This window comes from Pleurodeles waltl, chromosome 9 (genome assembly GCF_031143425.1).
Source record: "Pleurodeles waltl isolate 20211129_DDA chromosome 9, aPleWal1.hap1.20221129, whole genome shotgun sequence".
Classification (NCBI taxonomy): domain Eukaryota; kingdom Metazoa; phylum Chordata; class Amphibia; order Caudata; family Salamandridae; genus Pleurodeles; species Pleurodeles waltl.
The window spans coordinates 69,582,498-69,647,308 of NC_090448.1; the positions used below are offsets into that span (position 1 = coordinate 69,582,498).

Genomic DNA, 64,811 nt, shown 5'->3' on the forward strand with positions numbered 1-64,811 from the left:
GGTCACTGAACGAGGCACACTTGATTCCATTTTTACCTCCAGGGACAGAATCAAATTCACCCACGTCACAGAACTCACCTGGAGAGACCACATCCTCATGGAGCTCACTATCGCCAACGCCTAACAGACCACCGCCGAGCACCACAGATCCCCTCACTGCTCCTGGGGCAAGGTAACCGAGACTCAGTGGACACAGGCCCTTGGCACCACACAACCTAGAACGTCAGCAGGCCTTTATCAAGACTTCTCCGCCTGGATCACCAAATGTGCTGACAGTCACCCCACTGAAATCAGCAAAAGCTAACAAAGCCTCAAAATAATCCAGCTGGTGCACTGCAAAGTTCAGGACCACCAAACGCAAAACAGCTACTGACTCGAAAAGCAATGGCACCTCACTAAGAACCCCTCTGACAGAGCCGCCAACAACTATCACCTGTGCATCATGGAAGCCAAGAGAACAGGTATCTCCGCCTGCATCAACACAGCGATCAACCACATGAAGGAAGTCTTCAAAATAGTCAAGGAACTCTCCATTCCGACGGCCATTGAGAATACCATCCACCCCTCCCAAGAACTCTGCAACACCCTCTCGGACTACTTCCACAGCAAGATCACCACCATCTACAACAACTTCGACCCTCCACACCCAACTCTCAATCTCAAAAACCTTAACCAACCAACCAACGACCACCAGTCAAACGATCACCACCTGGCCCCCGCTCACCACCCAGACCACTGGAGTCATCATGTTGTCCATCCACTTTGGGGCACCCACTGACCGCTGCCCCCAACATTTGTTTCCACCTTGGAACCAACCCAATCAGCCCAGAAGTCACCACAATCTTCATCTCCACACCAACCTTCCCAGAGAGATGGAAACATGGAGAGGTCAAACCCTTCCTGAAGAAACCCTTGACGAATCCCAGCGACCAAAAAAATTACTGACCAATCTCACTGCTCCCCTACCCAGCCAAAGTTCTTGAGAAAGCCATCAGCTCACTGAATACCTTGAACATAACCACCTACTTGATTCCTCACAATCAGGTTTGCATGCCAGCCTCCGCACTGAGACCTAACTGATGGCTCCACTAATGACATTAGAACTCTCCTCTACTGCGGAGAAGTAGCAGCCTATATCCTCCTGGACCTCTCCACTGCATTCAACACCATCTCCCACCACTCCCTCATCGTCAGACTGCAACTTCGGCATACAGCAAAACATCCTGAAATGGATAGCCTCTTTCCTGACAGTATGCACACAGAGCATCAGACTACCTCCCTTCACATTCACCCAAAACAAGCCAGCTGGTGCACTGCAGAGCTCAGATCCACCGAACACAACTGCTACCGACTCAAGGAGCAATGGCACCTCAATAAGAACTCAGATGACAGAGCTGCCTACGAAAAAGCCCTTAGCAACTACTACCTGCGCATCAAGGAAGCCAGGAGAAAAGCCATCTCAGCCCGCATCAACACAGCGGCCAGCCACAAAAGAGAAGTCTTCAAAATAGTCCAGGAACTCTTGTTTACTATTGCGGCGTACCCAAATAATCATCCTTCAGCCACACCCTGTTCAACATCTACATGACCCCCTCGCAGACCTCGTCAGAGCCCATGGACTCAACATAATCTCCTATGAGGATGACACTCAACTAAACCTGTCGCTCACTGAGGAACCCTCCAGTGCCAAATCCAACTTCTGCAATGCCATGACCAACATAGCCAAACAGATGATAAACAACTGCCTCAAACTGAACTCAGACAAAACAAAAGTACTAATCTTTGGAAAAAACACATCCATTTGGGACCACAGCTGGTGGCCGGCATAACTTGGACCATCACCCACACTAAGAGGCCACACATGCAATCTTGGCATCATCCTCTGCAGCCAACTGACCTCCTGCTCCTCCTGCTTCCCACACCCTCTGCAGAATTTTCCAGTGATCCCAATCAACACCAGAATGAACATCACGCAGACCCTCACCACCAGCTGCTTCAACTATGATAAAACTCTCTACGCTGGAATCCCCACCCAGCTCCTCAGAAAACTCCAGACAATAAAGAACACTGCAGCCAGACCCATCCTGGACCTCCCCCGAAGGACCCACATTTCCCCCCACCTCAGAGACCTCCACTGGCTCCCCATCCTGAAGAGATGACAGTTCAAGATTGTAGGAAGTTGGCTCTGTAAATGCTATCTCAAAGTGAGAGATAGTGTGCACAGAGTCCACGGGTTCCCCTTAGAGGCCGGTAGTGGCAAAATTAGATAATACTAATGCTATATTTTGTGGTAGTGTGGTGGAGCAGTAGGCTTATCAGAGGGTAGTGTTAAGCATTTGTTGTACACACACAGGCAATAAATGAGAAACACACACTCAAAGACGTAACTCCAGGCCAATAGGTTTTCTATAGAAAAATATATTTTCTTAATTTATTTTAGAACCAAAAGATTCAAGATTGAAGACATAAAATGCAAGGTACTTCACACAGGTAAGTATAGAACTTTGATTTAAAACAGTAGTACACACAGGTTTGGTTAAAATGGCAATAAGCTATTTATTTTGAAAGTGGACAGTGCAAAAACCAACAGTTCCTGGGGGAGGTAAGTTTGGTTAGGTTTCTCCGGTAAGTAGAGCACTTACACAGTCAGTCTCCTGGGCATAGGCAGCCCACCATTGGGGGTTCAAGGCAACCCTAAAGCCACAGCACCAGCAACACAGGGCCGGTCAGGTGCAGAGGTCAAAGGAGGGCCCAAAACACATAGGTGCCTATGAAGAACAGGGGTGCTCCGGTCCTAGTCTGCTTACAGGTAAGTACCTGCGACCTTGGAAGCAGACCAGGGGGGGTTTTCTAGAGCACTGGGGGGACTCACACAAGCCCACAAAACACACCCTCAGCGGCACAGGGGCGGCCGGGTGCAGTAGGCAAAGTAGGCATCGGGTTTGTGTAGAAAGCAATAGAGGGACCCGGGGGTCACTTAGGTGATGCAGACAGGGCACAGGGGGGCTTCTCGGGCCAGCCACCGACTGGGCTAGGATGAGGGCTGCCTGCTGGTTACTCCTGCACTGGTAGGTGGTTCCTCTCGGTCCTGGGGGCTGTGGGTGCAGTGCTTGGTCCAGGCGTCGGGTTCCTTTGTTACCAGGCAGTCGTGGTCAGGGGGAGCATCTGGACCCTCTCTGTAGGTGTCGCTGTGGGGTGCAGGGAGGTCGACTCAGGGTGTCCACGTCATTGGAGTCGCCTGGGAGTCCTCTCTGCGGTGTTGGTTTTATCCAAACTCGAGCCGGGGGCGTCGGGTGCAGAGTGTGAAGACTCGCGCTTATGACTGGAAGTGGAGTCTCTTTAAAAGTTGCTTTAAAGTTGCAAAGTTGTTGCAGTTTCTGAACAGTGGCACTGTTCTCGGCAGGTTCTTGGTCCTGTAGGTGCAGAGGAGTACTCTGAGTCCTCAGAGGTCGATGGTCACGTCAAATGCGTCGCTGTGCAGGTGTTTTGAGTCTGGAGACAGACCGGTAGGGCTGGGGCCAAGCCAGTTGGTGTCTCCGTCGCCTCTGCAGGGCTTTCAGGTCAGCAGTCCTTCTTTTTTCAGGTTGCAGGAAACGGATTTCCTGGGTTCAGGGGTTGCCCCTAAATACTCAATTTAGGGTGTGTTTAGGTCTGGAGGGCAGTAGCCAATGGCTACTGTCCTGGAGGGTGGCTACACCCTCTTTGTGCCTCCTCCCTGAGGGGGGGGGGGACACATCCCTATTCCTAGTGGGGGAATCCTCCAAAACTAAGATGGAGGATTTCTTAAGGAAGGGGGCATCTCAGCTCAGTACACCTTAGGGTCTGTCCTGACTGGTTGGTGACTCCTTGTTTTTCTCATTATCTCCTCCGGACTTGCCGCCAAAAGTGGGGGCTGTGTCGGGTCGGGCATCTCCACTAGCTGGAGTGGCCTGAGGCATTGTAACACGATGCCTGAGCCTTTGAGGCTCACTGCTAGGTGTTACAGTTCCTACAGGGGGAGGTGTGAAGCACCTCCACCCAGTGCAGGCTTTGTTTCTGGCCTCAGAGAGCACAAAGGTTCTCATACCATGGGGTCAGGAACTCGTCTCAGTGGCAGGGTGGCATAGACCAGTCAGTCCTGCACTGAATGATTGGGTAAGAAAACAGGGGGCATCTCTAAGATGCCCTCTGTGTGCATTTTGTAATAAATCCAGCACTGGCATCAGTGTGGGTGTATTATTCTGAGAAGTTTGATACCAAACAACCCAGTATTCAGTGTAGTCATTGTGGAGCTTTCGAGTTCGTTTTGACAAACTCCCAGACCATGTACTTAATATGGCCACACTGTACTTACAATGTCTAAGAATGGACTTAGACACTGTAGGGGCATATTGCTCATGCAGCTATTCCCTCACCTGTGGTATAGTGCACCCTGTGTTAGGGCTTTAAGGCCTGCTAGAGGGGTCACTTACCTATGCCACAGGCAGTATTTTGGGGGCATGGCATCCTGAGGGGGATGCCATGTTGACTTTGCCTTTTTCTCCCCACCAACACACAATCTGCAATGGCAGTGTGCATGTGTTAGGTGAGGGGTCCCTTAGGGTGGCACAACACATGCTGCAACCCTTAGGGACCTTCCCTGGTCACAGGCTCCTTGGTACCACTGGTACTTTTTTATAAGGAACTTATCTGTGTGCCAGGGAAGTGCCAATTGTGGAACAGTGGTACATTTTTAAGTGAAAGAATACTGGTGCTGGGACCTGGTTAAGAGGGTCCCAGCACACTTCTCAGTCAAGTCAGCATCAATATCAGTCAAAAAGTGTGTGGTAACTGCAATAGGGAGCAAGGATCTTCACACACTCCTACAGAGCTGTACACTACCGGGGACCATCCTACATCAACCATCGACTGAGATTCCATCTGACAAAAGACACCTGCGGTCCACCTCGCTCACCCTCTCACACACCCCTGGCATCTGTTGCAGCCGCAGCGGGATGCTCCTTTCCTACATTGGCGGCAAGACCTGGAACGACCTGCCTCTCCACCTCCAAAGTGATTTGCGCTGCCTCGCCTTACTCCAGATTTATCAAGCCATGCAGGGCCATGCAAGCTGGCCTTGCGTGGCTTGATAAATCTCACTTGGGTTTTGCTTCACCCTTGCTCCCCCTTTCGTGGCCCAAGGGTGACGCAACACCTTGAAAAATCTGCCCCAGTATTTGCATACATGGGACCAGGTGCCTGGTGGTGGTTTAGCTATATGTTTTTGCTGTAGGGAGATATTTCTCATCACAGATTGTTTTTGCAGTCATTGGTTTCAAGTTTACTTTTGCAATCATTATTTTCAAATGTTATTCCAGCATGTGCTTTTAACAATAAAATACTTGCTACTTTGTTTCCAGTATTTCCGGCGACTGAAGTATTGAGAATAACAGCAGGTTCACACAATTTAGAAGTAGCTGAAATGTAAAAAGACAATCTTGGTTTGATTATGAGAAACCGGGACAAAAAATTGCAAAAAATTTAGCGTGAACAGGAGAAAATTGGGTATTACCATTTTTTCAAAATTTTGTGTATTGAGGATGCCCTCATTCAAGCTTGTACAGAAAATGCTGTGCAAGCAAAATGCCTGTTCCCACTGCATAAAGGCAGCTAGAGAGGTGCCTTGTGTGATCTGTACTCAAGGCACACCCTCCATTACAAATCTCTATGATGAGATAATGACGCCTAAAATGTGCATTTTCGTGTGAAAATATTAGGATATTCAGCATGCCCATTATTTGTGGCTGGTTTAATTTGGTGTTAGAATTCCACATAAAGCCATGTTCTACTTTTGTTGATCTGGCTTTGCTTGGAATTCCACGGGTGACTGCAAGGTTCCTGCCCCATTATGCCAAATTTACATAGATTATCTAGGGGTTTTGTTACGCAACAATGTGCTTAAGCCAAATTTCAGTTTAGAACGCCTTTAGCATGCAAAACGTGATCGACTTTCCTCTATTCGCTGCTTGATGTCACATTACATCCTTTTGGCCTATTTTAGTGCCTGCGCTAAAGTTTAGTACATAGTCATTTTGGCACACGATCAGCAAAATTACTTAAGGGACCACTGCAAGCCACAGCCTGCAGTCAGGTCACTGATCTAAGTGGGCTTTATGCTGTCAAGTGTTTTTGATAAATCTAAAGCTAAACTCATAGCTCTAATCTGACTTCTCATTGTCCATAGCTGCCGGGCTTCCTAGGTGCATGCGTGATGTGCTGCTCCAGTCCAGTTTTTTTCCTTTGAATTCTGGAACTTGTATTTCTGTTTTATGATGATATAAACAGACCTACAATTCCCAGAATTCAAAGGAAAAAAAAAACTGGACAGGAGTAGCACATCAGGCATGGACCTTGAAAACTTGGCAGGACTGACTGCCGGAGCCACCGGCTGCCCAGGGGCTTTCGCCTCTACCTACCAACAGTGCCCACCCCCAAGCAGGTGCCTACTAGTGCTCCCTCGCTGTTCCATTATTGTCTGCGGACCCTTATGACATCTCCCAATCAGGTCCCCAGTGAGTCCCATCAATGATCTGATACCCAGTGCAGTGAGTAGCCAGAGTGCCTTGGACCCTAGGGCAGGGAAGGAAATGGGCCCTCTGTTTGAACTGTGAACTACACCAATAATTGGGGCTCAACAGGCCTGTGGTCCCTGGTCTTATTGCACCTGTGACTTCCTCTATTATGCCTCCAGTATCCCATTCATATGTGACTGCCACTGCTCTTTCTGGTCAGAACCCCAGTGTTCCCCATACTAAACAGGTCTCAGTACCATTAGACCTCCACTATACGATCCTCGTGCACATTATCAGAATGAGTTTGTACCAGACGTAGCAAGGATCCCTCAAACCTCTATTTATAAAAAACTAAAGAGGAGGAGGAGAGGCATTTAGGCCCAGATTTACTGAACTATCACACAGCGCAGTGCAGCCGTGGACAATGCTGCGCTGTGTGAGAATGAGAGAGCACGAGAATGCCATATTTATAGAAATATGGCACTCTCCTCCCCCCTCCTTAGCGCCGGTGCGTAAATCTGCTGTTGTGCGTCACATACACACCTTTGCACCATAGTTCAAGGGTGTCTGCGTGAGTCTAGCATAGGTTTTATACTGGAAGGATACCCTTCCAGTACAAAATACTATGCTTGGACTGACTTTAAAACTTTTCCCACATTGAATGTGTGCTCTATAGTGCAGCACACATGCAAAGTCAGAAAAGAATGGAGAAATGATGGCATTTCTCTGTGATAGTGCCTAGCTGGAATGGGAGCTATATTTTACACAAAACCCTGTTTTCTTTTTTTTTTTTAGCAAATAGGGTTTTGGGCCAAAAACCTTGGGTGGTTGCATGGGAACACCCATGCACCACCCATGGAATGTCATCTTGGCACTAAGGGGCATATTTATACTCCATTTGCGCCAAATTGCGTCATTTTTTTACGTAAATTCGGTGCAAAACTAACTCCATATTTATATTTTGACACTAGACCCATCCAATGTCACAATATTGGAGTTTGCACCACTTTTTAGATGTGTGAACCTACCTTGCGTCAATAAGATGCAAGGTAGGCGTTCCCATCTAAAAAATGGTGCTAACTCCTTAGCCCCATATTTATCCCCCGTGCTAAAATGACGCATGGGTGGGAGAAGGGGCTAAATAATGGTGCAAAGCTTGCTTTACACCACTATTTAATGCCTGGGTCAGACCAGGCATTAGGGGACCTGTGGACCCATTTCCATGGTTGAACACCATGGAATGGGTCCACAGGCGCCCTCCTCAAGCCCCAGGAACATCCCCACCCATACCAGAGGGACATTGGAGGATGAGGGACCCAATTCCAGGTAAGTATAGGTAAGTATTTAATTTTTTAAATTAAAGTGCCATTGAGGGCTCAACTTCGGCCCCCCTGCATGGCACAGGGTGCAATGGCCATGCCTAGATGACACTGGTCCCCTGTGCTGGCCATTGGGGTGGTGAGCATGACTTCTGTCTTTTCTAAGACAGGAGGCATGTGGTATGGATGCTTTTGAATCAGAAAATGATGCTAGGTTGGTTAGAGGCATTTTTTGCCTCTAACCAAACTAATGTCATTTTTTGGTGCAAAACCCCCTTCTCCCATACCACCACCCCCACCCAGCTAATGTCATTTTTGCCGGCTTGCGGCATTCCATTAATTCTTTGCCCCGCTGTCGCTCTGGAATGACACTAGCCGGCGCTATACTTTTTGATGCAAAACTGCGTTTGCGCAGTTTTGCGTCAAAAAGTATAAATATGGGCCTAAGTAATGCAAAGAAGAGCTATGCGCTGCTTTGCCTTACTTTTAAGTGATTCTCATTTTGTGGCGATAACAGCATTAAATCTTAGGGCCAGATTTACAAGACCCAAGGTGCAGGGCAGCGCAGCAAGTCACTTGCTGCGCCGCTCTGCACCACCGGGAAAGGGTAGAAATGCACTGTATCTACAAGATACAATGCATTTCCGTCCTTTCCCTCTGCGCTGCAAATTGATGCCATGGGCCAACGAAGGCACCCTTGCACTATGGTGCAGGGGTGCTTGCATTTTGGGGATGATTTTTTTCTGCAGAAAGGGATACCTTCCTGCACAAAAACAATCAAAGGATGTGATTTCCTCCTATGTGTGTTGCAGAATGCAGCACACACAGAAAGAGCAAAAAGCGGGGAGAAATAATGTTATTTCTCCCCGTTGTGCCACTTAAGCCACCCCTGGGGAGGAGTAAGCTTTTGACACATTCCCAGGTTTACGAAACTTTGTAAATCTGGGAATGCCTCAAAATCAATGGGTGCTGCGTGGGAACACCCCCCTGCCCCAACACCCATGGAAACGCCTCCCTGCTGCAAAGTAAGGGAACTCAGTGACTTGCACTGCATTGCCTTACTCTATATCTACAAAGCCATGTAAATCCACACAAAGTGTCTTGGCATGACCTTGTAGATATGGGGTGCAGTTTCGCTGCCGGTGCATCACGAAAACTAATGCACAGGTGGCAAAGAATACTTGTAAATATAGACCTTAGTAAATATACCCCTTAGTGTCTACAACTTCCCATCCTAAATTATCACAATATTGAAATTTTTGTTGTAATCTAAGGTGAAAAGGAGTCAGCATTGAGAAGTGGGGGGAGCTGCGTTTTTTCCATTGAAGATGGTTGTGATGGAATATTTTGGTGGTCTTCACCACAAGGTAAATCTTCTACTCAAGCCCTATCATTTTCAGGATTTATACCTACATCTGAAGCAAAATACAGGGGCCTAGTTTTGCAAACATTCACACAAAGGGGACTCCTCTGACCTCCTGGTCAGCATCTGTTCGCCCTCACCTGTACAGCTCCACCTGTTTGCTGCTGCCTCTGATGCGAGGGAATTCAGAGCCTGCCTGACTCTCAGTTCGAGGCCCACCTCTACCCGCAGGCTCCCTCCTCTGCCTCATCCCTGGTTGCCTAGGGGCCATCTGAGTGTAAGTATCTGCTGTCTCTTTACTTTTTGCTATTTCTTCTGTTGTCCCTCCCGCGATGTGCTTACATACCCTCCCACCCCCCAGCTGACCAGAACCCCAGCTTCCCTCCTCTTCTTAATGGCGGCCGCTGTACACTGAGAGGGCGACTCCTCTGGCCTCATGGTCAGCGTCTGTTCCTCCTCATCTTTGCAGCTCCACCTGTTTGTTGCTGCTGCCTCTGCTGCGAGCGAACTGAGAGCCTGCCTGACTCTCAGTTTGAGGCCCACCTCCACCCACAGGCTCCCACCTGTGCCTCATCCCTGGTGGCCTAGTGGCCATCTGAGTGTATGTATCTGCTGTCTCTTTCTTTTTGCTGTTTTTTCTGTCATCTTTATTTTTTTTTCCTGTCTTTTTTCTTGTCTCTTTCTCTCTCCTTTCAGCTTTTTACTATCCCCCTGTTCCGTTCCTTGCCACTGCTTCCCCTGTAGCCCGTCCCCCCTCCCTACCGCGAAGCACTTTCCCGCCCTCCTGACACCCAGCTGACCCATCCCTGCCTCCGTCCCATTCTTAATAGTGGCCGATGTACGGCCTTGCAGCAGGCACGCCACTGGCACTCCTAAGGCACCTGTCTGCGCCCAGCGCCACGAAACCTGGTCCTCTGACCTTCCATTGCTACAACTCAGAGACCCTCCATCCGCTGAACACAGGATGCTCCTCTGCCTGCTCTTTAGCATCACCTAGGAACACCCACGGACCATTCTCCTGCTTGTACTGCCACCGCACCCTCGCCCTACATTAAGCTCTGAACCCTCCCGCCACTGAGCCACCAAACACCATCGGAGAGCACCTCAGATACATCTTCCTCAACGTTTGATCCCTCAACAAACTCGCCGTAGAACTCTGGGACCTTCTAGATTCTATCCGCCTGGACATTGCATTTCTCACTGAGACATGGACAGTGTCTGCACCGGACATCACCATCCCCAGCAACTACAAACTGCTCCGCAAAGACCGACCGTCTCGACCAAGCAGCAACCTGCCATCATACACAAATCCACACTCTGCCTGACAACCAATGTGGGGGAATACTACCCACTCATGGAGCCCCTCCATTTCTAGATTCATGCCACCCCTCAAGTCTACCTTCCATGGCACCCTCATCTACAGGCCACCCGGCCCCTGTCCAGCCTTTGGTGACTCCATCGTCAACATCATCTCTTCTCACGCTCTTGCCTTCTCGAACTACTTCCTCGACGGTGACCTCAACCACCACACTGACAACGGCAACAACACCAACACTGCTTCCCTGTTCGATAACCTGGCCACAATAGGACTAAAGCAACTGGTCACTTCGCCAACCCACATTGCTGGGCACACACTCAACGCCATCTTTTCCACCAGCCACATCACCATCAACAACACTTCCACGCTTCACTGGACTGATCACCACTGCATCTGTTTCACCATCACCTCACTGACCATCCACCTCTGCACACTCCGAGCCCCAATCAGAAAATGAAACTAGATCACTGAGGAACAGCTCACCAACACCCTCATCAAGCCTCCCCACTCCTCAACGAATACGCTAACATCTCAGCATCAAACTTCCACCGATGGATCTCCAAATACGCCAACACCCTAGCACCTCTTCGCAAGACCTCAGCCAAACACCACCTCAAGAAGGCCAGCGGGTTTTCTCCTGCACTCCAGGACTCCAGATGCACCTGAAGACAGCTAGAGAAACAAATGGAGAAACAGCAAGTCCCTGGAAGACTTCAAGGCCTTCAGAGCTGCCACCAAATCCCACCACCACTCATCAGAGTAACCAGGAAAGCCTCCCTGCAGGACCGCAACAGCACCACCACTCACAACACGAAAGAGCTCTTCGCCGTGGTCAAGGAGTTGTCAAACCCCAGTCGGAAACAGCAAACATCCCTCCATCTCAAGACCTCTGCGACAGACTAGCCACCTTCTCCCACTGGAAAATCAAAGACATATATGACAGCTTTGGTCCCCAAGAACGTCCGAGGCCTCCTACAACCCCCCAGCTCTGACACCCCCAATCATCACAGAACCTGCACTGCTGGACCACCCTCACCACGGAAGAAACCCGCACCATCATGAACAGCATCCACTCCGGAGCCCCTACAGACCCCTGTCCTCACCACATTTTCAACAAAGCCAACACCTCCATTGCACCTGAGCTCCGCCACACCCTCAACTGCTCCATAGATACAGCCACCTTCCCAGAGGACTGGAAGCATGCCGAGATATGCCCCTCCTGAAGAAACCCATGGCTGACCCTCTGGATCTCAAGAACAACTGCCCCATCTCTCTTCTGCCTCTCCCAGCCAGGGTCATTGAAAAGGCCATTGGCACTCTGCTCCACAAGCACATTGAGAACAACAACATCCTGGACATCCCCCAATCAGGTTTCAGGAGCAACCACAGCTTGGAGACTGCCCTCCTCGCCGCCACAGATGACATCTGCTCACTCCCCAACCGCGACCATACAGCAGCCCTTATCCTCCTATCGACCTTTGACATGGTTTCACACTACACCCTCTGCTCCAGACTCCACACAGTTGGCATCTGCAGCAAAATCCTACAATAGATATGTTCCTTCCTGTCTGGCATTACCCAGAGAGTCAGACTCCCACCTTACCTGTCAGAACCTACGGATATCATCTGCGGAGCTCCGCAGGGCTCCTCCCTAAGCCCCACACTCTTCAACATCCACATGGTCCCGCTTACATACATTGTCAGGAACAATAGTTTAAACATCGTCTCCTTCGCCAACGCCACCCAGCTGATGATCTCTCTGACCGAAAACCCCACAACTTGCAAGAAGAATTTCCACAACAGGATAGAAGCCGTCTCAGCCTGGATGAATGATAGCTTCCTCAAGTTAAACTCTGTCAAGACCGACATCCTCATCCTGGGACCATTCACATCAGCCTGGAGCGACTCCTGGTGCTCATACCCCCTCGACACCTCCCAGCCCCCGTCTCTAGAGACCTGGTATGCAACCTCGGCTTCATCCTGGACTCATTGCTCACCATGACCCGCCGAGTCAACTCAGTTGCATCCTCCTGTTTTTACACCCTCCCACTGCTCTGGAAGATCTACAAATGGATCCCAAAGGACTGCTGCAGAACCGTGACTCACGCCCTGGTTACCAGCAGACTTGGCTATTGCAATGCCCTCTATGCCGGCACCACCTAGAAGAACCTAAAGAGACCACAGCACATCCAAAACGCCTCTGCCAGGCTCATCCTGGACATTCCCCACCACAAAGACATCCCGAATCACCTAAGATACCTCTACTGGCTTCCTAACGAGAAAAGGGTTAACTTCAAACTCCATACACGCATACAAGGCTCCCCACAACCTAGGACCCGCCCACCTCAACCACTGCATCACCTTCTACTCCCCCACCAGACCTCTTGGCTCTGCTCAACAAGCACTAGACACCGTACCTCGCATACCGAAGACCCTGACTGGTGGAAGATCCTTCGCCTTCCTCACGGCAAAGAGCTGGAACACCATGCCCCTGCACCTCAGGTAGTCACCATCACTGCATCAGTTCTGGAAGGATCCTAAAACCTTCAACTGAAGCTCGGAGGACAAACCCTCTCAGCGCCTTGAGACCCTTACGGGTGAGTAGCTGCACTTTATATACATTGATTTGTAGGCAGAGCTGCGTAGGTAGTGCTGACAGTCAAAGAGTAATGCACTGATGATGTAAGTTCAGTCTTCCTGAACATGCAAAGTGCACTGACACCTCCTCAGGGTATGCTTATGCTACAGAAAAGCAGATCTGTGAATGAACAGCAATCCTGTTTGAGCTTAAGTTTCCATTATTTGCTGATTCGATAAGAAAAATTAGATTTTTCAGTTTTAGCAGCTATGATCAGAAAAGCAAGTCGTCGCCGTGCTGCAGAGATTTACCTGCTGATAGATTTCTTATTGAGATGAAACTTCTTACTTTTATGGTTTAACTCAAGAAGACAATAGACGCGCACCACTCCTTTTATATAAACGTGCCCAATATCGATATGGTGAAGAGGGTTTAAGAGAGAATCTTGAGTCCAATGCTCAGAAATAGAACCGCTATTCACTCCTTTGCCACGAGGTGGCAGGCTTAGCCTATTTGCTTAACCAGAAGGTTAATGGTTAATGGTGCTTCAAGAAATCACTTTGTCTCCAAGAGTAGGAGCGTCTGGAAATGAAATGCAGATTTCGTCACAGCTTGCTTAACAATTACGCCACGGCTGCTTACAGGAAGCTTCGATGTGTCACGACTTTTACTGTAATGATATCCACTGTTGATCAGTCTGCAGACCTGCCAACTTCACAAAAAAACCTCAGTGTGAGAAGGGGGTGGTGCCTTGGATGAGGGCATGGTGTGGAGAAGGACCTAAGAGGCACTTTTGCCCCCACCCTGGCCCCCAACTTCCTCATGAAAACAAGCATTTGCAATGCAATGGGTCTCGCGTTTGCTCGAGTTAGAGCTATTAACGTTATAAATTCCAAACTGGACTTTTCTTGCCACATAAATTGAAAATGAAAAGTAAAACAGTTGACCTAAGTGAGCCCATTCAAAGTGCTACAGCCGGCAGGAGCTTGAGCGCGAAGGAGACACAAAAGGAAAAAGAAGTTCCTCGGAATCAAACGTATCGGCAAACGTGCAATTATCCACGTAGCAGGATCGATGGCCAAGGCGGTAACAAAACTGCCCAAAGGAGGGATAAACATAAAGCATTTACCAATGATAACAAAGGATTTTTGAAAGGCAAGCCCATGAACGAGTGATAGTGACACACCAGCCTTTCTCCCAGGGCATTATGAGCCTAAATGTTGGCCTTGGGTAAACTGAACATATTGTATCCTCCTTACTGAGCTACAGCCTTCCAAATGAAAAGAACACTTTGACAACCCTTGTCTGAGTGTGTGCCAAAAGAATTTCTTAAAAACCTTCTAAAGAGGATCAAAATATCAGTTACTTCTGTATCGCACTCACCTGCGATAAGTCTATATAGAGCCATGGAAATGGCCTTATAAAAAAAAATAGTCCAACATTTTGATGTGTTGGTTCTCACTTGTAATTACGTTCTGTGTAAAGCTATTTGACCCACGCCCCCCAATTTAAGTCTTGTCTGCATGCTAGAAAACTGCAATATATATGAATGAATGACTAGAGCAAATGTTGGCACTAAACTGATTGAGGTCACTCTGGTCTCCACAAGTTTTATCAGAAGCTGAAGCCGACAATTTGAATGGGTAGCCACATAAAAATTCTATGGGGAATACTGATAATCTAGTATAAGGTATTTGATCAGGCTTTCCAGCCTCCTGAGCCTCTTGTAAATGTGAGACCTGCTAATATAATCTGCACACTTCTACACATCCGTCCTGTAAACTGTATGCATGTCTAAATTTGCTACCCCACACCATGTGCTGTAATTTTGAAATCTTTTGCCAGGAGTTGATATTTAAGCACCCCATAAACTCTAAACTAAGATCACTAAACCTCTGTCTAAAACTGTGTTCTTGGTAGCCTTTTGTGAACCGAACGGAAGGTACTGTTGTAGGAGGCTGGCCTGGTTTGTAGTGGGTACCCTAGGTACTTACACCTTATATATTTACCCATGGTTCTAATAATGTAGTGTATGTACATATGTGTGTGTATTCATGTGTGTTTGTATGTGTGTGTGTATGTATATATATATGCATGTATGTATGTGTATATGTTGTTTCTGTGCTTGGCATGTTCGTGGGTCATTGCATGGCTCCTGGGTCGGTTGGTATACTAGATATCTATGAATCCCTGCTCTCATCTTATCACACTTATCTATCCATCATCATATGTCATGTCTCTATCAAACTATCCTCCATTCCCACTCTGACTCATCCCAAATCCTCTCTACTACTTTCATCTCCTAAATAAATCTGCCTAAGCTCTTTCCTCTGCTTCCACATCTCTCACCAAACCTCACTCTACTACAATGACCTCCCACACAACCCTACTAAATTCTCCTTCATTTATCTCACCCTGCTACTATGCTCTCCCTATCCCTTCCACAGACTCTTCCCTCCTCCATCCCCCTTTACTCATCCCAAGCCTTTGGGTCGAGTAAATGAGGGATATACTCCCCATTAACACTTCTGGATTTCTTTCCTCCTCCACCCCTCCATTACTCTAGTCAATCTAACTAACAAACTCTCATATCCGCAGCTCAAATTAACTCATAATAATACTACAACTGTACTCATTATTTCCCGATACTAATCCATCACTAATTCTTGATGGGTTCCAGAGTAGCGTGCTACTCATCGAAAAGCGCTTCGACGCCTCGTCAGGGGTAGTAAGCGCTTATATAAATACTATTACAATACAATACAATACAATACAATACAATGGGTGTGCAGTGGGTGTGGTTAAAAACCCACAGATAGATTACAACAGGCCAGAGTGCATGCGCGCTTGACCTAAAAACAAAAGCTTGCTAATGCTGCTACCAATGTCATGGGGTGCTTTCACACCTATTAATGGATATCAGCAGTTAAAAATCTACAAAAACAAGCTGAAAACCTTACAGTGGTTTTCAGCTCGTTTCCCAGCCACTATGTGATATTAACTTCTCACCGGGAAGCATGAGAGGGGGAGCCGATATGGTGTGTCACACGGTGGTACAGTGTGATTTGACAGGTCTGTTAGTCTGGCACATAGGTTTCCTACATGTAACAATGGTAGTTGACAACTGCCTTGCAAAGACATTGAACACAACGAGTAAGTTAAATAACAGGCATTGGCAAAGCCAATAGGTCTCCCCTATGATAGCCGTTGGCTTTGGAAACGTTTTGTAGCCACGCTGTACAGCAGCATGGATACTTTGCAGCATAACTAAAAGTAATTAAAAACTGCGCTACGCCACAGCTGATGGACCTTTTTTAATTGACGCTTTAGAGCTGGATGCACCATAATCCTTTTTATTATTTTTATCCATGCTGCCATGCTGCTATACAACTTGACTACAAATCATAGCCAAAGTCAGCAATGCTCATGATGTACAGAATGAACAAAAGACAATTACAGAACCAATAGCCACAAAAACGAGGGCTATTGGTTTTGCCAATGGTTGGTAGGACACCCTTGTGATTATGAGCAGTTCAGTTCATCTCCTTATGCATAAAAAAGAAAAAAATCCGACATTTGGCAAAAATAATCCTGATATAAAGAAAGCGATTGCACCCATGTCCCTGTCTTACTGAGACTACATTCGGAAACAGATAACATCTGTTGTCGCAATAGACATCCATTTCATAGCAGAAAGGGGTTTCTTTAAAGTGTGTGTGATATAGTAAAACATAATCCCAAATGGCTAGAGGTTCAGCTGGTGCACAGCGAAGAAGAAAAAATAAAAAGTAGTACAGTACAATCAGAGTGCGATCAGCGGAAGGACAGCGATCAGCACCTCATCCATGCTCCAGCTGAAAGACGAGGAAGCCAGCAGGCGCTGGGATATTAGAAAGCAGCGGATAAGTGACAATGAAACTAACAATGGTAAGAAAGAGGTGGGCAGCAAGCCCCTTGTTTACAATATCTCTCGCCAGTGAGAGCACATGCAGTACATGCGCTGTCGCAGGTGAGCCCTAAATAGGTTGTTAATAGACAGGGTTTCACCGTTGGAACCTATTGGCTTTACCACCGGTTTTTACCAATGTGGAACACAGATAGAATTTTTAAAAATGCTTTTGATGCAGTCTTTTTTTTTCTTTTTAGTTACAGATCTAAGTACTGCCAGTCCCTCTGCAATGGTCTCTTGCAAGTATGATAGCATTTTAAGAGCTTATAACAATGCTGTATTCTTAAGTACACTCAGCTACTACCTTTACAAGCTTCAGCTCATCCAAAATGTTGCAGTTGGTCTCATCCTAGGACTAAGTGGGAAAGTGAGCATCACTGTTCATCTTCCTGCCGTCCATTGGCTCCCCATATGCAAACTTTGTCTGTTCAAGGCCCTTTGTTTCTGTCATAAGGCATTATACAGGTTGCCTTCAGACAGTTCCATGGAATCTCTTTTCTCTTTTTACACTCCAGGGCACTGTCTTCGCTCAAACACCTTGTTAATATTCCCAAATTCACGAAAGCTTGTATAAGCACCTACTCTTACCCAGTAGTCACCTTTTAAGATTGGAATGCTCCTCCATTGGCCATTTGTGCAGAAAAGCGTCTTCTCCCATTCCGTGGGCTTCTTAAAACTAACATATTTTCTTCATAACTCTTGTAACACCGTTCTGTTGTCACCAGGCTATCATTTTTGGGGTATTTACACACATTACAAAATCAGAAACAATCAATCAACATTTGCGATATCTTGGAGTAAGACAATCTCATTTTTAGGTCGAACTCGCAAGCGCTTTGACCTGTTGTAAGAATTGTGGGCTTTTAACCACGCCCATCACTTTCACTCGTTTGTGGGCTTGCCTTTAAAAAATCCTTTATCATTGGTGAATGATTTACGTTTGTCCCTCCTTGGGGTGCTTTTGTTACCTCCTTGGCCATCGACCCTCTTACATGGAGAATTGCACATTTGCCGATACTTTTGACTGCAAGCAAACTTCTTTTTCCTTTTGTGTCTCTTCTTCGCGCTCATGCTCATGGCAGCTGTGGCACTTTGAATCAGCTCACTTATATCAACTGTTTTACTTTTCATTTTCAATTTTAGTAGCAAGTAAAGTCCACTTAGGAATTTACAACGCTAATAGCTCTAACTCAAGCAAACGCGAGACCCATTGCATTGAAAATGCTTGTTTTTATATATATTGTTTCGATTGATACTACCATTCATAATCAGTGTTATAATACTACATTTAATGGCAACCTCGAGGATAAAGCTAATCACAAGTTGGCGGCCATGAAACATGTTGGCACATTCTCTTGCTCCCCTGGGCCCTATAATGACGTCACCTATTTTCTGCTGTAGCTTCACAATGTCTATCCTTTGATTTCCAATAATTGTATGTGTATGCCGAAATTCAATTCGTATTTCACTCATACTACATGCCCCTTGGCTTACTTCAGCGGGGCTTCTCTAATAGCACATCAGTCGCTTTATATACTTCAGTAAGGTCTCAGTCATAACTCATGTCTCACATCTTCTATACCAGCAGGGTCTAATGCAAATTACAGATCAGTGGCCTCACTTTAGCAGGGCTCCACTCATACCGCACATGAATAGCATCATATGCTTTAGCAACGTCTCGCTTAATCTCATCTCATTGGATTCATATACCAGCAACGTATCACTCACAGTACTTATCAGCAGCCTCACTTTAGCATGGCTTCACCCACTACACATTAATGGTGTCACTCACTTTCGCAGGGTCTCACTTTTACCCAATATCTTTGGCCTCATTTACCATCAGGGTCTCGTTCATACTACCTATCAGTTGTCTCACTCCAGTGGGACTTCACTCATATCACACATCGATGGCATCATACACTCCAGTGAGCCCAACAGGATCCAGGGTCTCACTTCTACCCCATATCTTTGGTCTCATATACCAGTATGGTCTCACACCTACTACTTATTACTGGTTTCACTTCAGCAAGGTTTCACCCCACCACACATCCATGGAGTCATACACTTTAGCAAGGTCTCACTTCTACTCCATATCTTTGGCTTCGTAAGGTCTCACTCATATTACATTTCACTGCCCTCATACACTCCAGTAGGGTCTCACCTATATCCTATAACTTTGTCCACATATACCAGCAGGGTCTCATTCATACTACATATCAGTGGACTCGTACACTGCAAGAGTGTCTCACTTGTACCCCATATCTTCGGTCTTGTATAACGGCACGGTCTCACTCATACTACATATCAGCGTCCTCATACACTTCAGCAAGATCTCACTTACATCCTATAGCTTTGTCCACATATACCAGCAGGGTCTCAATCATACTACATATCAGTTGACTCGTGCACTTCAAGAGTGTCTCACTTGTACCCCATATCTTCGGCCTCATATAACGCACGGTCTCATTCATACTACATATCAGCGGCCTCATATATATTCCTGCAGGGTCTCACTTATACCCTATAACTTTGGCCACATATACCAGCAGGGTCTCAATCATAGTACATATCAGTGGACTCGTACACTCCAACAATGTCTCACTTATACCCCATATCTTCGGCCTCGTATAACGGCACGGTCTCACTCATACTACAACATATCAGCGTCCTCATACACTTCAGCAAGGTCTCACTTATAACCCATATCTTTCCCACATATACCAGCAGAGTCTCACTTATACCCCTAACTCTTGGGCTTGGCAAAGATAAAGCAAGTCTGCGCGCTCAGAGATCCCATAGCAGAAAAATATTTAGAATCCTTCCTGGAGGTGAATTGATGATGTACTGGAGCGTAATCTGTATCTGACTTGAATGGCGGGTTCTATCTTCCTCTCCTGGAGACACAGAGTAGAAGGTTCTCCCTCTATAAATCACCTGTAAGCTCCGCCCGCTGAGCCACGCCCCGTCCACCCTCGAAGTAGGCAAAGGAATTCCCGCCTTTTACCAGGATGATGGACAGCTTTCCAAAACGACCCCACTGCGTTTACTGCCGATTCAGGTGGTGCGTTGTTGATGCGCAGAAGCACGAGGACATCTCCAAAAGCACACAAGGTTGTTGGAGACGTTTCCCCCATGACCCATCACGTAGCCTTAGTGTACAATATAAACAGGGCGTAAAAAACATGCTAGGTAACGCTTACCGACTTACTCGTAAAAAATACTCCGGTTGGGTAGGCCATGATGCTCATTTTACAGAAACTAAACCTCAAAGGAAGCACTTACAAATATAAACGTAGCAGATGCCCCAGTTGAAGCTCAGCTTCTGGAAAGGACAAGCCACCCTAACTCTTGGGCTTGGCAAAGATAAAGCAAGGCTGTGCGCTCAGAGATTCCATAGCAGAAAAGATCTAGAATCCTTCCTGGAGGTGAATTGATGATGTACTGGAGCGTAATCTGTATCTAACTGTGACGCGCGGTTTCTATCTTCCTCACCTGGAGACACAGAGTAGAAGGTTTCTCCCTTTATAAGTCACCTGTAAGCTCTGCCCGCTGAGCCACGCCCCGTCCACCCTCGAAGTAGGCAAAGGAATTCCCGCTTTTACCAGGATGATGGACAGCTTTCCAAAATGACCCCACTGCGTTTTACCGCTGATTCAGGTGGTGCGTTGTTGATGCGCAGAAGCACGAGGACATCTCCACAAAGACGCACTAGTAACAATCACATTGCCAAGGACACACAGGGTTGCTGGAGATGTTTTCAGCGCTCTTAAATCTAGTGAAAGGTCTCACTTGACATCCCCTTCCGAAGTCTAGCTATCTTGCTGTTCTTGCGAATCTTTTAAACCCTCACTGGTCCTTATGTGTTTGTTTCTAACTGCATGTCAACACAGTTTAATACATAATTGTCTTATATACAAGAAACAGAAGGAATACAGGCTGCCTTTGATACGGTTGACCATGACGCCCTAACTCAAAGACTCCATGAAGCCGGCATACAAGGGATTGCTCTCGACTGGATTACTTCCTATCTTTAAAAAAGAGCAAATATCATCCACTCGCCCCCCTTCTCGTCCGAACCCTACCTCACAAAAGCAGGGGTCCCCCAAGGGTCAATCCTCTCACCTTTGCTTTTCAACATCTACATGATATCTTTACCAGAACTGATCAATGATTTCCATCTCACATGCTACAACTATGCAGATGACACACAAATACTACTTAAATTAGTAGACCCTAAAAACATTGAAAACTCACAAATCTTCAGTTGCCTCAGAGCCGTTGATCAGTGGATGACCTGGAGCCATCTCAAACTAAATACCTCCAAAACAGAAATACTCATATGTGGTGACTGGAAAAGTTATGACCCTCTGTGCGTCTGCCCTGACGATCTCGGACCACCTCCTCAATTATCCAAGGAAGTTAAAAACCTAGGAATCACCATGGATTCCAAGTTAACTATGAATGCCCAAGTAGACAAATTAGCACGCACAAGCTTCATCACCTTAAAGACTTTACGACGCATCTTCCCCCACCTCGGATTTCCACACAAGGTGCAAGCTACTATCTCACTTGTACTATCCAAACTGGATTATGCCAATAGCCTCTACCATTGATCATCTCTATCTGTTATGAAAAAACTACAACGTATCCAGAATTCCGCAGCCAGGCTACTACTACATATAAAGCCGCAAGCCCACATCTCCCCTGCCTTGAGAGCACTACACTGGTTACCCGTTGCCAGAAGATGCACTTTCAAGCTGCTTTGTATCACCCACAAAGCTATACATGGAACAGGACCGCTTTTTATCAGAAAGAAAATGACCAAATACATCCAACAAAGAACCCTCCGCTCAAGACTGGCACCCCGCCTTAGAACACCACCATACAAGAAAAAGACTATAGGTGGTACATCCTTCTCCGTCCAAGCGGCCAAACTATGGAATTCATTACCCCCAACTATAAGAGACACAGATAACTTTCTGGTCTTCAGAAAACTACTCAAGAGTTGGCTCTTTCCTTCATAACCACCTTTTTCAAACAACTATGAACTGCATATGCCTATGTGGATAAATATTTTTTTCAGATTATATGTATATTTCTATTTATTTATAGTTTCTTTGGAAAATATGTATTGCTACTATGTCATAACAATAAAATACACACACACTCTTTAAACCTGTCTGACTAAGTATTTTTTACCCATGATTCTAATTATGTATTGTATGTGCATGTGTGTGTGTGTGTGTGTGTGTGTGTGTGTGTATATATATGTATGTATATATATATATATATATATATATATATGTATATATATATATATATATATGTGTGTGTGTATATGTATATATATGTGTATGAGTATATGTTGTTTCTGTGCTTGGCATGTTCGTGGATCATTGCATGGCTCCTGGTTTTTTGGGTTGTTATACTAGATATCTATGAATTCCTGCTCTCATCTTATCACACTTATCTACTCATCACTCTTATGTCATGTCTCTATCAAACTATCCTCCATTCTCACTCGGACTCATCCCAAATCCCTTCTACCACTTTCATCTCCTAAATATCTCTGCCTAAGCTCTTCCCTCCACATCTAACTCACCAAACCTCACTCTACCTCTGTGACCTCCCACACAACCATACTAAATTCTCCTGCATTCATCTCACCCTGCTACTATGCTCTCCCTAACCCTTCCACATTCTCTTCCCCCTCCACCCCCCTTTACTCATCCCAAGCCTTTGGGTTGAGTAAATGAAGGATATACTCCCAATTAACACCTCTGGATTTATTTCCTCCTCCACCCCTCCATTACTCCAGTCTAACTAACAAACTCTCATATCCGTGGCTCAAATTAACTCATAATAATACTAAAACTGTACTCATTATTTACCGACACTAATCAATCACTAATTCTTGTTGGGTTCTGGAGTAGCGTGCTACTCATCGAAAAGCGATTCGACGCCTCGTCAGGGGTAGTAAGCGCTATATAAATACGATTACAATACAATACAATACAATACTTATACCCCATGTTTTTGACCTCTTAGACTACCATGGTTTCCCTCTCTGCCACCGACCCCTTTCCCCACCCACAACCGCTGATACAACTCGAGGTGATGTCGTTTTTTTTTTTTTTTTTTTTTCTTTTACACCATGCTTGATGGGTTAATGGACAGAGGGCAAGCTGGCAGCTGGTACCGTGCACGTGCCACAGGGCCCCACACCTGCCGCACCCAGACAGCAGTGCCCCAGAGGGCACCGTGACAGATACAGCATGCCATGTCTGCCAGGCACCTCCTGGCCCACTAAACTGCAGCACAACGAATGCACGCAGCAAACAAACCCTCACAGTGCCCGAGGATGCAGAGAAACGCTGCACGCCTGAATGTGTGACCTTTGACCTGCGTTATCAGGTAAAACAATGACATTCCCAGAGACAACCATGGATGGAGGACTGGATGGTGCGCACACCCCCTTCAGACACCCCACAGCCGCTGCGTCATTGGACACAGGCATCTCCGCTCCCATGACACCTGGCCCAGGTTATGTGTGCCCTTGTGCCCCCAAACACCGGTGCCAGGCTCAGTGATGGGGGTCTCTAAGGAGACAGGAACATTTAAATGGTGACGCTCCGGGCTCTGCCGGGAGTCACCATCTCGAACACTCATAAATAGGGCCTGCGGCTCACATCAGGAGCCACAGAGCCATAGAGCGCCGCCTTCAGGTAAGGACTACTACCGAGCACACTTGCCAGATTTTCATTGGGTGAACTGACTAGAGGCACCGAGGGCGTTATTTATACTAAAGCTTTGCTCGTTTGGTGCAAAGTGCCACAACGCGTTGCGCCGATGAACGTTTGGTTACTAAAGCCCTTGCATGGTCCTTGATTCAGCAGAAGTAAGAGGCAGAGCCGGCTTTAGCGCTGGGGGCACACTGTGCGGCAATCCCTTTTGGCGGCCCCTCATACGACCTCTTCCTCGGATTCCCACGCTGTGATCCGGCTAAAGTGTTCCCCATCTCTCCATAGCCCCCCTTTCACATACATTTCATTTGTTTTAAAGTGCAGGTAAAGGCCATCTTTACTAATCCGCCCAGCTAGCCACATAAAATACAGATCTGTTCTTTGCAACAGCAGTATTAATCCTCTGCACTAGCTTATGGCGAGTCAAAGCTGCCACTGCACACAACTCCGAACTCTTTATAACGACCATTAATCGCAAGAGTTATCGTGACATTTTTATTGTTGCCTGACAGCTGGAGCGCATGGAACTCTGCAGCAGGTGCTTTTAAACTGTAAGTTATTGATCAACACAGCGCCCCCCCACCCCACGTCAGCGCCCAGTGCGGTGGCACCTCCCTAAAAACGGCCCTGGTAACATCCTCTCTCACCCTGTGACCTCGGATTACATCACAGGGTTGACCCCTTACCCCAGTCTTACATCTCTGAAGTCCCAGTTTGCTGCTGGGAGCCTGCAGGGAGCACAGGAAGTAAACAGCTTGATGGAGCACTGTGCAGTTCCTGCTGCTGCCCAAGGGATCTCTTCCAACAGGGGCAGCAAGGGCTGTGCCAGGAGTGATGAAGGGTCAGGGAGGGGTAGCACGTTACCTCTGGATGCCACCGAATTAACACCCACGGCCATGTTGTAAACTATAATACGTATGGTTCTGAGGAAAACTCTAGCATTAACACAGTCTGACAAGAAGCGCCAATTCTAAAACTACAGGCCTAAAACAGCATTTATAGTAGTTGGGTATTTATCAAAAACCCTGTTCTCCGAAGCCAAACAGATACCCGAATAGTGTTTTTTTTTTAGAATTTAAGTTCTCAATCACTCGGACAAGAGAAATCACAGAAACTGTTGTGGTCCTATGTTTTCGTGATTTTTATTCTCCTTATTTGCATCACATGCAATGAAAGCATTACATTAAAAACATAGCACATTATCCACAAGCTATACTTTGATTTAACCTTACCAAACTGTATTGAAATTACATTTTGTCCCAATGAGCACTTGGTTGTTAATCGGAAGCACTCTGTGCCCCGAGCAGCTTGTAAAACCATGTGCCTTCCTACCTTTCAAATGGGCAGCAGGACAACCTTTAATTTTGATTGAGGACAAATTGAAGATTTATGTTTTCAAAGTAATACCACAGATAGCAATTACATGTCCATTGATCAAGCAAAAGAAATATAACTATGTCATATTTAACATATTTCAAGCCTGAGAAGGGCTGCAGCCAGTTTAGTTAAAAAAAAAATAGCCAACCACCCTGCATACTTCTTGGACACTGGGTCAGTACAGGATGCAGGGGAAACCCTAGTAATGTGGAGGCAACAGGGGTCCTCACCCCACCCAACCTCTGAAGAATCCTTGTGCGAGTGGTGCACAATTGTCTTATGGCTAAATATCCAATTAGCTGCTGAGAAGGGATGATGCTTCTGTGTACTGTCATATCCATCAATCAATCAAGTAATTTCTTAAGCGTACTACTCACCTGGTAGGGTCTCAAGGCGCTGGGGGGGGGGGGGCGGGGTAGTGGCCGGTTACTGTTTGAAAAGCCATGTTTTGAGGTGCTTTCTGAATGTTAGTAGATCTTGGGTCTTGCATAGGTTGGTGGGGAGGGAGTGCCAGGTCTTGGCGGCGAGGTGGGAGAAGGATCTGCTGCCGGAGGTGGTGGGTTGGATGCGGGGGACTGTGGCGAGGTCGGCGGAGCGGCGCTGGCGAGTAGGTACGTGGAAGTTTACTCGTTCGTTGAGGTAGGCTGGTCCGGTGTCGTGGAGGGCCTTGTGTGCATGGACGAGGACTTTGAAGATGATCCTTTTGTTGATGGGCAGCCAGTGTAGGGATCTGAGGTGGGTGAATATGTGTTTGTGGCGAGGGAGGTTGAGGATGAGTCGTGCGGCTGCGTTCTGGATTCACTGGAGTTTTCTTTGAAGTTTGGCTGTGGTCCCTGCGTAGAGGGCGTTGCCGTAGACAAGTCTGTGGCTGATGAGGGCGTGGGTGATGTATTGTATACATGTGTACATCCTGATGTATTGGAATATTTCAGAAGCACCTTCTTGGAATTGCACAGACACCCCATGGCTTTTCAGCCAAGACCGAAAATTGTACCAAAATCAATTTGGGACATTTTTCTAAACATTTCTGAACCTTTTTCGATCATCACTGGGAAGGTTCAGACTCAATTCATATAGAGCTGATGATAAAACATTTTCCAAGGCTGCTGGCAGGTTTCAGTCCAGCTCCTACTGTTACTTATAGAAATAACGGATATACTAAAGAGGGTTGTAACATCCCTGTCCAGCTGCCTGCTGTTGCCTGAAGAACTAGACTATACAATCAGTATAGGTGAACCATACGGCCAAAAGAAATGAAACAACGCACTTTGATAATTTCTTTGACCTGTGACAGAAACTGAATTTTCCAGTAACATTAACTTGACAAAAGTGGTATTTTTCCTCTGAAGCATTACATTATTTTTGTACTAGAAAGACGCCTTTACGTTTAATGAACGTTTCTATCCCTCTCCTCGATAAATGTCCCAATATTTTAATCAGACTTTATCTTTCGGAAAATCCGCTAAAAACTTTCAGAAAATAAAAGCTATTGTTTAGTTGCGCTTCTGGATAGTGAGGGGAAGATGTTTGCTATTTTTTTTAGCAAGTGCTAAATCTTTAGATTATAGATCAGAAAGCTCTTGGTTGGGAGCAAATGGGCTTTCGGACTGGCCTCGGTACCTGTAATCGTAATATGGTGTTTACCACCAAGGCCAATTGAGACAAAAATATGCAGCCTCCGCTGTTGTTACAGCAACTTTATCAGTGTCTTTGGTAAGGTAGATCATGATAGACGTTGGTAGAAGTATAGATTCCTGAAAACTGATTAATAGCATACTCACCAGGATGGTAAATGTTCATACAAATATCAGGCTACTAGTCCAATTGGTGGAGTATTTCTAGCATTCTCAGTGAAGAGGGACCCTCAGTGGGTTGAATCAAGCAGCATCCCTTCCCAGCACACTGTTTTTAATGTGTTTACTACGGATCTTTCAGTTTATCTTAAGTTTGTTTGCATTACCTCCTTCAAACTGTGTTTAAGGCATATATGTGCCCTGGCCAATGCAAATGATTTGGTTCTTAATGCCATACCACTTGAGTTGCAAACACCTTTATCAGTTCTGTAATAGACAAGTTGTCATTGTTTGTTTAAAAGTTGTAAATAACGTCTTCACTTATTTTAAAATTGATAATGTTGGTTACACAGTAAAAGATTCCATTTATAGGGTTGGACCCAACATGCTTAGGGGCTTATTTAAGTAAGAAAAGTGTCGCTGCACACAGTGCACCCCCCTACTGCCACTATGTGTACGCCGTACACAGGGTAGGGGATAATAGCATATTTTTTTTATGCCACTGATATACTCTGTAGGAGTAGCGCGAAAATGTAGGCGATACTCCTGCAGAGTACATAGGGGCCCATTGTAATCAATGGCATGCGCCCTTTTAGCGCCTGCTCTGAGCAGGCCTTAAAAGTGCCAAATAAATGACACAAGGAAATCTTTTAGATTTCCTTGCGCCATTTTTTCAGTCCCCTTAACGGGGGGAACGCCCCCTTTGCATACATTATGCCTGGCTCAGGCATAATGTAGCGCAAAGGGTTACAAAGTGGCGCAATGCATGCATTGCACGCCACTTTGTAAATATGGTGCAGTGTTTTTGGCCTTCTAATGCCACTTTTGCGTCAAAAAATGACGCAAATGTGGCATTAGAATGGCGCTAGGGGCTCTTAAATACGCCCCTTACTTTTTCTATAGTTGATACATGGTATTTAGAAGTTTTAAAAAAATAAGCATTGCTTGCTAAAATTACGTAAATGTCTGTTTTTCCTCCAAAAAGTCTCTTTGTACTAAATAATGAGTAAACATATTTGTAACTTTGAGCAAAAAATGGTAACTTAAGACATGTATGAACTACATAGGAGTTTTGGAAAATTTGCTATTGTATCCTAAAAAGATACAGATTATCATGCTCTACTTTCAATCATTTTATGATCTGTATATTTTTTCAACCAGTAATACAACTTTCATTTAAGTTAAAAGAAGTTTGTACCAAATAACTGGCAACTTAAAAAAACATACACAGATATTATAACGTATGGCAGAGATGATGGGCACTCCACTCACTCCTAATGAGAACTTTCTTAACTATTCCTATTGTAGGATGCTAACTTTGAGCCATTTAGACCCAGATTTATGTGGGCCTTAGGCCATTCCAACGCCACATTAGCGTCATTTTTTTATGCTAATGAGGCCCTGGAAGGCCAAAAACGCCGTTCCATATTTACAAAGTGATGCAATGCTTGCATTACGCCACTATGTAACCCTTTGCACCACATTATGCCTGCGGCAGATGTAATAATGTATGCAAGGCAGATGTTCCTGCGCTAGAGGGTTCGAAAAAAATGGCACAAAGAAATCTAAGAGATTTCTTTGAGTTATTTTTATTGGCATTTTTAACAGCTGCTAAGAGCAGGCGTTAAAAATAGGCTCCCATTGTTTTCAATGGGCCTCTGGGTGCTTTGCAGGAACAGCGTCAACATTTTTTACGCTAATCCAGCAAAGTACCGGACTAGCATAAAAAATGATGACGCTAGTCCCCCTGACTACCACCATGGTGCGCCATATTTTAAGTACAGGGCACACATGGTGGCATTAGGGGGGGGGGCGCCAAGGGGCGCAAGAAAAGTGGCGCTGCACTAGGTGCAGAGCCACTTTTCATAAATCTGCCCCTTATTTTTCTGTGTACAGACATTTTGAATTTTTAATCAACCACCATACATTAGCTAATATTATGGATGATAAGCAACAAAAGCATAATTCATTTTCCTCATGGATTCTCGCACGTAGATGCCAAACAGGTAAGGAGTCATTATTGGGCAAAAACAAACTGTCATATAACTGGTGGAAAACTCTTAGGAGAGCCCAAGCATGACTAATGGCGCCTCACGATCAGTAAACTCTAATGTTTTGAGAGACTGAGGCCCATATTTATACTTTTTTAGCGCCGCATTTGCGCTGCTTTTTGACGCAAAAACGGCGCAAACTTACAAAATACAAAGTTTGCGCCGTTTTTGCACCAAAAAGCGGCGCAAACGTGGCGCTAAAAAAGTATAAATACGGGCCTGAGGGTCTCATTTACAAGACATTAGGAGCACATTGTGCCATAGGCGCATCATTTTTTGACGCTCCGTTGGTGCTGTGTGCCAGCCCATATTTACAAGGTCATGCAAAGCAACCTTGCGTGGCTTTTCATGGCCTTGTAAATATGGCCCCCATGCATACACTGCATGAAAGGGGCGTCTCATGGGTGTTGGTTGGGTGTTCCCACGGAACACCTATGGAACCCGAAGGAATGTGACGCATTCCCAGATTTACAAGTCTGGGAATGCGCCAGATTACTTTGCCACCTGAGGAGTGGAGTAAGAGTGACACAACGGGGAGAAATATCTTTATTTCTCCCTGTTTTTTATCTCTGTGTGTGCTGCTTTGTACTCCTAATATGTAAACCAGAAAGCTAGGAAAAGCTTGAGAATTGAAGTTAAAAATAAACTTTTAGTAATAAAATGAATATAGAGGATAGGGAAAATTAACAGACTTATAAATTAGAGAACAAAATTAGTAGCTGAAACAATAGGCAAATAAAATACATTGCCAGCGGGGGGAATGATGGGGACGGGGAGGGGAAACAACTTAAAATAAAATAAAACGTACCTTTCTTGTCACCGCAGTTCGCCGTCTCTTGCCGCCTCACGCTCTTCTCCTGCATTCACTGGGACATCAGCACAGGTTCTCCAGCAATCCTTGCGCTGATTTCATGCTAAAGCTAGCATGAAAGCAGCATCAGGATTAGTCTGAGCGGCTTGGCCTGCCACTCAGACACGTTCCTTGGGTCTGTGCAGTTTCTCCAGCCCCGACTGTTCAACACAGCCGGGCTAGAGAAACCTAAGTGTGCATATGTGTTTGGCCGGCCTAAGACGGCCGGCTAAACACACATGCGCACTTAGGTTTACTCTCTCCTCCTCCCCCCTCCCATGACCCAGCTCCACCCCTTCCTGCACTGCTGGCTGAGCCAGCAGATGAAAAATAAAACAATATTAAGCTATCGTTTTATTTTTCATCTCCTGGCTCTTGGCCAGAGGGGCCATGCTCCTCCGCTATTGCAGAGGAGCCACTGTACTACATTTGTGATAGAATTATTACTAAATTATGCACTCACGGTAGAAGACACGCTGTACTACTTTATGTCCATCCTTTAAATGTATATAATTTTAGACACATTTGCATAAATGTATATTATTTTGCACAAAGGCCCTGGGATAGCAGTGATGAATGACACCCACTCACCAAAGAATTGGCCAGTAACCACCAAGTGCCCGCTGGACCAGGAGAAAAGACTTGTATCTGCCTATCCAGTGAATTACTTGCAGTGATGACTGACATTATTTAAAGGGCTACTAAAGGTCCAGATGACACTGTCAATCAGTTAAGAAACATTTTATTAAATGATGCAGGGTAGAAGAGATAAAATGCTCCTACAACTCACCAAAAATTGACGCAAAAAAATAAAAAATGAAAAATAAGGTTTCCCACTTAAGCACTTGTTTCTGTTTATGGAATGAATGGATGAGGGTTTTTACAGCACAATTTTTAGCTAACAAGGGTGTCCTGGCCTTGTGGGATATCACAGCTTTGGGAATTAGAAAAAGAGCAAAGCATTGAGTTTTTTGCGGAAAAGATAGCTAATTGCTTTCAGAACAGATGTGTGAAGAAAGCTCATTCTACTGCTTAGGTCCATAGTAGGCAAAAGAGCAGCCATCTTGTTGTGTTTTCTTAATAATGGGAACTTTAATAAGAAGAGCAAAGAATACCCTTGGGAGCATAGGTTGTGATGCAATATTGAATATTCCTGCAGAGGTACAGCTCTTTCGGCTGTATAATTCCATGTTGCTTCTTGCAGTGTTGGATTCCGCCCACTCATCGGATAGGCTGCTGCCATGTTTCTTCGGGTCCCCGTCTGTTCCCTTCTGGCCATTGGCTTCCTCTTGGCACAGTACACCGAGGCAGGCTCGAGCTTCCTAAGCCCAGCTGATCTCCACAAGCCACAGGTACATTTTTTAAAACTTCCACCCTGAATAACTTACCTCAAAAGAAAATGTGGTAACATGTATGAGTATGGAATGTTCATTGATTCTGGTAGAAGCGCTATTAATCTTGCACCAATGCCGCTAAGTGGTGGGTGAGATTTTAGGAGCCTGAAGAAAGCGCGAACAAAGAAGAGATGCATGTGAGGAAAGGATGTGGTCTAGTTGAATTTCAGCAAATCTTAAATAAATGGGCCATTGGGCCTATTCTTGAACATGCTCAGTGAACCTGGGGAAAGAGGAAGGGGGTAAGTTACAGAGCTGTAACTGGGCAACCATCAAAAATTCATGGATGTCACATACGAACAGCTTTGAATTCACCGGTCTAATTTAAAGCAGGGGGAATGGTATGTTTCGAGCACCTATCGGTAAGATATGCTCCTGATAGAATACTGTTATTTAGTTTAGTTTTAGTCTTCCATGCAATGTCAGCCATGTTTTCCCTAAAACAAACCATACCCTTTTGTGCTGTGTGTCGGATGGGTCTCAGGGAAGCATTAAGGAAAGCGCTGCCTCTATCGAGATGACACAAAACCAAGAATGTCATTTCTAAATCTTGCTTTTGGTGAAAGGGTTTCACTTTGTAACAAGGGCCAACTAATGGCAGACTATCTTTATTTTCTGATGGAGTTCAAAAACTGAGTTTGGTGAAAATATAGAAGTCCCAGGAGTTGGCGCTGTAGATGAGAAGGGGTGTGAGGACATCCTGTGAACCACTTCTGAACCTACTATCTTTAGCGGTGAGCTAAATTCCTCCTTTATGGGGGTTCAGCTTGAGGTTGGACTGGCTATCCAGACTTAGTGATACAGCTATCCTTCAGCAGCTTAAGTTCATTGTTAGCCAAGACCTTCAGGTAAAGTGAGATGGCATCCATATATTGGTAAATTCGGATGTCCTTGCCTGCCAAAAGGATACCAAGTGATTCCATTTATAGGTCGATAATGAGAGGCAAATTAGTGAATAAAGGAAGGGTTTCAAACATAGAGAAGAATTTGTTATGGCAACCCAACAACCAGACTGCAGAGATAGAAACATAGGACCTGGCAATATTTATCTGCCAACAGATTTGGTGGGTACGATTCAGAAAGGTTATTATAAATGTTAGTTAAACTTATGTATCCAGAAACCGATCTGTTGGGTGGAAATTTCCAAACTGAAATTCATGATCCCCAGAAATTTTCATCTGCAGATCAGATTTACTCTTGCAAAAAAATAGCTAGTTGGTTAGAATACATTTTTAACCAGGGAAAAGGGGTATTTTAACAGCCAAATGTTAGGGTACATCCAAAAGGTTATGTGTGTTGACAAACGTCTTTGGACCCTTTCCTCGATTCTATCACCTGTGACTTCACAGTGTCATTTTAGCTCGTCTGGCTAGCTGCTGGTTGGAGAGAATGCATGCAAGGTTCAAAGAGTGTGGGATTGAAGGATGGGTCTAGGTGGGAAGTGTTTAATGTTGTGTGTAAGGCTGCTGGAGGTACCTAGTGTCATGTACAATGACACTGCACATAAGAGTGCTAGAGTCAACAAGCCTGAAAGTCACAAATTAATTTGAGGTCGCTTCATTTGCCTATGAAACAGCTCTTCACAAATTAGCTGATTCACAGAACTAAGGACGACCGCTTCTAATTAATAAAGAATATAAGCTACATCTTGTAGCTATTTTAATTAGTCACTATTTTGAGGCACAGATACACAGCACCTACTCTGCATGAGATGGATCCCAATAGATGGTTTGTGAATTCACTTGTGAGCTTCACGCACTCATAGGTGTGATTTCTAATTATCTGTGTTTTTGGGTTTCTACACTGCAGCCCAGAAAGCCTGCAAGAAAGATCATCCCTAACAACCCTCAGCGCCGGGAGTCAGATGGTGTTTCTGATGCCTATGAAAAACAACCAGGAGGCAACGAAGAACGAGAAATTCGGGTTTGTACCACTCACGCTGTTGAACCCCTCTGTTTTAATTGTTCTGTATTTCAGCGTGCTGTGGAATAGATGTCACTATATGCCAGGTCTCTTGTATTGATGTGCAGAAGCAGACTCACCCTGGCCTTGAGAATAAAGATCCATGCCTTCCATCTACCTTCTAGTAGATGTTCAAGGGCAGACTCATCCATGACTGGATAGTCACATTCAGATCTTTCAGAAAGTCCCATGCCTCTCAATGGAAGGATAAGCCTGATCTTCACCTTAGTGTGCAGGGGCTGGCTCATCCTGACCTTGAGAGTCACATCCAGGTCAGTCAGAGTACTGTAACTCAAACTCAGTATAAGGTCGGCCTCTCGCAATGATGTGCAGGGGTGGGCTCATTCGAGGGCTGAGTGTCACTGTCAGGTTATTGGAAAACCTCTGTGCATCTCATTCAAAAGACAAACCTGACCCTTCATGTTGATGTGCAAGAGAGGAATCATCTGGCCCTTGAAAGTCACATTCATAAAGTCCTGACTCCTGCCAGTAACTTCACCTTTCCGTGGCACTGAATGAGTACAAAGTCCCTAACAAAGTCATAGATGCTTTTAATTTAAATTAACTGAAACCCTCAATAAACCTGTGTTCTGGTCGTGAATTTGAGTAATTTAGGTAAATACCACCCTTTATTAGGTCGAGCGCGCATGCGCTCTGGCCTGTTGTGTAATCTCTCTGTGGGCTTTTAACCACGCCCACCGCACGTCTATCACTATCACTTGTTCATGGTCTTGTCTTTCAAAAATCCTGTGTTATCATTGGTAAATGCTTTACGCTTGTCCCGCCTTGGGGCAGTTTTGTTACCGCCTTGGCCATCAACACTGTTACATGGATAATTGCACATTTGCCAATATGTTTGACTGCAACCAAACTTCCTTTTCCTTTTGTGTCTCTCCTTCACACTCATGCTCATGGTGGCTGTGGCGCTTTGATTCGTCTTGCTTATGTCAACTGTTTTACTTTTAATTTTCAATTTATGTGGCAAGAAATGTCCAGTTAGGAATTTACAACGCTAATAGCTCTAACTCGGGCAAACGCGATACCCATTGCATTGCAAATGCTTGTTTATTTTGGCTACACTTGAGCAAACCTTCAGATTAGTGGCCAATATCTGTTTTCTAGATGCTACTGCTTTCAGCATTTTCCATTTCCTGTATTTTGTCTTCCACATCGCACTACCCAGCTTCAGGTTTCTTTACTCATTTGTAGTTGCTTTTCTACCTCTAAGCCCTGCACTGAAAGGTATCCTGTCACTTCATCCCAGTGTAGAGTTTAGGATAGGATTAAAAGTTATGGGTTAGGGCTACTGTTTCTATAAAACATTTTTGAAAACTATACAAAAATATTGCAAAATTAGGGTTAGGTTTCAAATATACAGTGTTCATTGAAATTATGATTTGAAATGCCAAGTTTATCAAAATCTAGCTTTTTCACTTAATAGGTTTCAACGAAATTTGTCTCTGAAACTGTTTCAATGAAATGTACTGCGACCAAAGTACACTTGCTGAAACTCATCCTAGAGCACTCACTCCTACTGTTATTTTCTGTCTCAGATTTAATATAAGAGTTCATGGCTTTAAGCCACTTAAATTACTAGCCAAAAGAACACTCTGCAATGGTGGTGCACAAAACAGGGCTGTATACATGCGCAGGTATTCCATTTAACATATGCTCACCAATACGTTCCCCAGTATATATTCCCCCAGTTACCTACTCCTCGCAGGTGCACAAATGTGGAATAAGGTGGACACTCTGAGAACAGGTATTGGAAAGCCAATAGGTCTCACCTTTGGAATGATTTGGTTTTGCCAATGGTTTTTAGTGGTGCGGTACACCATGGCCTATACTGTGCAGGTTAGCTAAAGAGGAAAAAATAAAGTCTATGACGCAGCCGGCTGTGTTATTTTGTTGAACAAAATTACACAAGTGCTCTTTGTTTTTCTGTTTAACAATTCAAGTTCGAAGTGCTTTTTTTTCTTTTTATTTAACAATCCAAGTTCGGATGGTAAATAAAAAGAAAAATAGTAACGTAGTTTTTTTTTTTTTTAAAGAGTGTGTGGGAAAGCAACACTGTTGGTACATGTGGGGGAAGCAACATGGAGGGTTTGGGTGGAAGCAACATGGTGAGCATGGCAGGAAGCAACACAGGGGCCGTAGGTAGGGGAAGCAATATAGAGGAAGGGGCGCCCCCTCCGCAATTGCAGAGGCGAGTTGCTCTTCTGGCTAAGAGCCAGCAGCAGAAAAATAAAACAATATTTAATTATTGTTTTATTTTCCTGCTGCTCTTTCAGCCAGCATGTGCAGGGAGGGGAGGGCTGGGCCATTGGGGCGGTGGGAGGAGGAGTAGAGTGCACTAAGTGCGCATGTGTTTGGCTGTCTGTGTGAGGCCGGCCAGACACACATGCGCACTTAGATATCTCCAACCAGGCTGTGTTGCACAGCCAGACTGGAGAAACTGCACAGACCCCAGTGCAATGTCTGAGCGGCAGAACAAGCCGCTCTGACCAATCATGATGCTGCTCTCACGCTAGGCTTAGCATGACAGCAGTACCGGGATTGTTGGGAAACCTGTGCTGGTGTCCCAGTGAATGCTAAGACACCAAAGAGAAGAGGAGCAAGGTGGCGGGAACAGTAACTGTTTTTTTCTTCTTATTTGTTTCCCCGTTCCCGTTGTCTGCCCTGCCCCCCTCTGACATTTGATGTGGCCGCTGCTGTACAGAGGGCTGAAAGCAACACACAGGACGCGGTGAAGTAACATGGAGGGCGCTGGTGGGGGGAAGCAACAACAAGGGCAAGGAAAAATACACAACAAAGAGCAACGCATACAGTGGGGGGAAGAGAAGCACATGGGTAAGAGAGGGCAACATGGAGTAGGGCAGGAGAAGCACATGGGCAAGAGAGCAACACGGGGGGAGAAGCATACATGGGCGAGTGCATCGCAAAGGGAGGTGAGGGAGATCTACACATGTCAGAAGGCACAACACAGAGTGCTGTAGAGGGAGGGTAGAGATGTACATAAGGGAGGCAGCTTGAAAACACATGCACTCTTATGGACTGCTTAACCAAAAAGAAAAAAGTAGTGCTTAAGAAGCAAGCAGTGGAAGAACACAAGTAATGAAGGCATGTTCCAGGGAAGGGACAAATAAAAGAAGAGGAAGGAACCCACAGAAGTAAATCAAAACTAAATGAGAGTGCCAATAAAGCCAACCAGTGGTAAGAAAAGGGTGGGCTCTATACCCTCTGTAAGCTTACAATAGGAGTTTTTACAAACAGACTGCTTGTGCTGTCTGGGAGACTTAAAATGTGTTAAGCCCTTCACACGTATGGGGAGGGTCGTAAGGGTTTCATCAGCCCTCACATGCGGTGGACAGGGAGGCCATACCAGGTTCTGGTTGGCATGCCTGAAAAAAACACACATGCCCATTAGCATATAGAAACTTCGACTTTTGTGTCAAAACACAGCCAAACTGTGGTATTAGGCTAAAAACCTCAAAATTTCTGGAACATTTTGACTAAAGACAGAGTGAAAAAAACTTGTGGGCAAAATACATGGCGAGAAACACTAGTAGTTGTAGCAATAACGAGGCTGGAGGCTCAGGATTTAAATCACTGTGAGAAAGGTGGCTATGTGGCATGCATAACTAAGAGAGCAGCCACATAGGGGGACTGCAGAGCTTTCAAGTTTTTTTTTTAATTCTTAGGTTTGAGACTAATTAGCATACTTGATGATATTACAGGAAGTGACATCACATAACCACTGAAGCCAATGACAACATAGAAAAATATATTATTAAATGATACCTTTAATCCAAACAAATGTAAAATCAATCGAGCAACACCAAGAACTCACCAAAGAAGACTTGTGTTATAAAAAGTAGTGGAGCAGGACTCTGGTGTGCCTAAAGCAACTCGTCTGTTTAAATGAACGGCTTGATTGGAACACTTCTCTGAAGTAGGAGCTCTTTGTGAAGCCTCTATAGATGAAAGGAGCTGCCCTTCATACAGTAGAGGCTTACTCTTGTGTGGGTGGGTGCCTGTCCCTCCCTTGACCCCTTATCATGAACCCCTCTTAACCTCTGCCCAAACCCCCTCCCATTTATTCATTTATATTCCTATTTTTTTAGCCACTTGCCCCTCCCATATTTTCTTTTGAAAAGTGGGCTTATTTGTGCGTAGATCACTGCACAGAAAAGAGAGGAGAGGTAGAGTCAGAGACCTCTGCATGTAGGTTATTGAACAGCATTTTGTAGCAGGTGAGTAGTGTTTCTAAGTATTACAAAAACTACTACAAGATGCAGCGTGTTAATAGGGCCTCACTGAGTTCAGCTCTAGGTCTTCCATCAGGTGTGATATTTACCCTGCTTTGTATGAAACCTCAAACAAGTTAACAAACGTGTGATTTTCACTCGTAAGGAGTAAGGCTTTAAGGCACCTGGGACTGTCATTGGAGGGCACCCCTTGCTCTCTCACACGACGCAGGAAACTGAGGCAGACCCATTACATTAAGTAAATGCAAGAAATACACCTATGCATGCATATAGCAGTGATTTTGCTGTGCTGAATTGCCCTAGAATGTCACTTTGCCACAGTGAATGTATATATATATATATATATATATATATATATATATATATATATACATACACACACACACACACACATACACATATATATTCTGACGAAAACAAGTATCAAAATGAACTATACCTTTTACAATTGTACAACCTGAGGTCTGAGCAAGCCAGAACACAGACGTGTCCACAATAGAAATCAATTCACAATGATCTCTACAGATCTCTGCTGTATGTCCAGTGAGACCCTGGTAGGTAGGATGTTTCCTGGCATTGATAAAGATTTTGTCGAAATAAGATAAACACCAACCAGAGGGTCTACCTTCAATCACAGCACTGGGGGCTATGCATTGCTAAATCATTCCTTGTAATCTATGGGAAAGCAGCAGGAGATAACCTGATGTTTATGCTTCAAGTAGCAGAACAGATGAGGAGACCAAAAGCACAACACACTGTCCCATCTGTTGTGATGCTGGTAGTAAACTCCTTGCTCCTCTTGCTGGAGAGTAAAATTGTCTTTTTGAATTTTTTATTTTTGTCATCATGAAGGGGAAGATTTTAGAATGAATTCCCAGTTTTCTTTTCAGTTCAACGTGCCCTTTGAGATCGGCGTGAAGATGTCGGAGACTGAGTACCTGGATTACGGCCAGCTGCTGCAGGAGATTCTGCAGGGCCTCTTCGCTGAAAACACAGCAGGTGAGCTCATGAACCATACTTCACACACTTAGGATCTGTTCTCCAACCTCAAAACCTGTTGCCTTAGACACCACCTGCATAGCCTAGACCAGGGTTCTGCAAAGTTGGTCCTGGAGAGCCGGGTCCATGCCAGATTTTTAGCATATCCACATTTAGAAAAAAGATGTTTCAGAAATCTACATTTTTCTAAATGTGGATATGCTAAAAATCTGGCATGAACCTGTCTCTCCAGGACCAACTTTGCAGAAACCTGGCCTAGACCCACGCGGTTGTCAATGTTTTTAGACTTGCCATGGGTGGTTTAAGTGGTCGTCTTCCATTTTGAAGCAGAGTGGGCTTTGACTCGGTCTAGGGTATTGACTTGGAGAGGTAGCAATAGATGGTTGTGGAGTTACCAATAGGCATGGGTTGTGTCAACTCATTATCGTGAGATAAAACCCTGTAGGGTAGGTTGAGCAAGCGCTTGCCTTCTGTTAGATCCTACTACAGGTGATGGTGGGAGTGGAGGGGTTCTACAGGAGTTTGAGAAATTATGGTCATTGCAGACTTATGACAGCAGACATTAATAATTCCTGGTTGCATTCAAAGGGCTCCACCAGTATTTTATTTATTGTTGCTACCGCCACAATTCTGTACAAAGGGCATAGGGATATTACAGCTCAGTATTTCAATTAGTCTGCCACATAGAGCCGAGAATAACTTCAGGGTTACAGGTACATATCCTGTCAACCCAACCCTGACTTTCATCCCTCTAAGAATAATTAGGTAACCACCAAAATGAGAACAGTTTGCTAATAGTAGTACCTCTTGTGTAGCATTTAACCAGAGGGCACGCTTCTTACAAATTGCTACAAAAAAGATTTTAGTGCCATTCAGGCGGTGTGATAAAGCATTTATTTTACCTGGACATCTTTCCTTCCTCCACCACATTGTACCTATCTCTGTTATAACCTGCAATTGATTGATACTATCTATAATACACTCTCCACCCTCAGTGACCGCTTGGTGCTGGTCTAAATAGCTTTGGCCTGAGGGCTATCAGTGTGGATGAAAGCTTGGTGACCACTGGTGATCAATTCCAAAGCTTAGGGCTTGAACCTTATATAGTTTAAATTTAAGATCTTGCATATGGTGACACAATCTGACCCAGCCTTAAAACACTCTGAAATACTGGATTCTCAATACCATGACTGTCAATATTATTACCCTAACTGGAAACTATGAGAAGGTGGAAACTGCAAAACAAAAATGTTGCTATTGCACATTTCAGTTATCTGTGGTTTGACAAAACTAGGGTATTTTTATTTATCTGTTTTTAGGTGCAAAGGTCTCTGTTTTGCAAGCATACAAAACAAAGTATGTATATGGACCTTTCAAAGTGCACTGCCGTGAAACCTGGGCCCAGATTTACTATGGACTTGCACCAGCGAAAAGGGTCGCAAAGTGGTGCATGGAATTTCCTATCAAGCAAATGGTGTATTGCGCTGTAAAGGTGCCCTTTTCTCTGCACAAAACATGCTTTGCCCTGCTCTATGGTGTTTTGCATCAAGAGGGCTTTACTTGGGCAGATCAACAGAAACACCCATAGGTTTAGATGCAAAGCTTGATAAACTACCATAGCAAAATAAAGCTGTGTGCCAAAAATCAAACACCTATTTAAAGCAAGTGTACACAAGGGGAAATATGTTAATTTTTCTAAGAAACAAATCATTGCATATGGGCTGCAGTGCACAGTACTCATCCAGAGCACGGGATACTTCTGATTTTTTTCAATGCAAATTAATTTACATTTGAATGGTATGGTTCCACTACATATCCTGTGCTAGGCAGTGCACACTCACCTCTGCCCCATGGTGTGAGGCTATGCGTCATGGAAGGCAGCCTTGTTTGAGCACCGCCACCAGCAGCAGGCCAGTCTTCGGAGGTATGGCTCTATGTTATGTTTTCTACCTTGTGAAAAGCGAATTAGGTCGCTGTGAGGCATGAAAACATTGTAAATCTTGGTTCCAGTACTTTAATAGACTAATCCTGTTTACCGCTTTTGGTTTAGAAGGTCAAATGCTAAATCTCTGGTTTTAATTGAGATGGGTGAAAGGTGGGCCTTGCCTGAAAGTATTATTTAGATTTATCTATTTTTGGTGTAAATAACAAAACATCTTAGAGAAAAAAGATGCTATCCCTTTGCTCTTCCAGATGTTTTCACTTTGTTTCTTTTGTCTTGCACGGCTCTGGCTGGGGGGGTTGATCCATTCATCCACACAAATTTCTCGTGGTCCCTGCTCTTCCCGATCCAATCCCAGGACTATTAGTTCTATGAATGCTCTTATACTAAAACATCTTATACTGCACCAACTCTCTTTAGGAACCTGAACGTCTTTCATTACTCTACCTCTACCACCTTGTGTCCATATTTAGATTCTAATAAACAAAACTGTAGGAAAATGTCCCTTTTGGCATGGTTACCCCCCACTTTTTGTCTGGTGTGGATGCTAACTTGACTGGGTGTATGCTGGGATCCTGCTAACCAGAACCCAGCACCAGTGTTCTATCCCTACACTATCATTGCTTCACCAACTGGCATACCCCTTGCACACAGATAAGTCCCTTGTAAAAGGTACCAGTGGTACCAAGGGATCTGTGACCAGGGAGGGTTCCTAAGGGCTGCAGCATTCCCACAAACTACTGCCTGTGGCATAGGTATGTCACCCCTCTAACAGGCCTTACAGCCCTAAGGCAGGGTGTACTATACCATACGTGAGGACATAGCTGCATGAGCAATATCTAACTCCATTCATAGACATGTAAGTGCCGTGTGGCCATATTAAGTACATAGGCTGGGAGTTTGTCATTATGAACTCCACAGCTCCATGATGGCTTCACTGAAGGCTGGGAAGTTTGGTATCAAACTTCTCAGAACAATAAACCCACACTGATGCCAGTGGTAGATTTATTGTACAATGCACACAGAGGGCATCTTAGAGATGCCCCCTCTATTTTACCCAACCCTTTACTGTAAGGCTGACCAGTTTGTGCCAGCCTGACACTAACAGACAAGTTTCTGACCCCATGGGGTGACAGCCTTTGTGCTCTTTGGTGTCAGAAGCAAAGCCTGCTCTGGGTGGGGGTGCTTCATACCTCCCCCTGCAGGAACTGTAACACTTGGCAGTGAGCTTCAAAGGCTCAGGCCTCCTGTTACAGTGCCCCAGGGCAATCCAGCTAGTGGAGATGCCTACCCTCTCCCCCCCCCCCCCGGACCAAGCCCCACTTTTGGCAGCAGGTCCGGCGGGAAAATTAGGTAAAACAAGGAGGACTGACCACTGCAGCTAGGACCACCCCTAAGGTGTCGAGAGCTGAAGTGAGCCCTCCTTGCAGAATCCTCCATCTTGGTTTGGAGGAGAGGGACCAATAGGGATAGGAATGTGTCGTCTTCCCAAAGGGAGTGTGCACAGGAAGGGTGTAGCCACCCTCAGGGACAGTAGCCACTGGCGACTGCCCTCTGACCCCTGTGCCACCCCTAAATCTAGTTTTTAGCGGCACCCCTGAACCTTACTCACCAGATTCCTAGTGATCTCAAGAAGAAAGAAGGACTGCTAAGCCAACCCACCAGCAGTGAAGACTCTAGATGACAACTGACTTAGTCCCAGCCCTACTGGCCTGTCTGCAGGTTAAAGACTCCTGCTTCAAAAAGGTGACGCATCCTGAAGGGCCAGCAACCTCTACAAACCCCTAGGGGACTGCCTGGCCAGCAGAGAACTCCTGAGGATAGCGGCCCCATCCAGAAGAAACCACCAAAAAAAGACTCCAGAACTGCCCCAGATCCCCGGGCCCTGCCCACTCTGCACCCGATGCCCACAGCCCGAGTCCAGGTGGCCCACCGGTCCAGAGAAGGTCCCCAGGTGATTCCGACCTCGAGTCAACCCTAGGGTGACCCCTCCTGACCAACACAATGACGCCTGCAGCCTGAATCCGGAGGACTCCCCTGACCAGGACTGGATCAGATGAAGATTCCTGACGCCCAAGGAGACCCCTGCAACCGCAGCCCCCTGGCCTTGGAAAATCCGACCGACAGTCCAGCAATGTCCAGCGGGCACCTCTCATGCCTGTCCACCTTTGGTTTCCCAGAACCGACCATCTGGACCAAGCCTGCAGCATCTTTTGTGACCCCTGTGGCCACCCCAAAGAAAAGCACTGGGCGCCCAGCCCTGTGTTTGCACCCTGCACCTGGCAGCCCCTGTACCACTGACGGTGTGTGTTTGTCGTGAACCTGTGGCCCACCCAATGCTGACCTAAACACCCCCTTGGGGTGTGATTCCTGGAACCATTTGTGGTTGCCTGCAATCTACTTTCTACCGAACCCCCCCTAGTCCTCATAGGATTCCATTGCAAACCTGATGCCAATTTTGACCTCTGCATCTAGCCAGCCCAGTGTTGCACCTTTGGGGTCAGCCTAAACTTTAACCTGTTGACATCCTTACCCCAAAGACTGGAATCGTAAGTCGTGTACTTACCTGTTGAATGTGCTAACACTTTTCCCCCCTAGGACTCTATTGACGCCTATGAAAAATTGCAGTGTCAACTTTTGAAATAGAAAAGTGTTACTTACTTGTAAACTGCTTTACCTGCAAAAAACAAACAAAGTACATTTGATACATATGCTTGATACCTACTGACAACTGTAATTACCTGCAAGAAAGACCTTCTGGTTCTACAAATAAAGTAACAAACTATAATTTTTCTACAAAAAACAATTGGCCTGGAGTTAGGCATTGAGTGTGTGCCACATTTCTTTGCTGTGTGTATAACAAATGCTTTGGACTACCCGCTGATAAGCCTAACTGCTCGACCACACTATCACAAAACAGAGCATTAATATTATCTGCATTAGCCTCTGCAAAGCCTCTGGGGAACCCCAGGACTCTGTGCACACTATACCTCATTCTTGTATTGTATACACAGAGCCAGCTTCCTATAGTGGAGGATCAGCGGTGGGGTGTACGACTGCACTCGTGGGACTATTCAGCCAATATCTGATCACACAACTAAGTTCAAAAATTGCCTTTAGATTCAATTGATTTTTGAATTGACAATGTTTTCTATTTTTTAAACAAAATCCTGAAGGGCCTTGGTTAAGTCCCTTTTGGCATCTTGTTTTTTAGATTTAAAAGTTACCATAGTTAGGGGTAAGTAGCTAGAAGTCGTTTTTAGTTCCTAAAAGAAATCCGCAAACCTCAGTAACAAAATGAGCAGCTCAGAGGACAGGATTGTGGAGCTCCACCTCACCCCTTACCTCCATCTTGGGATGAGAGAGTTAAGATCCCTTTGCAGACTGAAACAAATTAAAACTGGTTCCAACCCTACCAAGGTTAAGCTCCAGGAGTTCTTGGCCGAGTATTCAAAGGAACACCCTACTGAGGAGGAAGACCTCCCCTCAGATGGGAAAGAAGTTAGGGATCAGGAGGATAACCTAACTTGGGAGGATAGGGCACAAATGCCCCTGACTCCAAGGATAGTACTCATAGGATCTGAGTCTCCCACAGGGTAGTCCACTTCCTCTGGGAACATTGAGGGCAGCCTCAATCAAGCAAGGATGGCCAAGAGATTAGCTTTGGAGAGACAGCTCCTGGCAATAGAAAGGGAGAGATCAGAAATGGGCTTAGCATCAATTAATGGTTGCAGCAACTCGGTAACTAGGGACAGAGAGCACTCTGACACCCCTAAAAATCCCCAAAGGGATTGTGTCCCCAAGTTGCCAAATTTGACCTCTGCACCGAGCTAGCCCTGTGTTGCTAGTGGTGCAACTTTGGGGTCAACCTAAATTTTGACCTGTGGACATCTTAATCCCCGAAGACTGGAATTATAAATTGTTTACTTGCCTATTGAATATGCTAACACTTTTCCCCCCTCTCCCTCAGGACTCTATTGACTCCAATGAAATTTGCACTGTCAACTTTTGTAATAGAAAAGTGATACTTGTAAACTGATTTATCTGCAAAAACCAAACAAAATACATTTGATACATATGCTTGATACCTACTGACAACTGTACTTACCTGCAACAAAGACCTTCTGGTTGTGGAAATAAAGTAACAAAATATATATTTGCTCTATAGAACGATTGGCCTGGAGTTAGTCATGGAGTGTGTGCTTCCTTTATTGACTATGTGTACAACAAATGTTTTAGACTACCTGCTGATAAGTTTAACTGCTCGGCCACACTACCACAAAACAGAGCATTAGTATTATCTACTTTAACCTCTGGGGAACCCTGGCCTCTGTGCACACTATACCTCATTTTGGTATAGTATATAAAGAGCAAGCTTCCTACATTAAACGAGAACCTGTAAACCCAGTTGAGACCTGAGTAATTTGTAAAAACATACAACAATTTCTCAACAGGTATCACTCAAAATGACTTTTACAAAATTATTTTATAGGAAAAAAGGCAAACGCACAAATCAAATTACTGTGGTTAGATTTAAAAGATCAAAAAGACAATATATAGCAGCATCAACAGTTATCTAAATCATGTGCAATGAATAAAAAGTGAACACGTAGTGCTCGTGAAAAAGTGCTTTTGAACGGCGCATGTAAAACGTGAAAAAAAGTTAAAAGAACAGCACGTAGGCAAGGATTACAAGATTTTAGTACAAGAAATGCTGATGGATAATAATTAGGAATACCATGTAATATATCATGGGCCACATTTTGCTGTTTCAGATGTCGACGCCGTTCTAGATGTGGCCTTAAGATAAAGATATGCTACATTTTGTAGTCCATAATTCATTATTACTTTATTGTAATAGACTTTTTTGTAACACATATTTTATTGTTCCTTAATTGTAATGGACTGTCACCCACGATTTGGGGCCAATTGTATGTACGTGCCTGAGAAATAAAAAATGCTTTCCTCTCTTTTCTTTATCTTAAAGCCACTGTGTGTTTTTTACTGGATGGCCACACTTTAATTTTGGTCACTTTGTTGGCTCCTAAGTATGTGCAGTTATGTACAGCAAACTAATTGCAGGTTCCCTATTTCTCATCCCTCAGATCTCTCTCTTCACCTCAATACCTCAATTTCCGCCCCTCTATACTGAGAGGTTGGACAATGAGCCAAAGCGTCTTCATCTCTGCCGATGGTGCTCTCTATTTCCGCTCTCAATTTCTCCCCTTACCACTTCCGCTCTCTTCCTTTCCTTGAGCTCTCGAGCTCGGGAGGAGGGGATATAACAGAAGAGGCCAGGATGGGCTGAAGCCTGGCCGGTGGCAAGCAGCGGGCACATTGAAGGAGCAAGGCGATCCCACTGATCAAACCGTATGCATCTTCCACCACTGCTCTACTCCATCGCTTGGCATTGCACCCACACCTCATGTGGCCGTCAGTGGGGTGAAGATGTGGCTGTCACCATTGTGGGCTACATCCCTGCCCGCTGTCTTCATATACAAAGCTACAATTTTCGCTAGGTTCTGGTTAACTGTGAGCCCACAGCCATTAGGGGTAGAGATCCTGATGGAAGGTGGCAAAATGTTGTTGTAGGGCTGCATAAGACCAGCAAGTCACTTTCCTGAGCTTTGTGCCTTCCGTGCCGCTTTGGTTGGTGGCTGGGGGTAATCTCTGCTGTTTGCTCCATGTTTACTGATCTTTTTAAAGCTTTAGACCTTTCCTCCGTTTCTGGCTTCAAACACTGAACAAAAATGCCATCATGGTCTTGAACACCGATGGGGAGTGGCTTGTTAGGATGACAGTTGTCCGCTTCTCTGCCCTTCTAAAATGAAAGGTTCTGAATGTGGGCAGTGGAGTCTAAATTATGCAGCTCGTGTGTGCAGTCTGATTATAAGTTTACCTGGTGGACTAATTCTTATTCTCGTTCTCAGGCACACCTACAGAAAATGAATAGACACAAGAAACTGGAGGAAAAACAGCCAACAAAAAGACTCATCGAAAGACACACAAGAGCTGTTCATCTAAAGTACTCTCCTTTCTTTGTTCCCCTCTCCTTTGTCACAAAATGCAACTGCCTTGGATTAATTGCCAGGGTAGTGATTCCGTGCCCTCAAGCCAATTCTATGTGATCCAAGGCGTGTGCTGGCAGGGCCTGCAGAAGGGCTGCATTGCAGTACATTTGGCGGATTGCACATACACCCATAGCGGCGATGAGTGATGATGGCTGGTTCAGCCCATCTGTTGCTCAATATTTCTTAGTGTCTCATTTCAATCCAGAACTCAAACAAAGCCAAAAACAAGACCGTGTAGACCAAACAGTAAAGGTCACCTTGTTTTAACATGCCCTTTATCAAAAATAAAAAACAACACTGCGAATATTTTTTGCAGAACCTGTTCCTCTCACTGGCACACCAGGCAAGCTTTGCAACCACAAGGCATGCCAAGTGTGACATCTCCGGGAAACACATTTGCTTCACTGTTCAAGGTTACACCTTTTCACCGTGGGCCAATTCCAGCGCCAAGAACCCCAAGGCCCAGTTTGTCCCTTCCATTATACTTGTTCAGCCCTGCCACGTTTCCTATGTCAAGCTGATGTGCTGCTTCATTCCAGTTTTTTTCTTTGAATTCTGGGATTTGTGGGTATGTTTTGTTCATTATGAAACTGGACCACAACGCCCAGAATTCAAAGAAAAAAACTAGAGTGGAACAGCACACCACTCATGGACCTGGGAAACCTGGCAGCTATCCTTGTTACCCTGCCCACTGCACTGTAGAGATTAGCTGCGTGTGACGACTGGGATGGAAACCCCCGCCAAGTAAAGGAAACTGATGCTCCTGCCACGCCCACAGCTCCTTTCTTTGTATTGGCAGCGAGTCACGCTGCCTGCTGCCATATAATCCAATCAGCTCACCTCTGGACCCCTACAATGACGTCCATCTAGAATCCACAGCTCCACCCATGCTGAGAGGTGTGGCCTCCTGATGAAGGCGCTGAGTACTCAGTCTGTGATGTAGGTGGCTGTCGCTGGAGAAGACATGAGGAGAGAGCCAAGAGGACGATAGCGGTGGGCTATCACGCACTTAAAACTTGAATATCTCCACCCACATTAAACAGGGTAACAAGGAGGGCGGGGCATTCCTTATGTTTTGGGGGTGGAGTTGCTTTTTCCAGCTCCCCCCGTATTGCTCCCTAATCTCTCCCAACATTAAAAAGTTTTTTTTAGAACTAGCTCAGAATAGGAGACAGGCCTCTAACTCCCTACAGCCATGCGATTAGTATTCTTTTTTTTTTTTTTTTTTTTTTTTTTTTTTTACAGAGTCCCCTTTGGAAGGTAACCTCCTTTGGCTATGTGGTGCATCCCATAGATTGACCCCACTTTAAAAGGTCAATATAACCAAAATACGTTCTGCAATAAAGAGTTGTTAATGGAATGCTATCCACAAATGAATAAATGGAACCTTGTGATGGTCGTGTCAAGGCCCTAGAAACAGTTCCTGAATCCAATAATGACAGTGCCTTCTGTCAACATCTCCTTACAAACCCCAGAATTGGATAACTTGCAAAACAACTAATTTACAACCAAACACGAGGAAAGGATAACATTGCAGTGTACAGGTTCTTTTGGGAGTTTTGTGAGACAAGGGGACCATTGGGAACTCCTCTAGATGGGTTCACACAGCTTTTCTGCCTCCGTCCCTCCCTTGCTGAGCCGTGTCCGAGATATTCCCCAGGTTTACGATGATCTGTGATCGATTACTCCTGCCTTGCTACTAAGAGGGATGAGATACGATGAGACTTCACACCTCGCTATAACATTTTAAATTATTTCGCAGAAATTATAAAAGTGACCCCAAAGTTGGGATCCACAGTACCGATAATTTGAGCACCTGAATATTTAACGCTTTTTAAAGGCTCTGGTAAGAAGGCTAGGACTTTTCACGAAAACTAAAGTCAAAGAATACTTCCTACATTCAGGGTTTCGTGTTAAGGCAATTCTATAAAAAAATCATAAATGTTATTGGTGACCTACTTATCAAAATGATTAAAATATTCTGAAAATAAAATTGTTGATTAAAAATGTGTGTTTCTGTGCTAAATCTAATAAAAGAATTTGACCACAAATCAAAAGTTCTGGCGAAGGAGCTAGAGGGTCAGCCAGTCGAAAGAATATTCCACCATTTTCACTAGCCTTTCTGTCGCTGTTCTTGCCCACTGTGGCAAGGAGGCCACTTCAAGAAATGTTCAGCTGGTGGCTTTTTAAACAAGGAAAAAATGGTAAGACTGCAATGAAAGCGTTATACCATCGCCCGTAGTACCGTTGTAAGCTGACTTTAATTCATCCAACGTATTGTGCATCTGGCAAACCAAACTCCCTCAGGACACGTGGAACCTAACATGTACAACTGAGCACATAAACCTCATAAGAAATATTTAGATAACAGAACATGCCCGGAGGGTAGGACTTGCAGGTGTGCCCAGAGAGGGTGCATCGCGTGTGAAGGTCCCTGATCCCCGAGGTGTACCTAGTCAGTCATTGTGCACCATGGGTTATATGTTCTCAGAGTCCCTCTCGGAGAACACAACTATGTTTAGTTGAAAAACCAGCGGAGACTAGGAACTACACTTTCCTCCCATAAAGCAGACTCCAGATAGGAATATCATCGTCCTTGTTTAGCACATACAATTATGGATTCTAGCAAGCACTCTACTAAAGGAGAAACTATCAGGGGGCTTGTTTGGGCCTCTGCGGACCCTTCCGAATCATACATTGTATCCACCTAAAAAGATAAGGGGGCTGCACAAGTGCATGACTCCCTAGAAGTTCAGTGGCCCCTAGTGGTATAAAGCACATGCCTACTCACTGAACACTGTCATATCATTACTGTTGGAAATGTGCACTTTCTGCAGCATTACCCTGCTTTTTGCCTTTTTTTGCTGGCTATAGAACTCTTTACATATATATCAAAAATGGATGTGCTGTTCCACTATGTGACCTTAGGGTAATGTTAAGCTGTGGTTTACCATATTCACATAGGTACAGGTAATCATAATAATATGGCATAATTGCTGTAACCCACCAAAGTGACATGCTTCATCATCAGACACCAAGTGTACGGACGACCTGTAAATTAAATGCTACCAGTGGAATGCAGCACTCAGTGTGCCATCCACTGCAGTGGCACTGTAAAGGATGTCTTAAGGCCTACCCTTGTAGCCTGACTGTGCAGTCTTTAAACTGCAAATTCAACCTTTCAGAATAACCCCTTTTGACAGGCCTAAAACTTCCTTTTAAAATATGCATGTCACCCTTAAGTAGGCTTTATTGCCCATAGGACGCAGGCATGTTATGTAAAAGCAAGACATGCAGAAGTTTGATGTTCCCATAGCTCTTTTCACTGTAGCAAGGCCAGCTGTTCCATAGCAGAACATTGGGATGCAATATGAAATACTATAACAGTATCTCAGGAATGGGATAAGCTAGAAAAATAATGGAACAAAAAGTTTCATTAGTTATTAAAATCCAATTCAATTGTGAAGTCAACTTTTCTCTAAATATTACAGAAAAGTAACTTTTAGAAAGTTACCATTTCCCTGCCTCAAGTCCCTGAAAGCTAAATCTGCATTTTGCTCTCCCATTTTGGCCACCCAGTAAGGATTATTTGAATAGGACTGAGTGAGGTGTGAACTTGCTTCCAGGAGCAAAACATTGGCTGACTAGAATTAGACGGAGATGACCCACCTGAACCCCACAGGATATGTAAGGGAGACTGGGAGCATACTTTTTTTGACAATAAAGTGTCAAGTCCTGCTTAAATGCCACATCCTGCTTGACAGGTCTACTGGGGATTTTCATCTGATACTAGGGGCAGACATCAAAGAAGCCTCTTCTGTCACAGGCAAATGTTAGCTGACACTTGGGCAGGGCCCTTCTGTTGTACCCCACAGTCTGCCGGGCCCCAATCGCAGCGGGACTCTTTTTGAACAAAATTTTCTTGTTTTTTTTAGAGGTTACTACAGAACAAGCAGTTGTGTAAACTGTATGGTTAAACTCCTCTTTTAATCCCCACAGTAAATTTCTTATTACATTATCCGTAAATATGAGATTCCTCCTGGTTAAGTGTCCTGCAGAGCTCCTTGAATTTTCCAGTATCCCCTGCGCTCGTACAATCGCTTCCATTGTCCCCTGCATGCCTTTCCCCTGCCAGCTCTGTGGGCCCTTTGTGAATGTCTTATGTTTCCAACGCTGCCTCGCATCCCCCCCATATCTTTGCGTACTTCTTTTTGTTGTCTCTACTGCAACACACTTCATTTTCCACTATCCAGCAATTGTCCATGCCCTCCCACCATTCTCGTCTCCCAGGAGGTGTCTCTGATCCCCATTTCCTAGCCATATCTCTCTTAGCCACCATATACCCAAGGTTTATAAGTAACTTGTGATATTGTGTGTGTTCAGTATGTCCCCAGAGTCCCGAAAGGGACACCTCTGCACACAGTTCCAGGGGAATCCCCTTGTCTTCCTCCAATGTCCGTCTCACCTCCTTCCAGAAGGGCTCGATCTTGGGGCAAGTTCATAAAGTGTGGTAGAATGTGCCTTCCCTTACGCACCCTCTCAGGCACTCCATGCTAGTCGCCCTTCCCAGCCTACTGAGTAAAGTGCTGGTGTAGTAAACCGGGTGTAGTATTTTAAGCTGGATTAACCTGCACAATGCGGGTATGGCTACCTCAGCTGGGAACATAAGTGCCTTCCTCCCCAGTCCTCCTTCTCAAGGTTCTCACAGTACCGCCTCCATTTCTCATACAAGGCATCTAGGGGGGTTGTGTATTTCTTATTAAAGTACCGTATGTAAGGGAGATTCATTTCTCTGGGACTATCCCATCTAAAAGTCTCAGTTACAGTGTGGCATCCTCCGGTGTCTCGGCCTTGGCCAAGATACTGAGATTCAGGGCCATACGTAACTGTGCATAGCGCAGCCACTGCTAGTTGGACATTCTGTATTAATTTTATAAGTATTCGCAGGGTACTACCCTGTTGTCATCCCATACCTCAGCTAGAGTAGATACCCCTATTGAGTCCCACCTTTGGAATCCCTGCAGGGCATGTACCTTAGAAAGCCATGAGCCCTCCCAAAGAGGTGTTCTCGGAGTCAGACGGTTAGCGTATCCTATTTGCTTTGTCAATTTTCTCCATATCCGAATAACTACAGCCACTGCTGGGCATACAGTGGGGGTACACCCTCCCCCCATAGAGCCACTGTAGATAGCTGTGATATAGAAGGTTTTCTCTGTCAGCTGTTAATGGCGGGTCCTCCCAGGGGAACAAATGCCCAGTGGTCGACCACGCTCACTTGTGCAGCTTTGTAATATTTGCGGATTTTAGAGAGGGCTATCCTCCCTTCATACTTAGACCTCTGCAGTGTATGAAGGGCCACCCTGAGTTGCCCGCCCACCCATGTTAATGTATATACTAGGGCCTCCACTCTAGTAAAGAAGGCATCTGGAATATGGTATGGAGAGTTTTGAAGAAGATAAAGGAAGCGGGGGAGGGCAATCATTTTGTATAGCACCGCTCTCCCCATCAGTGATATCGGTAGGGCCTGTCAGTGTTTGACGTCTTTTTTTAAAACGTCGCAACAGGGGGCCAGATTAGCGTCATCGTACTGAGTGGACTGTTTAGACACCCAGAGCTCCAAATATTTAAATCTGTCCATCTCTACTCTAAGTGGCAATGTCTGTGTTTGGTTCCATTCCCAGGTGCCAAGGGGGAGCAACAATGACTTATCCCAGTTTAATGTGAATCCCGAGACCTCCCCATAGCCCCGAAAAATATCTCCCAGGTGTCTAATTGACAAGGGCACCTGCATTAAATATAGCGAGACATCGTCAGCGTATAGAGCGATACACTCCTCTCTGTTGCTACTAGTCAGCCATCCCCAGATCAGCGCATCTACTCCTATCCAGTTTGCTAGCGCCTCGGTTGCCAGCGCAAATCGCATCAGCGACAGGGGGCAGCCCTGCACTGTGCAGTTCAAATTCACGGGAGGTATATCCATTAGCTCTCACTTTTGCACATGGTCTGTCATAAAGGAGCGTGACCCATCTCCTAAATTTGGGGCCTATGCCCATTTTCCTTAGGACCTGAACAAATAGGGCCATTCCACAGAATCAAAAGCCTTATTGGCATCCAGGGAGACTATCGCCAGCCCTGCTGTAGAATCTTTTCTATCGCTAAATTGTTATGGAGCCGGCGCAGATTCAATGCTATTGAACGACCTGAAATTAATCCACGCTGATCTTGGTGGACCAACGTCATCATAACTTTTTGGAGTCTATTTGGAAACAATTTGGCCAGGATTTTAATGTCTATATTCAATAATGAGACCAGGCGATCGGAGTCACCACTGTCTTGAGGTTTGTCTGGCTTAGGGAGCGGGATGATCATCAGCAATCGCATATCACTGGGAAGCTTCCCAGTCACTAATGCCTCTTTTAGTGGTGCACACAGATGAGGGATCATTCATTTACCAGGTTTCCGAAGAAAAAAAAACTCAACCGGGAATCTGCTGGGTCTCGGGACCTTTCCAATTTGTAGATGTCCAACTGCCAGCATCAGTACCTCTTCTGTGATGGCCTCCTCTAATTCAGCAGTCTTTTGAGGGGATAACCTTGCCATAGGGCAATCAGCTATAAAGCTATGGATGTCTTCCTCAGTCACCGTCAATCGGGAGGGATAAACCCCTTCCAGTTGGTACGCCAACTCCTTAACTATGCTTCTGGAGTCTCTAACCATCTCCCCTGTAGTAGTTCTCCTATAAATGAGTCGGTCAGCTCTTTGCTCCCTATCCAAGCTAATAGTTTAACAATCTTATTCCCCGCCTCCTAAAGGCGTTTTTGTGTCAGCAAATACCCACACTTCACTTCATCCCGGGCCACTACGTTTTGCCGTTCTCTCCGATCCCCCACTTCCTCCGTCAGGATGACGCCTCTAATGGTGGCCTTATATGCCTCCTATAAAGTAGCTGAACTGTGCACGGTTCCAAGTATTGTTGGGAGGCCTTCCTCATTATTGTATTTGTGAGATACCACGTCTTCATCTTCTATCCTCCCACAGGTGGCCTAGACCCTAAGGCACTTAGGCTCTTAGTAGGGAATGGTCACGGATGCCCTTTGCCAGGTATGTTGCCTCCCTGAAACTGGATAGTGTATCTGCTGTAGTAAATAGGTTGTCAATCCTAGAATAAATGCTGCGCATGGTTGAGGAAAATGAGTAGCCCTTCTCCTGCCCATGTAGCGTTCGCCACACATCACAGAGTCCCAAGGCCTGTGTAAAGCTCTCCAGCCTGCCCCTTGTTGAGCCCCCATCGGTCAATGTGCTGGTTCTGTCTAGCCATGTGCCCATAACTAAACTTCAATCTCCTCCCACTATAGTATATGCCTGAGAGCTATCTGTTAATCTCAGCCTTGGTCTACCACACTTCTGTCTCCAAGGTATTGTGGGTATATGTGGCTTTTAGTGTTAGATGTGGGAGGGTACACTGATTACCATAGCAAACTCCCCACACACACCCCTAGCACTCAGAGAACATGTTTAGTGTGGCCAAAGTTTTTGGCCATTCTGAAAATACCCAAAGTGGGTAAGGTTTACCCTTTTGGTTAGGACGTCCCCAGGGATAATTTCCACCAGCTAGCTAGTGCCAGGCATAAATGTGGCATCTCAATACAAAAAGAGTGCTGTTCTGCTGTAGGGTGGAACTCCATAGAGGAAAAAGATCTCTGCTAAACAGCCCTTGTTTTTGGGAGCCCGCTGGGTACTGCAGGGCCCACCCAGTGAGGAACAAGCCAGATGAAGAAGCATGCCATCTAGGTGGGTGAGAACAATTTCATCCTATATATCAGGATTCCTGAAATCTGTGGAATTATTGCTGACAAAAGCTTGAATTCGTTTTTGACCATGCAGCAAAACAGTACACTCTTTTTGTTTTGAATTGTCAGCTTGGGGAGATTGTTTGTAGGATGTTTGTGATGTATAAATGTGGCATCTTCAGGCACCCACTTCAGAACACCTGTGGAAGATCAGACGAGGACTGACCCTGCTATCGGAGAACAGTCTAAAAGACTGAACCTGCTTTCCATCTTGTTCCCAGGACAAAGAAGTAGACTCCAAGTGATATAAGGCTAACCTTCCGCTAAAACTAAAGGGAAACAACAAGTTACAAGAGGCCTGTCAGCACACTGAACACGCACAGAACCACAACCCCTGGTCGTATCACTCACTACCACTAGCCTGCAGCGTCCCTCCACTCGCTCAACCCAGGATACCTGTCCAACCACTGTAGCCGCAGTGTACCCCAGAGCGCGGTAGGACCTATCTCTTGCTCCCACTGTCATTTTACCTGCAGCAACTCACCACACAGTCCCCATACATGACTCCCACATCATCCTATCACAAATCCACCTCACCAAACACCACGCATTACCTTCACCAAACTCTCACATGCATCTCCTCAACACCCTCTCACTCAAAAACACACACTATCAAAATTTGGGACCTCGTCAGCAACAACACATCAGACCTTCTCTAAAAGAAACCTTGATGAACTCCAACTCATCTCTGGACATCGCTGTGTCCATCCTAGTAGGATACAAAATTGTATGCTAGGACTGCCTCCATAAATCGAGGACTTGCCATCATTTATAAATACACCCTTAAATGCAAAATTACCACAGACCCGGGCACTCCTTTCTTGGAACAAATGTATTTCAACCTACAAATGACAGCCACATCCTGAGGGCACCCAGGCTTACCAACAACCCGGACCAAACGGCAACTTCAGCAACCTCATATCAGACTTCATCGCCCTCCTCGCGATCAAGTCCTAGGACTTTGTACTTCTCGGTGATTTCAACTTCCTCCCTAGAAGACCACTGCTCCACCAACCTTCCCAAGAGTCGGTACAACATAGGACTTTTTCAGCTGATCATTGGGCCCACACAACACAATCTGCACCTCCGCAACAGCATCAGCTACCACTCCACCTCGGCACTCACATGGACGGCCCACATCATCCTCTTCAAAATCTCTATGCCACAATCCAAAGCTCCACATCAACACCAACCAACCCGGTGAGACCTGGAACAGAATAATAGAAACTGACTTGCACAGCACACTCGAAACTAACCAACCTAACACCACCAACAATTTAACCAAGGGCATCACTAATTTCAACCATTAGATCTCTATCTGCGCTGATGCTCCAGCACCCATCAAACCCACAAACACTGTAAAAGCAACAAAGAGGCCTCCTGGTACACAGAAGAACTCTGGGACTCCAAAAGATACTGCAGAAATCTGCAAAGGAATTTCAAGGCAACAACAATGCCAATGCCAGGGCAACCTACTACGGTCGCCCTCAGACACCACCACCAATTCCTGAGATACAACAAGAGAAAATCCCTCACAAACTGTATCAAAGCCAGTCCCAACAAGCTCAAAGTGATTTTTGCCATTGAGCTTTGGCTCAAGGAATTCACCATCCCAGAGGCCTCAGTCAACTCCATCACCTTTTCCCAGGAACTCTGCAACAACCTCTGAAACTACTTCAACATAAAAATAAACAATTATCTATATTAATTTTAAAAAACAATAGAACCCTGAGGACATCATTAGCAGGCTGCACACTGCCTGCTCAGTCAGACACCTAACCAACTAGAGAACACACAGAGGAAGACACCTCTTCAACCATGAAAACCGTGCACTCTGGGGTTCCCACAGACCCATGTCCACAGCACATTTACAACCTAGGACGACGTGGGTTCAGCAAACTACTCACTCACAACATCAACTCTTTCATCGGGTCCGGAACATTCACTGAGGACTGGAAGCATGGTGCAGTCATGAAACTCCTCAAGAAACCGTCAGTTGACCCCAACGAACTGAGCAACTTCCTCCCCATCTCCCTACTACCTTAACTAGCTAAGGTGATAGAGAAGGTAATCAACTAGCTACTGACCAACTACCTGGATCTCCACAATCTTCTTGATCCCTCCCAATCCAGATTCCAAAGCAACCAAGGTACGGAGACAGCATCCATTGCCACCACAGATGAGATCTACACTCTGCCTGACTGAGACTGCCACCCTCATACTGCTGGACCTATCAGCTGCGTTCAACATGTCACACCCCAGCCTCATCAAAAGATTACACATAAAAAGGCATCCAAAGTCAAGCCCTCAAATGGACATCCTCCTTCCTCACAGAAAGAAAACAGCGAGTCAGGCTCCCTCCCTACACATAAGAGCCCAGGGACCTGATCTGCGGAGTCCCTCAAGGATCATCGCCCAGCCCCACTGTATTCAACTTGTACATGACACCACTTGCCACGTCATCAGATCTCACGGCATCTCCCCCAGGTCATATGCCGAAAACACCCAACTCATCCTCTCAATGTTAGACAAGTTTCCCACGACCACATCCAACATCACTAAATGCACTCTTAGGTGAACGCAGTTAGATCCTCCTGCTTCCACAAATTATTTATTGTCAGGAAAGTCTTCAAATGGATACCCAAGAACACCAGGTGTACTGTCACTCAAGCCCTAGTCACCAGTAGACTAAACTATAGCAACGCACTCCCCAACCACCTCTCCACAGACTCCTGACCATTCAGAACACCGCAACCAGACTCATCTCGAACCTCCTGACCTCATAGAACTCTGTCTGCTGCTCATACACAAACGCTGCCATTTCAAACTCCATACACATGCATACAAGGTATTGCACAACATTGGACCAGTCTACTTCAACTGCTGCCTCCAATTTCACCGGGCCACCAGATACCTACATTCTGCCTCACTCTCTCTCACCCCCTCACAACAGGAGGCCTAGCCTTCTCCTACTTTGCACCCCAAAAGTTGGAACTGCCTCTTTCTACGCATAAGACCCTTCTTCTCACTTCTGGGATTCCCCAGGAAGCTGAAGACCTGTCTCTTCAACTAACACCCAGCAGACGAGCTACACACCCGCTCTAGTGCCTAGATACCTTTCGGGTTATAAGCTGTACTTTACAAATCCAAACAACATAAGACAACAATGTAGGTCCAGGCGGACCAAATCCACACAGAAGATTTTCACATATGCTAAATTTCGACAGTGTACTGAAATAGAACACATTAAGTAAACAGTGGCTACGTGCACACCCCTACTATACTGGCTTAGAGACTGCAGATAATGTGGAACCATCCTAAGCTGTGCACCAGCCACTAGTGGCAAAGAGCAGCCCTTGCACCTTTCTTGATGCCAGGTGTCAACAGCAAGTCACAACCCTTAACTGCTGCTTGTGGGAATTCTGGAAGCAGCATTGGTGCGAAACAAAGGTCTTAACTTCAGAGGATGCTGTCTCTTTGATGGGATTGCTTCTATGGTAGACTGGACATTCACCTTCTCTTCCCAAAGCTGCAGGAACACCAGGTCCTCATGCAGTTTGCGGTACCCCATTGGTACCTGTTTTATGAAATGCATCTAGATCATTAACATGTCCTTGTGGTCTGTGAAATGCAAGTGATCAGCAAAAGTTTGTGATTCGCTAACAGCACAATTCGGTTCATAAATCATGTTTTGTTTTGCACATGGTTAATGACGTTTTTTACTCTCTATAAAATGACAGCACAGGTACTGGAACCTGGCTATGCTTCCCCCTTTGGAGTGTGGCTGAATCCTCTCTAAGATCAATCGTTGATCAGTTTGCCCCCACTTGGGATATATCAAGGGATTTTACAGAGCGTAGTTTGCAAATATCTTAATAGTGACCAGAGAGAAAAATCCAATTATTCCTCCTCCAAATTAAAGGTTATTTTCCCTGAACCACGGATTGTGAAATTATTTGTCAATCTATTGTTGCACATCACAAACCACAAAAGGTCTAAGCTATTTCTATGTACCAAGTTTAGTGCAAATAAGTCCAGTAGTTTCTACTGCAGTGGAAAGCCAAAGGCAGCAAAGGGGATTTTGCAGGCATGTCCGAAAAATGTTTTTCTTGGATAACATTCTTGTTCTTTGATCTATCTGTTAAACATCTGGAATGAATAACCAGAGTTGAATGGATCCAATTTGGTGTGGATTTGTAAACTACTGAAAAGTTATTTCTGAAAAACACCACCATGCGGAAGCATCATCTCAAGCATACCTACAGAGGGGCTAGTTTTCTGTCAAAACTCATGCATCAGAAACTTCACCTTCAAAAAATTGAAAAAAGATATTTGATGAGAAAACAGCTCTCCCACTAACACTATCCCCTTAACATATTTAATTAAGTTCTAATTTCTCTTCAGGCAAACTTATGTGTTTTTTTTTTTTACCTTCGTCATAACTTGATCACGAAAAATTTCCTGCTCTTTAGATTATGTGATGTGTGTAAATTTTCACTGTGCATCAAGTGGTACAGTCGCTTAAGAGGACCACCGTGCTTGCCACAAATATTTCACCCAACATATGGAAATTGCTATTTTAAACGCTAATTGTGACCATGTCATTTACCCGCCCTGTCCTTTTTTTTTTTTTTTTTTTTAGAAGTTCTTAAACTGCTGTCCTAATAGGACCATAGAAGTTCCTGGCTTTTTATTTGTACTACATGTTGTACTATTTTCTGAGATGAGTCATTTCTATCTATGTACAGCGTTCTATATTCTTCCGTTCCTAGTTCGCACTAAAGAAAACTGAAAAATAAATGGATACATCATTCACAAAACACGACAGCTTGCCATGGTACGTCAAGAGAATGGGCAATGCTTTCCAGAACCATGCAGGGGACCTTTCGCCATCTCAACAAATGGTGACAGAATGCAACCCAAAACTCAGAAAAAAAGGTGGTTGAACCAGGAACACATGCACCTCACTGCCCCTCATAGCTAAGGTAATGGCAATCAAAAACACAGGCCCAATCTACTCAAACATAATATTTAGTTTGCGTTACTTTTGTAGTGCGAACACTGTGCAAAGAGTTGTGGTGGTATTTACTTTCCAACGCAAACCAGTATTGCAATGGAAAGTTTGCTAAAGTAATGCAAAGTAGCGCTATGCACTTCTGTGTGACAATGAGATGTTCTATGGGTGGGAGCATAGGTGTTTTGATGCAAATCACTATCTATAACCAAGTGTATCATGGGATTTTTTGCTAAAATCGTATGCCCTCCTCAAGGCGGGTGTAATGGAGGAAAAACGCTTGAATTTTTCTGTACTTTTCAAACTTTACATGTGTGCTGCATTGTACTGCACACAAACTGGGAAAAGTATTAAAGCAAGGTTTGTATACTGGAAGGCCCCCTTTCCAGTACCTATGCTTGACAGAATGCACACCTGTGCACCATGGCGCAGTTGTGTAGCTATTTTAGCCATGTTTTAGACACGTTATTTTAGCGAACTAGGCCTGCTATTGGACACTAGAGCCCAGTTACATTATATTCAGCATCACTTTGTTTTTCTAGCATTAGCCACATTTGTGGTGTTATTTTATTTTCTCTATCTGGTTGTTCTTTCACCTAGGAAAGCTTTATGTTCTTAGCACAGCATTCATTTCACTTTGTGCTTTCCTCAAGGCTGCAGTCAGATAGGGTTGCCGGCGAAAGCGGTACGCTGTGTCTCAGACATTCACAGAAACATACATATCCTTACGTGAGGACCTTTTCTTACATCATCAGCTGTTTTATTATAAAACACTTCTCTGTCCCATACACATAAGAGGGAGATTCCATCCAGATGACCACAACTGCATGCTGACTGCTGAATGTCTTCGCTACAGCTGCTTGCTTAGACTGCTGAATCCCTGGCCTTTATGGGGACGGTGTCTTTTTTTAAAAAGACAGCAGGCTTCCTTGCTCAGGCATGGGGGATGATGTCTTCCCAGAGGGTAAACCTGAAGGGCAGATTAGGGCTTATCACGCCGTGCTCTAACACAGCTTAGGTAGGAAATATATGTATTTTATTCCTAGTGAAGTATGGAGGAACTGTTTTTGTGTTTCGCTCGTCACAATTTTGCTTCTAGCATGTTTTATCATCCTAGTTATTGCGATACATGCCATTTTAGCTAAGATGCAGTTACTTCAATAAACCTTATTGAACTATACTCTGCTTCTGTTTGTCTTTGCCTGTGTGAGACTAATGCAACTGAGAGAAAGGGATGAGATCTGATTGACCACGATTCCTCTGAGGAGTCCTCTGTCACGTGCCCGCTTGCCACAATCATCCCTGCTCTTGGATGGAGATAAGGCACTGCTACTTGTTAGGAAAACCCAGATTGGGCCGACAGGTGTCACATAATGTGGGATTGTACTCAGTACCTACAATTTAGGTGATTCTGCCACCCAAATCCAGTAGTCTCCTTAGAATAATGAGAACCTATGCGACAGTGCAAGGGTGAGTGCGTGGCACCCTAAGGCCCGCCACTAGAGGAAATAAAATAGCACCAAATCTTGGTGGATATGGTGCTCCTTTGCGTAACATTTTGGTGTATGTCCCCAACAGTCTTTAAGGTCAACAAACTTATTGGACAGCTTGTGCGTCAAACCTTTAAAAATAAAAAAAAAAGCGATAAAGAAGTAAATTTAAGAATGCCAGCAAGGCAGCTAGTCACCTTTCACTGTACTGACTGTTAAACTTTGCTAAATCTTACTGAAATGGATGCATGAACATTTAACTCCACAGACAGTGATATCCCTACTTTCACGGTTCAACAATTGTTACATAGACCCTAAACAAATGGACCCTTTTCCAAGTAATAATCTAAACAGAAGTGACACTACCACATTTCCCAGAGCTAATAAACTTACCAGGGCAACCCACCACCTACGCATCCCCCAACTAAGGGAAAACACAAACAAGGGTTCTCCTGTTTGGACCTGAAATGACCCAAAGGGGGTCTTTGGCTGGAGCCCATGACTTCATGTAATCCACCCGCATTATGTGACCATGCAAAGCACATACTACAGCCTATACCAAAACTTGGACCCAGGCTGTGCAAACACCCAGAATCTCATTCACATCACACACACCTGCAAAAATACTCCACCAAAACACACACAATCTTCTTCATGATCATCAACACCCATTCAGCAGTTGTTCACTATCCTAGCATTGCAGGCATCAACACCCATTAACTGCATGCACTATTTAAACAAGCATTTGCAATGCACTAGGGGTCTCGCATTTGTCGGAGTTACAACTGTTCACAGTTGTAAACTCCCAACCGTTTTTGCTGTACAGTTTACGCAAAACGCAATTATGATCGTAACCGGCAAAAGTGCAATTAACGAAGCGCTCGACTTCTGCCCAGCGAGATCGCGCTCTGAAAACAGAGAAAAAGTAGTCCACAACCCCAGTGAGCCTCGCGTGTTTTCCGTACTTGATCGCTGCGCTTGAGGAGGGCTAACCACGGAAAAGGCATGACTTATGCGTGCCTTCCACTAATCTAAAGAAGCGTATTCTAACAGTCAAGCCAACTTGCAAATGAAAGACACTGACGTGACGTCGACGGGGCTCCGAGCCCTTTTCTAATACCTAAAGCGTCTCGCTAGCGATACGCATGCGCGAGCGCATGTGACGCAGGCTCGACCCTAAAAAGAAATGTCCCAAATCCACAAACATCTTGTATGTACCCATGCCCTCAGGTTACACCCAATACCATGACGATCACACAAATAAGACCACCAGATGACTCACAGACATCCAACGTCTGACCTGTTTTATTTTTGAAAAATGATGACAAAGTAAGTACGTCTGAATTATCTATGAAAAGCATATGTTAAACCAATAGGCCTTTGTGGGCCGACTGTTCTTCTATTGTGTAAAAACCTGTAGACAAATATTTTCTAACATGGATACCCACAGATTATCAGAGTAGGCAACGGTTTTTTGTTACCCCCTCTGAAAAACCCTATTTGTTGGAATGTAATTGTTTTTAACGCCTGACCTGACAGCACGGCTTGCTGCAAGGCCTTATGTTATCATCAGAAAAAAGAGCTGCAAGAACTATTATGAAGAGTGGGACAGTGGCCTTACCCAAATTAACTTGCTTCTCTACAAGCATGTGAATGGCAATAGTTTTGTTAGTTTACTATGATGCAGTTCCATTCCTGATAACTGACAATGACATTGATACAACAGACCCACTTTAAATACAGTAGGGAAGGGCTCTGCATAGTGTAACCCCGTGACCAATGCAGACGAAATGAGTTCCACACTGTAAACTCTGACAAATATTTCTACAAGGGGTTTACATTAAACTGCTTTCCAGAAGTATTTCAAAGTGTTCTACATTGTGAGCTCTCTGATAAATACAATAAGAAGGGGTTTTATACTTTGAACACCTTGCCAAACACCATTGGCATGGGCTTCAGAATGGAAACCTGATGAGAAATACAACAGGAAAGTGTTTACATATTAACTCCATGGCAACACCAAAGGAAAGGGCTACATCAGTGGCATCTGAACGTGTTGGGGCGTAATATTGCCCCGAATTCCAGGCTTCTTGTAGGATAGTTCAGGTGGGGTTTTCCCCTCTAGAAAAGCTTGGAAAAAATAGGTCAAATAGTGCATTTTAAAGCACAATTTTCACGTACATTTGCTCAAATGTTGAGCCTTTGGACGAGCAGTCATTAAATATTCAATGACTTTTATAGAGTGCCAAACCAACGAAGCTTGATGCTGCCAAGGCGTTGACTACGTTTTCAGAACATGGTATGGATTCTCCCATATGTCAAAAAAACCTCCATTGTGCAAGGGTAAGCATTTTATCATGGGTGCAACTTATATGCCATGCCCCCCACATGTGTGAACAGTTACACATAATATGGCGGTGCCACAATTTGCCATTGATGCTGACCTTTACGTCAAAAAGTACCTCTAGTACACCAGGGCCAACGGTCTGTCATGGTTGCCTCCTCATTTGCAACAGCTGTCCTCCCATATACCTAGAACTACCTCTAATGTGCCACCGGTGGCCCATATACTAAGAATTGCCACACTGTCAGCACCAGCATTTCCACGGTTTTTCCATAAGACAAAAATTACCTCTAGTATGCCAGTGTCAGTATCTTGCCACGGGTACCCATCAACAATGCTCACTGTCACACACACTCAGTCTTCTCTCACTCTTTTTTACTCATACAGTTACTGGGTTGCTCTCACCCTCTCTTGCACTCACTCTTACTAATTATTTATTCATTCATACTCGTGCTCACTTAATCATACTCAGTCTCATGCTAACTTGCACTCACTCTTACTCTCATTCTCACACTCTTACTTTTCCCTCATTCCCACTGACTGACGCACTTGCACCCAACTCTTTCTCTCTGGCTCACTCATTCTGGTTTTCATTCATGCTCACTCACTTGAGCTCACTCTTACTCTCTCATTCATTCTCACTTGCACTCCATCAGTTATTCTCACTCATTAATTTGTACTTGCAATCACTGTTACTCTAAAGCACTCATTCTCACTCTAACTCACTCACACGCGCTGTCACTCTCTCACCAACTCTACATTATTCACTCACACACACGCTCGCTCTCTTGCACAGGCACATTTTCATCCACAAGCAGGTACACAGCTCACTGCCTATGCTGGTCCTGTTTAAGCTTTAGGGCCCCCACACAGCTCCTCTATGCCTCAAGCATTACTGAAGCATGAAAATGAAACCTCAAACGTTCAAGTTATAGTTTCTTGCTTTTTCACCTCAGGCTTAACTAACTGCCTAATAAGCTGGGATTGGGTCGGGTGACACACTGATTGCTGTGTGAACCTGAGCTTTGCAGGACGTAAGCTTACAGTACAGAGGGAGTGACACTTCAGCACATCACAGATGGGAGACACAGAGGCTTTTCAGACCCCTGTAAATCTCCCTGATGGCTGGTGCAGGTGCTTTCATGCACCTGTGCCAGACATCCGACCGATGTAACTGCCCTAGGCTGATACTCGTCCAGAGGGTCAGCATTTTTATTATATCAAAAGTCTCATTTTGTCATGAGTGAATAAAGCCTCATTTCTAATAAGCCCATATAGCAACATTGCTGAGTTTTAGGTCAGCTTCAGACCACCCTGTCTCAATAACTTTAGAGTCAGGTTTTAATTCGTAAATCTTTGATGAATAGTCTCGGAGTGGGGCATACATTATTTCACAATATGAGACCATCTGACACAGGTCAGATGGTGCTAACAGTTCAGGTGGTGCTATTAATCCTGTTTTCAAAGTGCACTTTTGTAATTTTATATTTAGTATGTCCTTTTGTGTAAACTAAAGTAATTTCTCTTTTCAAAAGAAAAAACACTAGACATTTATTTATTAGGAATTATTATGCTCTTTGTTAACTCCTTTATCTGCTTTAATTCA

The 64,811-nt window shown here is 45.0% G+C and overlaps 1 protein-coding gene across 1 annotated transcript; it reads left to right on the forward strand.

Moving 5' to 3' along the window:
• Positions 1 to 23,711: 23,711 nt before the first annotated feature.
• On the forward strand, positions 23,712 to 48,450 carry GHRL (ghrelin and obestatin prepropeptide). The gene is made up of 5 exons (XM_069205941.1): positions 23,712 to 23,782; positions 31,076 to 31,223; positions 33,075 to 33,188; positions 38,386 to 38,494; positions 46,367 to 48,450. Exons 2-5 carry the CDS (start codon positions 31,113 to 31,115, stop codon positions 46,387 to 46,389), a joined length of 357 nt encoding a protein of 118 aa, XP_069062042.1. The 5' UTR covers positions 23,712 to 23,782; positions 31,076 to 31,112; the 3' UTR covers positions 46,390 to 48,450.
• Positions 48,451 to 64,811: the final 16,361 nt, after the last annotated feature.

What these genes read in the sequence shown, in the direction of transcription:
- GHRL (XM_069205941.1), top strand. Translation starts at nt 31,113, where the DNA reads ATGTTTCTTCGGGTCCCCGTCTGTTCCCTTCTGGCCATTGGCTTCCTC. An exon ending in CTGATCTCCACAAGCCACAG is followed by an intron (nt 31,224 to 33,074) that starts GTACATTTTTTA and finishes TCTACACTGCAG; the next exon opens with CCCAGAAAGCCTGCAAGAAA. An exon ending in ACGAAGAACGAGAAATTCGG is followed by an intron (nt 33,189 to 38,385) that starts GTTTGTACCACT and finishes TTTTCTTTTCAG; the next exon opens with TTCAACGTGCCCTTTGAGAT.